This window comes from Muscardinus avellanarius (genome assembly GCF_963383645.1).
Source record: "Muscardinus avellanarius genome assembly, chromosome: 4".
Taxonomy (NCBI): domain Eukaryota; kingdom Metazoa; phylum Chordata; class Mammalia; order Rodentia; family Gliridae; genus Muscardinus; species Muscardinus avellanarius.
In genome coordinates this window covers 70,808,574-70,880,662 of record NC_137789.1, presented here as the reverse complement: position 1 = coordinate 70,880,662, position 72,089 = coordinate 70,808,574, and the positions used below count along the sequence as shown (strand labels likewise).

Below are 72,089 nucleotides of genomic sequence, written 5' to 3'. Positions count from 1 at the left end.
GTACAGCCTACAGACAAGATCACTAGGAACCCCTGACATCCACCTCATCTAATTACAGCCATTGACGACTGACACATATGAATGGGATTTATCAATACTCAAAGAAATATTACTTTGAATCATTCCCTTCATCATCCCCATAGCAACCCTGTCATTCACCTTTAAAAGGGCTCTCTGTTGCTCTGAGTCGTAATAACTTTGGCTTGGATGAGCAGGATGTTTTAGGAAACATACTACTGTTTCTGAGCCATATTTTATTCTCTGGCATCACATTTAGAAACCTAGATTCCAATGACACCTTCCCAGTTCTTTCTAACCTTAACTTCTTTTCTTTTACTACTTTTTTTTGTTTTCTCAGTACACTATGTTGGCTACTCAAAAAAAAAAAAAAAAAAAACCACCCCACACCAGCCACTTGAAAAGATTATCAAGCTTCTCTTTGAAGGAAATGCTAGTTCCAGGAGATTGTAAAAACCTATTAATGAGTTCCCTTGAGTAATAATTTAAGGCCTGGGTTAACCTATAGTTACTAAATAATGTTCCAAATTTTTCTGGACCAGGGAAGTAATAAACTTAAAGATCCCTACAAATAGTCAGAATGTATTATTCCTGGAGGATGGCACTCATGGGTGGCAGGAAACAGTCATACTGAGGAGTGGGGTCTCCTACACACTCCTGTTGCCCATGGCTCATCTGCCTCCATCATGTACATTTCCTACCTGGCCCGTCAGAGACTGGATTTATCATTCTTAACCTAGATTCATAATTTCATAGGCCCATGAACCCTGTAATTATATTTCCAACCTATTATGTCAAAAAGAAAGGAAAAGAAAAGAGAAAAGAAAAAGCCACCTGACTAGGTAGGCTTACTAGACTCCCATGCCAGGGAGAATCTGGTATTAAAGAATTCATAGAGAGTGTCTATGTCATTTTTAAATAAAAATAAAGCCCTAACTTATATCTCTAGGATTTTTTTTCCAAAATTCTAAGTTTTTCTGACTTGGGCTATGCTGGACAGATTTATATTTTAAAGTATAGTGGTCTCAAATTCTAAAATAATACCACATTATATTTTTGTAATTTAGCCATACAAAATATTAATAAATTTGATTTATAGTTTGCACCTTAATTCAGCAGGAGTGCATAATCACTGAGAGTTCAGAGCAGAAATTAGAGACGATAAGGAACTGTGATCAGGCGGTTTTGAGGAAGGCCATGGTCACTGACCAAGAGATCTCTGAAATGAGCTCAAACTTGAATTCCATAACCCAGACAGAGCAGGATCCAGGAAAGGGGAGGGCAAGTACTGCACAGTCATCAAGTGCCAGCTCTGACTTCTCTCTGGGAACTTGCAGCCCCATACTGGCCTTGTCTCTGGTGTTGGTGGAGGGAGAACATAGCCTCGGTCCCAGCCAGAGACTATGCAGAAGCCATAGTTTCCAAGGAAAGGCTCATCCCCTCCTCTCTATGTGAGCCAGAAGGTGGCAGCAACATCAAATGAGGAAACATGAACATTTGCTGATTAAATTTATGAGCTTTTAAGACTCTTTTTTGGCAGGCAACAAATTTACAAACGGCTCTGGCTTGGATATGGATTGAGTATGCCCCCAGGGCTCATGGTCCCTTGTGTGGCAGTGTTGAGAGGTAGTATGGAAACTTTAAAAGGTGTAGTCTAATGATTGGGTAGCTGGGGATGTTTTGTTTTTTTTTTTTTTAAATTTTATTTTATTGGTGCACTGTATTCATACATCATAGTGGGATACAAACTTTTGTAGACATACATGCACACATCGCCCAGTCAGCCCCCACCCGATCCCCACCCCATTCTCTCCCCATCCCTCCCTCCCATGCTTGGCTTAGTGGTTGACATCTAGTATTATAGCAATTTATCTAAAATTAAAAATGATAATCTCACATAACAGTTTCATTTGTCTGATACCAAGCTTTTGATGTCTTAAAGATAACATTTCAATATTTCTTTTTGCTTTCTTTCTTACCAGAGCATATTTTTTTCTTTTTTTTTAGGTGAAACTATCATATATTTATTTTTCAGAAAAAAATCTATCCTGATATGGAATATGGACTCTAGATACCCAAAACAATCTCGAAGCAAAAACAAAGCTAGAAGATGTATATTTTCTGATTTCAAACCATATAAAGCTACAATAATTGAAACAGTGTAGTACTGTTCTAAAGGCAGATATATAGACCATTGGAGTTAAATACAAGCCTAGAGCTAACTTCTTCCCTATATTGTCAAGTTATTTTTGACAAGGTTTCCACGAAGATTTGGTGGTGGAAATAATAATCTTTTAACTAAATATTGTTGAAAAATAATAATTACATGGAAAAGAATAAAATTGGACCCTTACCTAATCCCACATACAAGTATTAACTCAAACTAGATAAAAGACCTAAATATAAATCTTAAGACTATAAACTTTTAGGAGAAAATCTGGGTCATAAAACCTCACAACATTGAAATTGGCAGTGATTTCTTGGATATGATTTCAATGGCACAGGCAACAGAAGAATATACAAACTCCCTAAAAAATAAAAGAAAATATTGTATATCCAAAGACAATGTAAACAGAGTTAAAAGTTACTAATAGAATTGGATAAAATATTTCCAAATGCTATATCTGAAGGTATATTAATATTCCAACTAGAAATCCTAAAAATTAACAACAATAAAGGCAAACAATACAATTTAGAGATAGGTAAAAGACTAACATAAATAATGAATCTCCACAGATAACCAATCTTAGTTGTCTGTTGGATGGAAACTCTTGTTTCTCTGGTTCTGGTGAGTGTTACCTCTTTCTTCTTTGTAGTTAATCTCTTTGAGTATTTTCTCTAGCGCTGGTTTTGAAGACATAAATTCCTTCAGTTTCTGTTTGTCATGGAAGCTTCTTATTTCTCCATCTAATTTGATAGAAAGTTTTGCTGGATAGGAAATTTTTGGCTGCAAGTTGTTTTCTTTCAGAGTTTGGAATATGTTACTCCAAGCCCTTCTGGCTCTCATGACTTGGTTTGGGAAGTCTGGAGTGATTCTAATTGGTTTGCCTCTGAATGTCACTTGGCCCTTTGTTTTTGTTGCCTTTAAGATTCTCTGCTTGGCTTCCACATTGGTCATTTTGACAATTATATGGCGTGGGGATCCTCTTCTCGGATCCTGTCTAAAGGGAGTTCTATAAGTTTCCTGGATCTGTGTATCAACCTCTTGCTCTATATTTGGAAAATTTTCTGCTATTACTTCCTTGAAGAGATTGTTGATCCCTTTGGTATCACTTTCTTTTCCCTCCTCTATTCCAATTATTCTTAGGTTAGCTCTCTTAAGATGGGCCCATATTTCTTCAATGTCAGATTCCTGCTGTTGGATATCTTTTTCTAGATTAGAAACTATGCATTCATTTTTGGATTGCTCATCTTCTAAGAGCGAGATTCTGTTCTCCATGTGGTCTAATCGGTTGTTTGTGCTTTGAATTGAGGCCTTTACTTCATTAATTGCATCCTTTATCTCTTTTTGGCTCTCTCTGAGTTCTTTTCGAAGCACCTCTATTATTTCTACAGTTATTTTCCTGATTTGATCTTCTAGAAATCTCTGATTTTCTGTTTTATCAGGTTCTGATGTTGTGGGGTTGTGCACATTCATTACTTCAGTGTTATTCCTCTTTCCCATGATTTCGGAGGTTTGTGCCTTCTCTGGGTTCTTCCCTTGGGTCACTATGGCTTCACTTAAGGTGCTCTGGATCTCGAGTCTGTATTATCTCAGACCCTACTACTCCTTTACTGGGTTGTATCACAGAGTCTCTGACCCAGGGAATCGATAGAGGCTGCTTTAAACTATGGGGGGTGCCAGGTTGCACGCTCTCCTATGGTGTGATATCTCTGCCACCACCACTCCCTCACTGGGTCAAGTCCCAGGAGGCACAATACTGGGATTTCTCCTCTGTGGCCCGCAGTTTGACTCACTGTTCTTGAGTACGTAGATGTAGCTGTACTGGACTCGGTGAATTCACTGCTGCTGCCGCCGCCGGTGGCAATATGGCGCCTCTGCCACGCCCTCGGCCATGAGGCTGGCGTATTTTTTCTTCTCTGGTTTTGATTTCCACTCTGAATCCCTGCAGCGTGTGCTGAGCTCAGCCACTGGGAGCTTTAAATGCTGTCTGCGCCGAAAGATCCCGCCTGGCTGTTCCACATCGGCTCACCTCGGCTTGCTGTAGCCGTCCGCTGAGTTCGCCGCTGCCGCCGGCAGTATGGCGCTGCTGCCGCGTCCTCGGGCGCGTGTGTCTCCTCTGTGGCCCTGAGCTCTGTTCTCAGTCCGCTTTCTCTCTGGAGCCTGGTGGTTTTTTTGTTTTTCTGGTGATGGTGTTTTCTGGCTATGAAAGGCGCTCTTTTTGTGGTAATGGAGATTGGTTGTTAGCGGGACTCTTAAGCCCCGCTTTTCTCCGTCGCCATCTTCCCGGAAGTCCTTGGGGATGTTTTTGGAGGGGATTAATATAGTTTCCCTCAGACTCCAGTTACTTTCCTCTAGAGTGTGGTTATAAAAGGGCAAGATTGCTGGGCATGGTGGTGCATGCTTGTAATCCCAGTACTTGGGAGGCTGAGACAGGAGGATAGAAGGTTCGACGCCAGCCTCAGATACTTAGTGAAGCTCTTGGCAACTTAATGAAACCCTGATTCAAAATAAAGACTAAAAATAGGGCTGGGAATGTACCTTGGAGGTAGAATGCCCTTGGGGTCCATCCCCAGTACCTAAATAAATAAATAAATAAATAAGTTAGTTAATTAAAATTAAATGGCAAGACTCACTGTTCCTCAGTCTCTGTGGCCTCTTGTCTCACCGTGTAATCTCTCCTTATTACATGTGATGAGGCCACTTGTCATGATAAGGCACAGCAAAGTGGTCCTCACCAGAGCCAAGCAACTGTCAGGGCCAGGCCTTGAACCTCCAAACTGTGAGCTACATAAACCACTTTTTCTTTATATATCACTCAGCCTTGAGTATTTTGTCATAGCAATGGAAATCTGACTAATACACAAATTACATAATTTTTTATTTCCTACTGGTAACTAATAAACATATCAAAAAAGATTTCATAAAGATTGGCATATCATGTAAAACTTTTGCCCCCTATTTTATTTGGAGGTACTTATTTCCCCTGGGAAGGTACTGAGCCTTATTCCCAAAATATGGAGTCAGATTAATGCCCTTCTTTTTTTTCTACATATGATGAGTTGTCCATACATGACCAATGAAGATCACTGGACCCAATTCTGAGGTATGATGAGAAGAGATTAAATGCATGTGCCAAAGTATATTACAAGTCAGAGATATTCTGCTATACTTTTTATAATATATTCCTGCCCATAGTGGCATTCTGTTTTTTCAGTTAAAGCCCACAATACAATCATCTTGTCTCTCTGTGGCACCTGGTGCTCAGCCACATTAGACATTCACCAAGTATTCTTGGCTCATGACTGAAATAAGCTAAAAAAGGGAAAAAATTAAGGCATCCTATTATTTGTCCATTTTTAAGGCTGCAAATAGTACAAGATGCAGTCATGGGAGCTTAGTAGACAAGCTGCAGTGTGCAGTTTACATATATGGCTAAACTGGGAGCTATAAACAGAAAAAATATAATGTAACAAAATGTTCTTAACACTTATTTGCTTAGAAAAAAATGAGATTTAGAAGGTATTGATAGAGTCTCCTGAATTGCCTGTTATTAAATACATTGTCAAGGGAATAAACTCTTTTGTTGAATATTATAAGAAAACAGCTTTACGCAAGATACTGAGTAGCGAAAGAGAATGGAAAGGATTTTGGTAAAATGCCTCTGTTAAAATGGTAGTTGTCATTTCCCTTTTATTTCTATAGCTACTAAAAGACAATGAAGGCAACAAAAACTAATAGTTTCTAAATACTTCAAAATATATCTATGTATGTTCCTTAAATTCCAGGTTTCAGTGTTGACTTTTAGTAATTCTTTTTACAACAGTGATATGAGGTACTTTACTGAATTGCCTCAAAGGATCTCTAGCTGTTTTAGTAAACACCTAAAAAAAAAATTTTTAATTTCTCCACAGGAGCTTTTCCAATAAGTCAATCAGGATAAACTCTAGCCTGATTGAGCATAGGACAACAGCCTCCTGGCACACCTGAGTATAGGCAAATTTTGATGCGATGCCTCAAACCATGGGAAACAAGGAAGGTAGGCAGTATGTATAGCATTCCCTCCCCTCCCCTCCCCTCCCCTCATCTCCCCTCCCCTCCCCTCCCCTCCTCTTCTCTTCTCTTCTCTTCTCTTCTCTTCTCTTCTCTTCTCTTCTCTCTCTCTCCCCTCTCCTTCCCTCTCCTCTTCTCTCTCTCCACTCTCTCTCCTCCCCTCTTTCTCCCCTCTCTCCTCTTCTCTCTCCCTCTTCTCTCTCTCCCTCCTCTCTCTCTCCCTCCACTCTCTCCCCTCTCCTTTCCTCTCCTCTTCTCTCTCTCCCTCCTCTCTTCCCTCTCCTTTCCTCTCTTCTTCTCTCTCTCTCTTCTCTCTTCTCTCTCCCTCCTCCCTCTCCTCTTCTCTTCTCTTCTCTTCTCTTCTCTTCTCTTCTCTTCTCTTCTCTCTCTCTCCCCTTCCACAAGAAGCAGAAACAAGAGCTGCAGTGCAACAGTACAACCATCATTTTTAGGCCAGACAAGAAAGGACTTGGCTACAGGTAATGGGCTCTCCCTCCACCCCAGGTCCAGCTGTTTCAACCTTCTCTCATCCCACGTATGTCTCTATTACACTTACTCTGCACATGCTATCCCTCTCCATGGTCCAAGTGAGCATGGCTCCTCCCTGGAAATGTCTCCAGTCTGGACTTCCTGCTTCCAGTCCCCTTCTACTTAACTGCCACTGGAGTGAACTCCCCACCACTCTGAAGGCTTAACTTACTTCATTCTATCAGGTCCTTAATGCCTATAGCTCTTAGAGAGCCGGACACTGCCTTCCTCACTCCTGTCCCCCAGTGCCCAGCACGGCTTCTGGCACACAGTAGATCCTCAGTGAATGCGATTGAATGAATATAGAACAAAGTGTGACATGCAAACCCCATCACAATCCGGCCCACCTGCTCTTTGTAGCCTCATTCCCTGCTGTCTCTTCAAATGATTCAGCAGCTCTGAATTACTCTGTGTCCCAAACACATCACAGCCTTTTACAACTCTCATTTTTGATGAAGCTACTTACTATTTAAAATATTTCTCATCCATGAGCCAGATGTGGTGGCTCATGCTAGTAATCCCAGTACTTGAAAGGCTGAGACAGGAGGAGCACAGGTTTGAGGCCAGCCTCAGCTACTTAGTGAGGCTCTCTGCAACTTAGTAAGACCCGGTTTCAAAATAAAGAATTAAATAGGGCCAGGGATGTAGCTTGGAGGTAGAATGCCTCTAGGTTCAATCCTTCCAATACTACAAAATTTAAATAGATAAATAAATGAAACAATATATTCTTCATCTGTGATGATGAGAATGTGGCTCTCGGGTAGAGTGCTTGCTTGAACATAGAGCATGTATGGGGCTCTGAGTTCAATCCTCAACACTGTAAAAAAGAAATACAAATAATTTCTATACTATTTCTATTCTGTCACCTCCCAGTTCATCTAGTGAAGTTCAGATTCATACAAATTTTATGAATGAATGAATGATGAACAAAGGAACTAATGATTCTCATGAAGTACCTGCCTCATATCTTTTTTTTTCAGTAGTGAGGATGGAACCAAGGGCCATTGTTTCTCCACACCACACCCCTAGACCTATTTTTTAGTCCTTTTATTTTTGAAACAGGGTCTCACTAAATTGTGAAGTGTCTTCATAATACTAACTGTAACTAGCTATTTGATACTAAACAAGACTAAGTTTCCATATTTGTTTTTTTAAATTGTAGCTGGCAGACAGATTCTGGGGTGAAAGCCTTAGTCCACATTTCTAATAATCTTGTTCTTATTTCTCCTACTTTCTTATTAAAAAGTATATAAATGAGAAAATATACCGTGCATTCAGAAAACAAGAAAAATTCAGAACTTATGAGACACATGTAAGCAGGAGGAGCAGGAAAGGGGTGAGAATAGGCGGTCTGGCATAGATGATGAATGCTTTCATGTGTCATGTTTCATTCAACATCATCTAAGAAAGAGAATAAACAGCTAATAAAGGAATAGGGGTGTGTGTGTGTGTGTGTGTGTGTGTGTGTGCGTGTGTGTGTGTGTGTGTGTGTGTGTGTTCTACTGTCAAAGACAGAGACCATTCTACCGGAGACATTTAGTTCCTCAGGAAGTCAGGTGGAAGTAGTATCTTGCTTGTGATCCAAGGCTGAGGCAAGGCTGAGATTACCTGAGGAACCAGAAAACAGACCACTGAACCTCCTCAGCTCTGAGGACCCTGCCGCTCAAAGACACCTGGTGGAGCCCTACACGAGGACTCCCTCCCCCGCTAGCTGGCAGAAGCAGGAACAAAAACATTGCAGAACATAACTTGAACAGGTGGCTCCTGTTCTGGAAGATTTAATGGTAGAGAAAACCTGAAACTTTTATAAAAATGTCACAGTAGTTCTTGTGCAGATTCATCTTTAAATTTCTTTCCTTTAAGAAAGAAATATATTTTGGCAAATTTTAAAAATATTTTAAGTTCCTTAATTTAAAAACCTAAGAGAATATCTAAAAAACTACTACTTTTGAAAACTAAAGTAGTAACTAGGAGTAGTGGGGCTAAAAGATCAATAAGACTCAGTGGGAAAAAAAACATAAAAACAGCCAGGCGTGGTGGCGCACACTTGTAATCCCCACACTTGGGAGACGGAGACAGGAGGATCGCGCTGGTTCGAAGCCAGCCACGCTGGCTTAAGAGACCCTGTTTCCAAATAAAAATATAAAAATAGGTCTGTGAGTGTAACCCGGAGGTAGAAGAGCTTCCAGGAACCCCAGTACCACCACCCCCCCAAAGAAAAACAGAAAAAAGGAAATTTTGTGTAAAAAATATGTAAGACGGTTTCAAGAAATCTCCTATGCAAATAAAGGTATTCCACGGGAAAAAGATTAAGATGCCACAATAAAAGAAAAATAAAAGAAAGTTTTACTTTTCATCCTCTAAGCTGAAAAAAAAAGACTTGACATTTCATATAGAAGGGTACTTGAAGAGCCAGGCAGAACTAATGAAAAATTTAGGCATATTCTAGTGAACTTTCTGAACTTCAAAGATGAAGAACAATTCAAAAACGTCTAGTGAGAGATCAGGTTTGGGGTTATTTTAAAAGGAAAGATAATCAGAACTGATATGCTATTTCTCATTGATAGTATTAGAATACAGAAGGAGAAGAAAAGGAAATGCTATTTAGAGACTTTTGAAAGAAGAGAATTCTATGCCTGGCCAAAGTATCGTTTACATGGAAGTTAAAAAAAAGAATCTCTCATTAGTAGTTCCCTGCCCGGACTTCCCCACTTTGCCTGTGCCTGAGTGAACAATAAATCCTTAGATATATTGCAATCATGGCTCTGGTGTGGTATGTCTTGACATAAATACATTTAAGAGGAACGATAGGCTGGGCATGGTGGCACACACCTGTAATCCCAGTCCTTGAAAGGCTGAGACAGGAGGTTAAAGGTTTGCGGCCAGTCTCGGCAACTCAGCAAGATCCTCAGAAATTCAGTAAGACCCTAATTTCAAAATAAAACAGGGCTGAGGGTGTAGCTCAGAGGTAGAATGCTCTGGTTCAGTCCCCACCACTACAGTATAGCAGTAGGCAGAGTCAAATCACAAGAGAGGTCAAGAAGAGCATTTTGTAAACAAAATTTCTACCACCTTTGTACTTTTTCTCAGGAAATTACTCAAGACAGTCAAAAAATTAAATCTAAAGAATGAAGTCATTGTATAACAAGACAAAATATACAAGAATAATAGAGATTTGTGAGTCTAGTAAAATATATAGTTATTTCTAATGAATGCTGATATTTTGTACATAATCGAAAAAAAATCAGACAGTACTCAGGAACAAGAATAAAAACCAAAAGACAATGTTAATACTCTCTTGGAAATAAAGAGAGAAGTGAACTAGACTTCCTTTTCAACTAGATGATTTCATTAACTACATTAAACCAGACATTTTCAAACAAAACTTCAAGAGTTTGCTATCAGCAGAATATAACGAAGGAATAGAATGTACTTCAGAAAGAAAGAAAATGAGCCCAAAAGAATTTTTGAGAGACCTGGGTAAAAAATGAGCAAACATACTGATAAATGTTTAACCAACATGAAGCTTATTACCTATAATGATAATGGTGTCTACTTTGGAATTTTAAAAAATACAAAACTAAAATATAAGCCAGGTGTGGTGTGCATACCTGTAATGCCAGTACTTAGGAGGCTGAGACAAGAGGATCACAGGTCTGAGGGCAGCCTCAGCAACTTAGTGAGATCCTGTTTCAAAATAAAAATTAAATATGGCTGGGGGTGTTGTTCAGAGGTAGAAAAATCATTATTTATAAATGATATTGTTTGTACATAATTTTAAAATAAATTATTAGAATTAATAAGAGAGTTTAACAATATATATGAGTATAAAATCAATATTCAAAAATTGTGTTTTTATACAATTAACAGTTAAAAACAGCCTAGGCCAGGGCAGTGGCACACACCTATAATCCTAGTACTTGGGAGGCAGAGGCAGCACACACTAACTTAGCAAGACCCAGTTTCAAAACAAAAAATAAAAAGGGCTGAGAGTGTAGCTCAATGGTAGAATGCTCTTGGGTTCAATCTCCAGTACCATAAAAAAAGGAAAAAGCCAGGCGAGGTAGCGCAGGTTTGTTATCCCAGTACTCAGGAGGCTGAGACAGAAGGATCTCCAGTTCTCAGCAAGCCTCAGTTACATAGTGAGGCCCTCTGCAACTTAGTGAGACCCTGTTTAAAAATAAAGAATTTTAGCCGGGCGTGGTGGCGCACGCTTGTAATCCCCACGCTTGGGAGGCGGAGACAGGAGGATTGCACAGGTTCGGAGCCAGTCTCACTAGCTTAAGAGACCCTGTTTCCAAAAAAATATATATATATATTAGGTCTGGGAGTGTAGCCCGGAGGTAGAAGGGCTACTACCAGGAACCCCAGTACCACCCAAAAAAAAATAATTTTAAAAGATAGGTTTGGGGTATAGCTTGGAGGTAGAATGCCCCTAGGTTCCATCCCCAGTACCGCAAAAAAGAAAGGACGAAAGAAAAAACTAACCATGCAAGTATCCTTTAATCCAGGTGTTCTTTATTGTTTGTGCTTTTATTGGTGCATTATAGTCTCACATCATACTGTAAATCATGTTGACAATGACATTACATGCACACATTGATCCAAGCGTTCTTTACTCAGAATTTACCTAAATATGTACAAAGATACATATACAGATATGTTCATGGCAACAGTGACAATGAAACAATGAACATGACTGTGATGTCCATTTATAGGGATTAAACCAGTTTATTCACATTATGGAATCTTACATGTTACTTTATTTGTGTGTGTGTGGTACTGGGGGTGGGGGGAGAACCCAGGGTCTTTTCTACCTCTGGGCTATACTCCCAGACCTATTTTTATATTTTATTTGGAAACAGGGTCTCACTGAGTTGCTGAGAGCCTCACTAAGTAGCCGAGGCTGGCTTCGAACCTGCGCGATCCTCCTGTCTCTGCCTCCCAAGTGCTGAGATTACAAGCGTGCGCCACCACGCCCAGCTACACATTACTTTAAAACTCAGTAGATTTGTGTGTGTGTGTTCTTTTTTCTTTTTTTATTTATTTTTTAAACAAATTTTTTATTGAACATAAATGGTATATATTTAAACTATACTTGGTGCATGGTGGCGCACGCTTGTAATCCCCGTGCTTGGGAGGCAGAGACAGGAGGATCGCACAGGTTCGAAGCCAGCGTTGCTGGCTTAAGAGACCCTGTTTCCAAATAAAAATATAAAAATAGGTCTGGGAGTGTAGCCCGGAGGTAGTAGGGCTTCCAGGAACCCCAGTCAGTACCACCAAAAAAATAAAAAATAAAATAAATAAATAAAACTCAGTAGATTTATATCTACTGAAAATGAAATTGCTGTTAGCCATTGTCAGAAATGGTAATACTCACCCTATATTTTACTTACTCCTGTAATAACCCTGCAGTTAAGTGAGTACATATGACTGATTCTGGCCAATGGGCTTGGAGACAAAGTGACATTCATCATTCTGGCTGAGACAGCAAAAAGCCAACATCTCAACTTGCACTTCTTCTATGAAAGCAACCTAGGACAATGTGCTTATAAGATGTGAAGCCAGGCATGGTGGTGCAGGCTTGTAATCCCAACATTCAGGCAGCTGAGTCAGGAGGATCCGGGTTCGCAGCCAGCCTCAGCTACTTAGGGAGGCCCTTTGCAACTCAATGTGACCCTGTTTCAAAATAAAGAATAAAAAATAGGTCTGGGGGCTTAGCTCAGAGGTAGAATGACCCTAAGCTCCATCCCCAGTACCATGAAAATAAATAAATAAACAAGATGTGAAACCTCCAATAGCACAGGTCCCTGAATAAGAGCAGGGATGTCCCCCCTCTACCAACACATGAACCATGAATAAAAAATACATCTTATATATATAAACCACTTGTTACTGCAGTACAACTTACTTAGCCAATTCTTTTTTTTTTTTTTTTTGGTGGTACTGGGGTTCCTGGAAGCCCTTCTACCTCTGGGCTACACTCCCAGACCTATTTTTATATTTTTATTTAGAAACAGGGTCTCCTAAGCCAGCGCGCGCGGCTGGCTTCGAACCTGCGCGATCCTCCTTTCTCCGCCTCCCAAGCGCGGGGATTACAAGCGTGCGCCACCACGCCCGGCCAACTTAGCCAATTCTAATGAATATTTATCATTAGTTGGGCGTGGTGGTGCACGCTTATAATCCCATATAATCCCAGCATTCAGGAGGCAGAGACCCAACGATCACAGTTTGCTGACAGACAGCCTCAGCTACTTAGCAAGGCCCTTCACAACGCAGTGAGACCCTGTTTCAAAAATAAAAGGACAAAAAAAAAATAGGGCTGGGGGTGTGTCTCAGAGGTACAATACTTCTGAGTTCCATCCCCTGTACCTAAGAAAAAATAATAATGATATTTATCATTAAACGGGATGACAAAGGCAAATCACAGAACAAATCTTAAAAAGCATTCTTCTATTTTAAATTGTATGTATATTTTCTTTTGGGGGGGTACTGGGGAAGAAACCCAGGGATATTCTACCTCTGAGCAACACTCCTAGCCCTATTTTTTATTCTTTATTTTGAAACAGGATCTCACTGAGTTGCAAATGGCTTCACTAAGTAGCTGAAGCTGTCCGCGAATTGCAATTCTCCTGTCTCAGCCTCCCAAATGCTGGGATTACAAGCGTGGGCCACAACACCCTGCTTCTATATTTTCTTAATGTAAATTTATCAAAGGCTAAATAATTTTATCTCTGAGAAGGGGAATAATTTTGAAAGGGAAAAGATAAGAGGTTTTATGCTTTTCTATTGCTTGAATTTTTCAAAAGCATATATGCATGTATTGCTTGTGTAACTGTTTTCTTAAGAAAAAAAATCAGATTGTTTCCAAAAATAATCTAGGATTGCTTTCAAATTCCCAACATATCACATGTATTGTCCCCACTGACAATTCCTTTTTGATCTGCTTCTTCTCATATTAGAGCATGGGGTGGCTCCAGATGAAGAGGACAGCTCTTTAATACAATCAGCTTGGGAACCCAAACTGATGGCTTTCTTACAGTGCTGTGTGGGAAACAACACATAGCATTGCTACCTGACAGCACATTTATCGTTTGCATCACTCCTCTGACAACACCTGGGACTGGAAAATTAATTCTACTAAGAGAATCCAATTTTTTTGTGTTATAAACAACATTTTATCCAGGTATCAGAAAAGACTCTAGCCGGGCATAGTGGTACAAGCTTGTAATCCCAGCATTCGGGAGGCTGAGACCTGAGGATCGCGGTTTGTGGACAGCTTCAGCTTAGTGAGGCCCTCTGCAACTGAGACCCTGTTTCAAAATAAAGAATAAAAAATAGGGCAGGGGGTGTAGCTCAGAGGTAGAATGCCCTGGGTTCTATCCCCTGACCCACAAAGAAAAAAAAAGAAGGAAAAAAAAAAAGATTCTTCTATATAACCTCCAACCTGCACAATTAAGAAAAATACTAGCTAGACGTGGTGGCGCATGCTTGTAATCCCTGTGTTTGGGAGGCAGAGACAGGAGGATCGCACAGGTTTGAAGCCAGCCACACTGGTTTAAGAGACCCTGTTTCCAAATTTAAAAAGTATAAAATAGGTCTGGAAGTGTAGCCCGGAGGTAGAAGGGCTTCCAGGAACCCCAGTACCACACACAAAAAGAAAAAGAAAAAAAAAAGAAAAATAAAAAGAAAAAATCTTATGGGACCTCTAATAAAAGATGCCTTGCACAGCTACAACACATTGAGGAGAGGAAGATGTAATTCTTTGCAAAAAGCATTCATTTCTGGAGATGCTGGTTCTTCCCACTGATCATTTTAACAATTCCTGCTACGAAACTTTTTCACTAAGTCTTGTGCTCTATTTGCCACTCAAAATGTCTATGACATTATTGGCTACTGCAAAAGAAACTTTGCATAAAGTCATATGAGCTATATTTAGAGATAAGTTTGAACCATAAGTTAAAAATTTCAATTCCATTAAGTTCAGATTTTGATACCTCAAACTAAAGGCAAATGTTAGTGCCCGAAGATACCTCCAAAATAATGAGACAAACCAACATACTATTGAAAGGATGTAAGGCCGGGCGTGGTGGCGCACGCTTGTAATCCCCACGCTTGGGAGGCAGAGACAGGAGGATCGCGCAGGTTCAAAGCCAGCCGCGCTGGTTTAGGAGACCCTGTTTCCAAAAATAAAATAGGTCTGGGAGTGTAGCCCGGAGATAGACGGGCTTCCAGGAACCCCAGTACCACCAAAAAAAAAAAAAAAAAGAAAGGATGTAGCAACCACACTGAATACCGTGTTCAATACTATAATGAACATATCAAATACTTTCTATGTACCAGACATTAAGCATATATTATCATGCTTAATCCTCACAATAAGATGAGGGGCCTATTGTCATTTTTCTTCATTTTACAGATGAGAACACTGAAGTCTAAGCAATTATGTTAATTAATATAATAGTTTTCTAGGGAACCAAAAACTGGATGGCTTAAACTATAGAAATTTATGTTCTCATAGTTTTGGAGTCTAGAAGTATGAATTCACGATGTAAGCATGGTTGTTCCTTTATAAGGATTGTTAAGGAAGGACCTACTCCAGGCCTCGCTCCTTAACTTAAAGATGGAAGTCTTCTCTGAACCTTCACATCATCTTCCCTCTGCATGTGTCTAAAGTTTCTCTTACAAAAATACCAAACAGCATTAGAATGCACATTAGTGACCTCATTTTAATATAAAGACCCTACACAACTAACACACATTCTGAGGTAATGGGGATTAGGACTCTAACACATAAATGGAGGGTGGAAGAACAAGGGCACGAACCAGTCTATGACTTCAGAGACTAAACTCATAATACTCTACTGCTTTAATCCAGCCTGTTTATTAATACTTGTTTTAATTTTCTGAGTTTTGGGGGTCTTTTGAGGATGTTTCCACCTGTGCCTATATGTTGGAGCATTGGTCCTATGCCCTCCTCTAATAACTTCAAAGTCTCCAGTCTAATTTCCAGGTCTTTGATTCCTCTTCAGTTGACTCTTACGCAGGGTGAGAGGCAGGGCTTTTTTTTTTTTTTTTTTTTTTTTTTTTTTTTTTTTTTTTTTGTGGTGGTGGTACTGGGGTTACTGGAAGCCCTTCTACCTCCGGGCTATACTCCCAGACCTATTTTTATACTTTTTTTAAATTTGGAGACAGGGTCTCTTAAGCCAGCGCAGCTGGCTTCGAACCTGCGCGATCCTTCTGTCTCTGCCTCAGAAGCGCGGGGGTTACAAGCGTGCGCCACCATGCCCAGCTGAGAGGCAGGGATTTAATCCCATTGTTCTATAAATAGATAACCAGTTTTCCCAACATATATGTTTGGTGCCTTTGTCAAAAATCAATTGACTCTAAGTGTGTGTATTTGCTTCTGTATCTTTTCATCTGTTCCACTGTAGACCAAAACTTTATCTTTTAAATCTTGAAGGTAAGGACTGTATCCTACCCATGCAATAGGCATTTATTGTATATTAGTCAGTAAGTATTTCTGGCATAATTCTAGAATATTCTAGGCACTACAGCCACTACAGCGAATATGACAAGAATATAGTAATGTAAAAACTCACACAAAAAGTCTGGGACTTTGCAGGAAGTTTCCCAGGTCTTTCCTTCCTATGCTAGACATAGAATCTCTAAGCCCAGAACAAAATAGATATTTTTAAGCAGAGATTCATAGATTATGTAGAAGGATGAATGTCTATATAATAACACAAAAGAGGAGAGACTTATAATATTGTGTATATTGGTCAAAAACTTTAATCAACAATTAAGAAAGGATAAACTTCATTAAATATATATATACATATATGTGTGTATACAAATATATATGACCACAAGGTTTAAAAAAGAGGATCATAGAGATGAATTGTAATAGCCATCTAGAGAAAAAAATGAAAAGAAAAAGCCCTTCATTTTTCAGACGAATAAACTAAAACCTGACACCTAAAATGTGTTTCCATTGAAATCCACAGGCCTTTCAAAAAAGAAAACTCAGGACCTACCAGAAGTCAGCTTTTCAAGCTGAAAATTTATACTATCTTGGATAATGAGGCAAGGAAAATATCGGGCAATGCCAGGATCAATACGCATACATTCCAAATAATAAGTCTTATCTAGACCTTGGGGGAAAGTACACACTAAACAGCCACTGGGTCTTCTGTATCACCACCTGGCTGAGAGGGCCGGAAGAGACTGACTCTTAGTCTGACTCTCAGAGCTGACAAGGATATAGTGACACCTACTTGCCACTGAGGGTTTTTTTCCTTTGGTAAGCAAAAACATCTAGAAAACAAAAAGTGTAGGCTACAGAATTTACCACATAAATAGCTTCAGTTGTTTTATCTATTGTTTTCCCTTTTCATAAATATGTCCTGAAAACACTAAGTTAATAATCTAGAAATAACTAGTAGTGCCAAGAATTAATATTCATTAGGCATAGCCATAACTCCCCTGTATATTGCTCATGTGAGAAATTTAGAAATTTGATTAGCAGACATTTTATATGAAAATGATTGATATATGTTCACTGTTATGATTTGGATCTGGAATGTCCCCCACAGGCTTAGTCCCTAATGTGGCCACATTGAGAGGTGAGGCTCTGACCCCATCAGTGAATCAATCCACTTGATAGGCTAATAATCTGAATGGACTCCTGGGAGTTAGTGGAAAACAGAGGCACAATGGAGCATGGTTGCAGGGAGTAGGTTATTAGCTGGATGCCTTGGGAACTATATCCTCTCTCTGGTGGCCCCTCTCCACCTCTCTCACTTCAGGCCCAGAGTAATGGAGCCATGGACTGAAACCTCTGAGACCAAGAGCCAAAATAAATCTTACCTCCTTTAAGTTGTCCGTGTCGGGTATTTTGTCCACAACAAACAGCTGACTAACACATTTACACATAGGCTGTGGTTACAAAGACAAATTAAAGAGTATGTGTGGCACCAAAGTTGCTTTCCTTAAGGGAAAGTTATTCAGGACTCAGTTACCTAGTATTGAGTAAATCTATCCTATGCGATTTACAAGAACAGTTCAGATTTTATTTAAAAAAAAAAAAAAAGAAAGAAAGAAAAAGAAACATAGCCGGGCATGGTGGCACAGGCTTGTAATCCCCATGCTTGGGAGGCCAAGACAGGAGGATTGCACAGGTTGGAAGCCAGCCTCGCTGGCTTAAGAGAACCTGTTTCCAAATAAAATATAAAATAGGTCTGGGAGTATAGCCCAGAGATAGAAGGGTTCCATCCCCAGCCCCCCCCCAAAAAAAAAAAACATAGCCAGGCCTGGTGGCTCATGCTTATAATTCATTTACTTAGGAGCCTGAGACTGGAGGATCACAGGTTCTTGGCCAGCCTCAGCTACTTAGTGAGGCCCTCTGAAACTTAGAGAGACTGTTTCAAAATAAAGAATAAAAATAGGCCTGGGGATAGCTCAGAGGTAGAATGCCCTGGGTTCAATCCCCAGAACTACAAAAGAAAGAAAGAAAGAAAGAAAGAAAGAAAGAAAGAAAGAAAGAAAGAAAGAAAGAAAGAAAGAAGGAAAGGTATTTCTTATTTATTGCAATTTTACTTACACAAATTAAAATGTAATTTGTTGAATAAATTTAATTTTCAATGGTATTAAATTCTTTGAATCAAAATACTCCTAATATTGAATTTCAGCTTTCCTTTTTACAGAAATCTTTCACCACGTATCAGTCTCCTAAAAGTAAAATCTAAAGGCTAGCAGCAACCTCATTTTCTTGGAACGCAACAGTGATGCTTTACTAATAAAAACCATTTCCTAGTGATGTTTACCTGTCTTAGTGGTAAGATTGTAACAAATGCAAAAAAAAACCCCTGCATTTACCAATTTTTTTTTTTTTTTTTTTTTTGTGACACTGGGGGTGGAACCCAGAGGCTTTCTACCTCCGGGCTATACTCCCAAACCTTTTTTATATTTTATTTGGAAACAGGGTCTCACTAAGTTGCTGAGAGCCTCACTAAGTAGCTGAGGCTGGCTCCGAACCCGTGTGATCCTCCTGTCTCAGCCTCCCAAGCGCGGGGATTACAAGCATGCGCCACCACACCCGGCCATTTACCAATTTTTATAAAACAAAAACCACTCTGTCTTTGTATTACAGAGAGCAAAACAACTTGAATCAGTTCCAGAAGGCTAACATTATATTTACTATGCTAAAATCCAAAGTTCTTCATAGGCAAATGTTCAATGTTTAGTAGTTTTCCTATTTGCTTCTACCCTAACTATATAAAATCTTAACACTCTGTTTTCTTTATTCCTTTTTAAAATAAAATAATGGGTTTTTAGTATAAGTTTCAAACTGAGACACTCGAATACAAATTTTCCATGATTAAGAAATTTTCAAAGTTAAATTTTTCATAGAAGTACTTCTAAAATAAAATTATAAATCATTAAAAATGAACCATGTGAAAATAATGTTTTAAGGGCCCTTTTCTGCTATTTTATCAAATTGCTAGCACACTGAATTCCCTAGATAAAAATACTCAAAAAAGGAAACTGTTCACTGCAGGATTAAATAATAGCTGAATCACCCTTCACAATTTCCGTTGTTAAGAGACAACTGAGAAACACTTATAAAGTAAATCTAAGTTAATGTGTGTCAAAGAATGAAGAAACTTATTTTATTAAAAAAAATTTTACTGGCAAAAGCAGCTATGTATTCAGGGAAGATGAAAGGTATTACTCTGAGGACTTTGCTTGTCCTTGTTTGGGGGTGGGAGGGGGGTTCTCTCTACAGGTTCACTTTCATTAAGAAGAAATTTTACAATAGTTGCTATAAAATATAATTGCTGCTGTTTCTGACCTAAATCTTATTTTTCACTTTTTGAGGGAATGTTCTTAAAATCTTAAGAGACAGATAAGATGACAAATAAGAGGTCAGAAATATCTGAAAAACAAGCAAAAGGAGGGCTGTTATGGCATGTGACTTAAGAGTTACCAGGGGCCAAATGAAGACCAACAATAACTATTACCCTATTAGGTAAAGAGGAGAGTTTAACTTGGCCAGATGCATAGAAGGTAAATATTCAGGAGTGTCCTGTAAAGAATATGGAAGCAGGAAACTGTTAAGATACTCTCAGGATATCAGTCAAGGACCTGGCAGCAAATAGTAGCAATCAAACTGGATAACTTAGGAGAGACAAACAAAGGGAATATTTACAAAGATGATCGGTGGTGTTACAATGGCAAGAACCATAATCACCCTAACCTTGAAGGAACCAAAGAAGTTCCCAGAGGAGCCAAACATGGTTACCTGATGGAGCTGTGTCCTGCTGATCACAAGGCCTTTTGATGACCAATGGCAATCCTAGAGGCTGGTGACACATGTGCACTAGCCTTACCTTCACACCTTCTGAAGTGCTGGCATTGCTTCCTGTGCTGCCTGGAAGCCAAAGGCACTAAACAGAGTGGAAAGAAGATCTGGAAAAACATGTGGAAAGATCCAGTCTAGGAGAATGTTGGTCTGGTCACTGCTGTGGTTTGGATATGAAGTATCTCCCAAAGACTCATGTGTTGAAGACTTGGTCCCAATGTAGCAAAATGTTCAGAGGTGAGGCTTTCTGGAAAATATTAAATCATGAGGGCTCTGATCTCATCAGTGAATTAATCCATTGAGGAATCCATAGCTAGGACATGGTAGAAACTGTAGGAGGTGGAACCTAGTTAGGAAGGAGTGGGTCCTTGGCGGTGTGCTCTTGGGGACCTTATCTTGTCCCCAACCTCCTGCTGTCTGTTTCCTGGCTACTATGAGGTGAGCACTCTTCTCTACCATGTTTCTTTTTTAACCCTTCTCCCCCTCATCCTCATCCTTCTTTCTTCTTTTTCCTTTTCTTTCCCCATACTGGGTGTTGGGTCCAGGGCCCCTGAATACCAGGCAAGTGTATTACCACTCTACCACTGAGCTACAACAGCAGCCCTCCCTCACACCTCTGCCATGATATTCTAACTCACCTCGGGCCCAAAGCAAGTGACCGCGCCCACCACAGACTGAAACCATGAGTCCAAATGAATCATTCCTTCTTTAAAATGTTTATATCAGTAAACTTTGGAATTTGGTCACAGTGACAAAAAAAAAAAAACTAATTCAGTCACAGCAATTGGGATGGAGAGAATGCAATAAGAGACAAACTTAATAGAACTTTTAGACTGATTGGTTTGAGAAATAGGAAAAATCAAGAATAATGTCACCATTTCAAGGCCATGTTAGTAGACTAGGATGATAACATCAACTGCGATAAAGAAATACTAAAGGCCTTCTATCAACTTTCACTGGGGCAAGGAGTGAGTGGATGGATGATAGCAGAAGCAGCAAATCTGAGGAGAGATCGTTATGGTATGTAGTTAGAGACATATTGAATCTCAAGTACATTGAAAAGGCCCAGCAGATAGTAGGGAGTTTTCAGCTTAAACCGCTGAAGAAGAAAAAAGTTCTGAGATGTGCCTCTAAGAACCAAAAATGCACAAAAATGGCAGCTGACACCATGTGAATAGATGAAATGGCACAGACAGCAGGCACAGAGAGAAACGCAGGTCTAATAACCAACTCCAGATCTCGCCAAACTTATAAAACTAAGAGAAGAATGGAATAAAACAAATGAAGGGAAAAGACAACATGTATCACCATTTGCCAAACAATGAAAATATATTCACATATACTTGACATTTCTGGAAGGCTTTCTTTTTAAGGATATTATAAATGCATACTAGAAAACACCACTTCCCCACTTGCCTCAATAAGATATTTTTCTAGATCTAAGTTTGGTGGCACATACCCCATACCTGTAACATAAAACAAAACATAGCTAGAGCCGGGCGTGGTGGCACACACTTGTAATTCCAGCATTTGAGAGGCTGAGACCAAGGATTGTGGTTTGCAGACAGCCTCAGCCACTTAGGCCCTCCGCAACTTAATGAGACACTGTTTCAAAATAAAGAATAAAAGTTAGGGCAGCAGTAATAGCTTGGAGGTAGAATGTCCCTGGGGTCCATCCCAGCCCCGCAAAAAATAAAACAAACAAACAAACAGAAACACATAGCTATACTCTCTCAGCAAACTAGCAAGACCATATATATGTATACATGAATGACTGGGGGTGTAGCTCAGAGGTAAAATGCCCCTGGATTCAATCACTAGTAACACATACACACACACACACACACACACACACACACACACACACACAGAATTTTTAGTGCCCCAAGTCCCAATTTTACTGTTTTGGCTCACCTTGAACATAACACAGCTAACATTAATATCTTTTTAATTTAGAAAAGCCTATGATGCTTATTTTTCAAGTAGCATGTTTAAATGCTATTATGTATTCAGCACTATGGGTAGGTAAAAATTGCTCTCCAGTCTTCAAGAAACTTAAAATCCATTTAGATTATAAAAAACCATTAAACACAAAACAATTATAGTTCATCTAAGAGCTGACCTAGAGTTAGGCATGGTGGTGCACAGCTGTAATCTTAGTATTTGGAAGGCTAAAACAGGAGGATTACAGGCTCAAGACCAACCTTGGCAACTTAACAAGACTCTGTTTCAAAAATAAAATCAATGGTGGTATACACTTGTAATCCCAATACTTGGGAGACTGAGACAAGAAAGATTGCAGGTTCACAGCCAGTCTCGACAACCTAAGAGAGGCCCTCCATAACTTAGTGAGACCCTGTTTCAAAATAAAAGATAAAATAGGGCTGGGGTATAGCTCTCGGTTAGAATGTCCCTGAGTTCAACTTCCCGTACCACTAAAAATGAATACTAATTTTTATTTTATTTTAGTACTGGGGATGAAACACAGGGGCATTCTACCTCCAAGCCACTTCCCCAGCCCTACTTGTCATTATTTATTTTGAAACAGGGTCTCACTAAGGTGCAGAGGGCCTCACTAAGTAGCTGAGGCTAGCTGTGAACCTGTGATCCTCTTGTTTCAGCCTCCTAAGTACTGGGATTACAAGCATGTGCCACCATGCTTTCTAATAAAAAATAAATTTTGTTTTTTTTTTTAAGCTGACCTGTATGATCCAGACCAAACAGCATTTCATCCAGTGGGAAAGGACCAACCCCTGCTCTTTTTTTCCTAATTCAGTAGACCAACATAGATGCTAAATCCTACAGTTGTATTTTCTATTAAAAGTTTAATCATGCTATGTAGTAAATTCCTCTTTACCTTTCTTCCCCAGGATTCCACAAGGTCCTAATTATCTTTGTATATTGGGTCTAGCACATGACAGCCATTCAAATAAATGTTTGCTGAGTGAATGAACCAACCAAAGCAAAGGGAGCCCCCAAAGCAGCTGAATCAATGTCCTTAGCTCCCTCATAGACAAACCCTCAAAGTTTCGAGGTCCAAAGCAATTTCCTGGACCCCATAACTTGTTAAAGACTTGATCCGAGTATCAACAACAGCAAATCTAAAATTCCTTTGGATAAGAAGAAAGGAGAATCTACTGCAATACTGAAACTCAGCTGCATCTATTTCCTACTACTGTATTCATTTCTATTGGTTAATTAGGCAGTATAATCCCCTCTTCAATAATTCTAGTTCCTATCCAAAGGAAGATAAACCTTGCAAACCACACAAGTAGCAGTGCCTCCCAAACTTGAATGTACATACTAATCACCTAGAGATCGTATTAAAATGAAGGTTCTGGTAATATTATATATAATATTCTGATAAATTACATCTGAGAAGAGGCCTGAGATTCTGCATTTCTATCCAGCTCCCAGGTGATGTTATTCTGCCTGTCAGTGGACCACACTTTTTGAGAATCAAGCACTTGGCTGACATTGCAGAGTCAATGTAGTCTTAAAGCCGAGTGAAGATCCTGCTCCCACATCTCCTAGTTTAACTTTACATAAGACAACTCAACTCCTAAGCCTTCCTTTCTCATAAGGAGAAATAGCAAAGTTAGTAACAGTAACAGCTAACACATACTGAGTTCTTACTATTTGCCAAGAGTTAATGTTTTATATTGATTCAATAATAGGGCTCAGGCTAAATAACCTGTCCAAGTAGAAACAGTAAATAGTAAACAGGGGCAGAATGACTGAAGAAACCTCGTTTTAACCACTATATAATAATGCCATAGTCCCCCAATCATTATGGATAATTAAGTAATTATTAGTATTTAGCCAACTCCCATTGAGCATTCATGTTTCAAGCCCTAGTTTAAGCTTACCTAGAAGGTAAACACTATCAGTATCTCTGGCTTACAGGGTTTAAACAGGGTCTCACTGAGTTGCTGAGAGCCTCACTCAGTAGCTGAGGATGGCTTCGAACCTGTACTATCCTCCTGTCTCAGCCTCCCAAGCACTGGGATTACAAGCGTGTGCCACCACGCCCGGCCCTTACAGGGTTTAAAGGCCTAAACAAGTTAAAAAGCAAAGGTCAAACTGTGGCTCAGCCAGGACTGAAACCAGGAGTGACTGCAGAGCCTGGGCCTCTGTGGCTGGCAGCCCTGCGAACTCACAAGTAAATCAAACCGAGCCTTCCATGGATTCCTAGTTAGGGGTAGGGGGGGAGGGGTGTCCCTAGAATGATCCAGGGGTGCAGTGGTGGCCTAGAAGGCAACTGGTGGACGTCCAATAAAAATAAGGGGGCGGCAGAAGCACCTGGGGGAAACTGAGTTTTTTTTTTTTTTTTTTTGGTGGTACTGGGGTTCCTGGAAGCCCTTCTACCTCCGGGCTACACTCCCAGACCTATTTTTTATACTTTTTTTTTTTTTTTTTTTTTTGGAAACAGGGTCTCCTAAGCCAGCGCGCGCGGCTGGCTTCGAACCTGCGCGATCCTCCTGTCTCTGCCTCCCAAGCGCGGGGATGACAAGCGTGCGCCACCACGCCCGGCATTATTTTCTTAAAAAGTGGCGATAAACCAAGCGTGGTGGCACAGGCCCGTAATCCCAGCACTGGGGAAGCTGAGACAGGAGGAATGCAGGTTCAAGACAGGCTCCGCAACAGGTGAGACACATTAACCTAGTGAGGCTGTTTCAAATTTAAAAAAAAAAAGGGGGGGGGGGGCTGGGCGTGGAGCCGGAGGTGGAAAGTCACAAAAGGGGATATGTCTCTCCACTCACACCTTGGACTTCGAAAGCGGGTTAAGACTGGCGAAAAGACTTGTCGCGCCCCAAGAAGGGCTGATTATGTAAACACCCTCACTGGGGAGCCACGCGGAAGCTCCTGCACCCCGCCATCAGGAAGCCCCAGAACGCTCAGCGGCCGACGCCCCGCCCCGCCCCGTTGCACCCTGGGAGTCGCAGTCCCAGCCAGTCTCCGGAACTTGTAGTCTGGGCGCGCAGAGTTCCGCCCACATCCGGGCGCGCGCAAAGGGCCGCCTCCAATCCCATCGGCTCTCCAATAGCGCCCTCTGCTGGCCTTTCCTTCGGCTGCCCGGATCGCGAGCAGCTCCCGGTGCCCCGGAAGCGAACCTTTCTCTTCCGGACTGAACGCCCGGCGTTTGCACGTGGTTTCTTTGCTGGGTTTGGGGGCCGCTCCCGGGAACCAACTTCAACCGCGGCCTCAAAGCGAGGGAACTCAGCCGGAGCCATGGACGGCCCGAGCGTGGAGGAGCTGCTGGCAAAGGCGGAGCAGGACGAGGCGGAGAAGCTGCAGCGCATCACGGTGCACAAGGAGCTGGAGCTGGAGTTTGACCTGGGCAACCTGCTGGCGGTGGACCGGAACCCGCCGACCTCGCTGCGGCAGGCGGGACCGGCGCCGGAGGCCGAGCTGCGGGCGCTGGCCCGGGACAACACGCAGCTGCTCATCAACCAGCTGTGGCAGCTGCCCACGGAGCGCGTGGACGAGGCGCTGGTGGCGCGGCTGCCCGAGCCCACCACGCGCCTGCCGCGCGAGAAGCCGGTGCCCCGGCCGCGGCCGCTCACACGCTGGCAGCAGTTCGCGCGCCTCAAGGGCATCCGCCCCAAGAAGAAGACCAATCTGGTGTGGGACGAGGTGAGCGGCCAGTGGCGGCGGCGCTGGGGCTACCAGCGCGCCCGGGACAACACCAAGGAATGGCTGATCGAGGTGCCCGGGGGCGCCGACCCCATGGAAGACCAGTTCGCCAAGCGCATCCAGGACAAGAAGGAACGCGTGGCCAAGAACGAGCTGAACCGGCTGCGCAATCTGGCCCGCGCACACAAAATGCAGGTGCCCAGCGCGGCCGGCTTACACCCCACCGGACACCAGAGTAAGGAGGAGCTGGGCCGCGCCATGCAGGTGGCCAAGGTCTCCACCGCCTCCGTGGGGCGCTTCCAGGAGCGCCTCCCCAAGGAGAAGGCTCCCCGGGGCTCTGGCAAAAAGAGGAAGTTTCAGCCCCTTTTCGGGGACTTTGCAGCCGAGAAAAAGAACCAGTTGGAGCTACTTCGAGTCATGAACAGCAAGAAGCCACAGCTGGATGTGACGAGGGCCACCAATAAGCAGATGAGGGAGGAGGACCAAGAAGAGGCCGCCAAGAGGAGGAAAATGAACCAGAAGGGCAAGAGAAGGGGGAACCGGCAGGGTCCTGGCGGCAAGAAGAAAGGCGGCCCACCCGGCCAGAAAGGGAAGAGGAAAGGGGGTTTGGGGGGCAAGATGCATTCCGGGCCACCTGGCTTGGGTGGCAAGAGGAAAGGGGGTCAGCACCAAGGAGGAAAGAGGAGGAAGTAGTGCTTTACCCCTTGCAGCTGATCTATAGAGCAAGAACTATGTAACGAAAATTTGAGTTTGAAGTACTGTATGGAGGTGCAGGAGGTGACCACTGCCTTCATCGAGGTCGAAGGGACAGTTAATTGCTCTCCCCTCGAGAGCTGTATGTTGGAACTATACAAATGAGTGTTTTTCCCACAACCCGGACTTTAGCTACTTTGGCTGGAGGTTAAGGATGTATTTGAGAATATACGAATTAGGGAAATGATTTGGTCATTTTACCTTTGGATATGGGTGAGGGAGAGTTGGTCATATTTCAGATATAACAGTAGATTGATTTAGCCATTTCATCTTAATTTTATAACAAGCATATATGCTTATCAAGACTGGGAAAGATTACATTTTCCTGAGTAATGTAACTGTTTCCTAAGTAACTATTATAAAGGTTATTTAATAAAAGTATCTGTTTCTAGTGTTGCCCTTTTTTTTGTACTGGGGATGGAACCCAGGGGCATTCTGCCTCTTGAGGTACACTCTAATTAGGAACAGTCTAAGTTGCTGAGCCTGGCCTTGAATCCTCCTGTCTCAGCCTCCCAAATACTGGGATTATAAGAGTGCCACCACCCTCCCCATCTTAACTTTTTTTTAACTATTGGTAGTTGTTTGGGAAACCAGTGACCTGGATACCGGATACAAATTAGTTTTGTTTACTTAGTAAAAAGCACAAATCATTAAATCATGCTGGTTTCATTGAAGCCACTTTTATTAGAAAAACTCAAACCTCTTTTGGTAATATTAAAAGCACAGCTAATGCCTTTTTGTAAGAATTACTGAATACTTTTAAACATTGAACATGTTGATTGCTATAAATGATCAATTGGGCTACCCAAAAGTAATAATTTTCCAGTCGTGGCGCCCCATTAATTCTAGCCACTCTGGAGGCTGAGGCTTGAGAGTCACACTGCCAAGCCCTCCAGGACTTGTAACCAAAGCAAGCTGTACTACCCATGAAAGCCTCTAATGGCATCTTGAACAACTTAATCGAAAGCAAAGCACTAACAACATTTCTGGGGTTTTGTTGTTGCTTGCTTTATTTAGGGATTTTGTTTGTTTTTAAGACTATCAAATTAAGGGTGTGGTACAGGACTGATCCTATAATTTAAAAACGTGGGCTTTATTCTGAAAATACTTTCAAACGGAAAAGTAGCTTTTTAAAAAAAAAAAAAAATCAGTGAACAAGAATGTCCTGTGTCTCTCCTTTTCCCCAAGTCCCCAGTGTGTGAAACGAGGTTGGTGCAACTGTGGTCCTAGTTCTGACTCCTGGTTGGGAGACACACAGGCCACTGCCCGCTAAAGCTTGGCCAAGTGACCTGCAGAGCAGGAGGCCTTTGCAGCCCAGAGGGCGGGGGCTGGAGCAGGGCGCGCGGGATTGGCGGGCCGCGGGGGCGGAACCGGGCCAGAGGCTGCGGAGGATCTGCGGAGGCATGGCTGCTGCAGCCCGAGCCCGAGTTGCCCACTTGCTAAGGCAACTGCAGCGTGCAGCGTGAGTGCGGGCGGGCGGTCAGGGTGGGGCAGGGATGCACCTTGTAATCTCTTTAGATTTCAAAGACTAGGGAAGCAGGTTGTCAGGCCCAGAAAAGCTGGCCTAGACCCACACTGTGGCAGGCAGTGCAGAGCTTGGCACCGTGGCCAAGTCAACGATCCAGTCAACATATATTTGTTGGGTGTCTATCATTTGCCAGAAACTACTCTAGGTTCTGGGGATGCAGCAATGAAAGGCTCTGGAGAAGTTTAAAGACCAATGGAGCATCTATAGTGAGGGGACAGACCAATAACTGGCCTGTTGTAGATCACAGCAGATGGGTGTAGAAGGGAAGAGACCAGAAATGCTGCACTCTGACATGAACAGGGAGTCTAGGAATTAAGTGTTATGATACTCTCCCCTCCAGAAGTGCCAGGTAAATACCTGTTGAATGTACAAGTCCACGTGGGAAAGTTTGGTCTGACAGGTGGAAGGAAATAGGGGAGAAAGGGGGATTAGAGAGGAGATTTCGGCAGAGGGAACAGCGATACCAGAGACCAGGAGATGCAGTTCCAGGATCAAAAGTAATGAGTGGGACATGGTGGCACATGTCTATAATCCCAGTACTTGGAAGGCTGAGACAGGAGGATTGCAGGTTCCTGCTGGGCTGAGACAGGAGGATTGCAGGTTCCTGCTAGCCTCAACAACTTAGCAAGGCTCTCCACAACTTAATGAGACCCTATTTCAAAATAAAAATAAAGCTGGGGATGCAGCTCAGACAGAATGCCCCTGGGTTCCATCCCCAGTACCACACACACAAAAAAAGTTTGCCCCTAGGCGCTTAGGAGGTAAGGATGGAGAAGACGGGGAAAGACTGTGAATAAGGAAGTAGCTGGCACTGGGCACTTGACCTAGTGCAATGTACCAGCCACACACTTAACAGGTACCATTAATAGCAGTAACTCTATCCCTTACGACAACTCTATGACATACTGTATTATTATCCTCTACTATGAATAAAGAAGTAAAGGCTTGGGGAATAATAATCTGTCCAGGGTCACATAGCCAAGCAAATGGCAAAGCCATAAACTCTGACGTTTTGATTTCACAGTCCTTGTTCTCAGGACCATGCTAAGGAATATAAATTGTGTTCTATAGATAACAGAAGGCAAATAAAGCAATATTTCTCATCCTAAAACATTAAATACCTTGAGATACCCTTGGTAAAAGAAAAAGAATTTTCATAGCCAAGTAAGTGTGGAAAACCACCTTAGACTATGTTGCCCTTTTCAAGAGTGAAAATAATCATTAGTACATAAAAGGGGTCTGAGAAATCCTGCAGAAGTGGGGGTGTTGTTTATCTGTGCTTAAATTCTTTTTTCTAAGCCTGTGTCATGCAGCTCTTTATGCGGCATCACCGTATCTCACACAGCCAGCATCAGCACACAATGTGTGTTTGGAACGGTTGTGTGAGGAGGGAGTGTGACATGCGAAGGGTATATCAGCACATTCTGGTGGCAGTGTGGGATGGAGAGGGATCGCCTAGAGGTGCGGAGTGAGATTTGACAGCAGTTTTAATGGGAAGGAGCAGTACTGTGCCATAAAGGACCTTCCAGGCCTTAGGAAAAAGACTGCCCAGGGGAACTGATGAAATAGGATGGTGGGGTGGAGAGAGATTTCGTGGTTCCTTCGAGAAAAGAACAAGGCTAATTTTCTAGAAGCTAAAACCCAAAAGTAGAGCAAGATGAGAGGCCAAACTGAAAGGTTGAGGGGGCCAGGTCTGAACTTTTTCTGCCATGGAAGTCACTTTAAAACAGAGAGTGAGCCGGGCATAGTGGCACAGGCTTGTAATGCCAGTGCTTGGGAGGCTGAGACAGGATCACACAGGTTTAATCCAGCCTCAGCTACTGAGTGAGGCTCTCAGCAACTTAGTGAGACCCTGTTTCCAAATAAAGTATAAAATAGATCTGGGAGTATAGCCCAGAGGTAGAAAAGCCCCTGGGTTCCACCCTTAGTAACACACACACACACACACACACACACACACACAAAAAAAAAAAAAAAAAAAAAAAAACCCAGAGTGATATCTTTGGAACTATGGCCCTACCGACCACACTGAGAAAGAGAGGCAGCCCGGGTACAGAAGCAGCCAGAGAGTTTGTAGAAATGTAGACAGAGACAGCAGCAAAACTAGAGAGTGGCAAAGACCCAGAAAGAGGTAGGTGGATTCAGGCGGAGAAATATTTGGGGCCTTGATGTAGGCTCCAGGGTGAGGGAGAAGCAAAGGTCAGAATGGCTGAAGGCCGCCCAGGACAACCCAACAGGAAAGGAATAGGTAGAGTGGAGAAAGAACAATGAGATGCCACCTGCAGGAAAACGGAGCGTTAGAGACGTCAAGCCGCATGAGGTCAGCCAGTCTCAGAAAGTCAGGGGTCATGTGTTTTCTCTCACATGTAAAAGCTAGCTCGAAAATGGGAAATCAGAGGGACTTCAAATAAACAAAGAGACCAGAAAAGAGGAAGGGAACTAGGGGAGGGAGAGGCGGAGGGCAAAAGGAGGACTGATAAAGGAAAGCGTTCAAGTTATGCTGTGTCCACCCTGGGAGGCATCACTGCCAATCTCACTAGCACGCCTGGGCGGGGGGGGGGGGGGGGGGGGGTCAGAGGGAAACAGACCGAGTGCTGTGTGCAAAGACTGAGTACTGTGTGCAAATGTGTTTGTGTCACTTTGAACCTCACTGTGATATATAATTACAATGCACCAATAGAAGTATATAAAAATAGGGAAAATCTTTTTAAAAAGAAGAACAACAACAATGAGAGGAAATGGGGGAGAAGGGAGTCCCAGAAGCCAAGAAAAAAGCCTCACCCACCCTGGTGTGGGAGGTCTGAGAAGTGAGGATCCAGCCTGAGAGCTGGGACTGACACCCGCAGCAGCCTGATTTCAGAGCCAAGGAATGTCCTGAAGGCAAGAAAGGGAGCCAGCCAGGCAGGAGCAGAGGGTGAGCCAGCTGCAAACGTCCAGCAGGAAACTCTCTGTGTTTGTGAGAAGGATCCAGTGACAGGAACAGGGAGAAGCGCAGTGCAGATGGAGGCCCCCAGAGGGCAAGAAGGCTGGACAGGAACCTCCAGGGGGAACGAGTAGATGAGGTCATCTCAACCTAAGAAAATAGAGAAGGGACTGCGAGAAGACGCGTGTGCTCCCGGGAGCATTCGTGTTGGAAAGCTTTGAGTGTGAACATTTTTCTGTCCTTCCTTGGCTTCTTGGTTCTGCTTGGAGGGCTTAGCCCCCAGAAAGTCCTGGAAAGTAAAGGCCACCTGCAGGGGAGCCTGCCTCAGGCTGGCCTGCTTTCCGGTCCTCTCCTGGAGCCCCCACAGCCGGCAGCCGGCACCACTAGGTGGCAGCCTGGACTTAGGTATGCGTGCCTCTCAACTACGAAGTTCGTTTTGACATCACAGTGCTCAGGAAGTGAGATCTTGAGGGCCATTCAAATCCACCGTTTTTCTTCCTCCTCCCATGTGCTAGTTCCAAATTTGAATTTGGGCGGGATGGAGAGAGGATGCCATGCGTTCAAGTGTCTCCTGAGACGGCACTATAACACTGTGGTACAGGGCACAAGAAACAAAACTGAACCGGGAGAAAGAAGCCAGAGGACCTGTAATCTTAGTTACTTGGGAAACTGAGACAGGACGATCATGTTCAAGACCAAACTCAACAATTTAGTGAGACACAGTTTCAATAAAATGGACAGCTGGACAGATGTGCACGCCTCTGATCCCAGTACTTGAGAGGCTGAGACAGGAGGATTGCAGTTCACCACTAGCCTTAGCATCTTAGGGAAACTCTCAGCAACCTAGGCAGACCCTGTTTCAAAATAATAATAATGTTAAAAAGGTGTTGGGGATGAAGCTTGGAGATAGAATGCACCAAGTTCCATCCCCAATTTAAAAAAAAAATAACAAAATAAAATAGGGCTAGAGATGTAGCTCGGACGGAGAGAGGAAGAAAGGGAGGGAGAGAGCAAGAGAGAGATAAAAGGAGGGAAGAGGAAGAGAAAGAGGAAAAGCAGTAGCAGCATCCAGAGGAGGACTGTCCAAGAAATAGACCAGGTCAAGAAAGGAAGATAACGTTTCTTTCTTGGAAAGGAAATGAGGACATGGAAAATCTACTGAGGAGCCAAATGAGGTGTGAGAAGAGGTTATGGGCTTCAGGGGGTGGGGAGAGCACACTAGTGTGAGCGACCCAGAACCTCCCGAGAAGAGGACCAGGGCAGGTAACCTGAGGCTGCAATTGGGCAGATAGGGTGGGCTTACCAGGTGATGCCCATAAGAGGCCCACGGGCCTAGGGAGGGCTCCTTGAAGGCACAAGTTCCAGAGCTGTTTGAAGAAATAAGGAAATACCTTGAAGATGCAGGCAAAGCACACAGAAAGTTCCCAGAGTTAAGGATAAGCAAGAAGAGTGCAGGTACAGAGAAACTTAGGTCAATTTGGTCAGAGCTCTGAACTTGGAAGAGCTGGGGCCTCAGAGAAACCAAACACCCCCAACTTAAATCTTCTGTGTCCCCAGGAAGGATACAGGCTGCCTGCAGTGTTGTTTTGTTTTGTTTTGTTTTGTTTGCGGTACTGGGGAATTTAACCCAGGGCTTTCTATTTCTGTGCTATACTCCCAGCCCTACTTAGTGAGCAGTGTTTCTCTAAGTTGTGGAGGGCATTGTTAAATTGCTGAGGCTGGCCATGAACCTGCAATCCTCCAGTTTAAGCCTCCCAAGTACTGAGATTACAACCTTGCACCACCATACCTGGCTGCCCACTGGCATTTAATAGCTGCTGCAGGAATAACCAAATTCATGGGGAAAAAATGTCCTACTGCACTGAATAAAGACTCGGGGTTAAGTTTTTGTCTCTCGTGCTTTCTGTTTGGTTCCCCCCCACCCCCATCCTACAGTGCCTGCCAATAGCTACCAGTTTCATAGTCTTTCGGGACCATAATGCCACATGAGAGATACTTTAAGGCTTCTTGGTTTCTGGCAATGAAGTTTCACTCTACACTTTTCTGTTTCTCTTTTCCCCAGATGCCAGTGCCCAACTCATTCTCATACTTACTCCCAAGGTAATTTGCTTTGTGTTTTTACTCTGGCCACAACTTTGGTTTCTTCAACGGACATTTCTAATACATTTGGGTAATGTGTAAAGCAAGAAAAGCAAGGCTGGGGTGAGAGGGCAGTTGATGAAAATAGTTATCTTTTCACTATGAAATTGATAACATATAGTTCCAACCGTCAAGATGAACTGATTTTGAGCTACTGATCACATGTTTAGCCCAAATATATGTTTACTGCTTTTTAAAAATGCTTATCTATTTTAAGTAGGTGGAATATTTGCAAAAGTTAAAAATTCACTAATAGGCCAGGCATGGTGGTGCACGCTTGTAATCCCCGCGCTTGGGAGGCTGAGCCAGGAGGATCACACAAGTTCGATGCCAGCCTCAGCTACTTAGTGAGGCTCTTTTCCAAATAAAATATAAGATAGGTCTGGGAGTATAGCCCAGAGGTAGAAAAGCCCCTGGGTTCCACCCCCAGTAACACACACACACACACACACACACACACACACACACACTCACTAATAGGATTTTAAGAATATCTAGGTTTGGGCTGGGGAGTTAGCTCAGTCATAGACTTGCTTGCCTAGCATGTGTAAGGCCCTTGATTCAATCCTCAGCACTGCAAAATTTAAAAAGAATATCTAGGTTCATCAAATAGAATTAATGAAGATGAAGTCTTTGAAAGGTTGTCTGACATCTCTAAAAGAAAAGGGCTAAAGAATAAAGTGGTTTCTAGGAGGGAAAAAAACTTACTTGTGTTCATTTCAAAACAGCATTCTATGTCATAATAATTAGACATAATGACAGACGTTCTCAGTTCCCACCAATGTCTTTATCCTCACCAAACTCCATTGTCCACAGAGCAGCAGGAAGCTCACTATAGCTTTAGGGTGTCCTCAGAATGTCACATGAATTACTGATTCAAAAACTGATTTTGCCTCTTGGAAGAAAAGGTCAAATGTAAACACTGAGGCAAGGGCTGGAGGTAGGGGAGGGCCTGGCCCTGCGGAAGGACAGGAGGGGGCCCTTGGAGATGCCTGCTGGGAGTAGGACTAGGATGGAGAGGCTGGCTCACCTTTCAAGGCAGCCACAGGGGACTGGGGACTGAGGGGCATCAGACACAGAGCCTTTGGTGTGCTTGGGCTCTGGGCCCTCAGGAGCACAGTTGATTTACTCCACTCTTTGGTGGGTTTCAACATAGAATCAGTAATTTGCTACTTGGGAAGCTGAGATAGAAAAATCAAAGGTTCAAGTCCAGCTCAGCAACTTAGGGAGACCCTATTTTTAAAAAAAGGCTGGAGTTTGGAAGTAGAACACCCCTGGGCTCAATCTCCAGGACAAAAAGAAAAAAGAAAAAAAAAAAAGAATCAGCAATTTGCTATTGGGGAATAAAATGATCATCAATTTAGAGAAAAATAATCTCACAGTTATCTAGGGATCAATATATGATTTTACCTAAACTTCAGTAACAGGAATAATAATAATAATAATAATAATAATAATAATTAATAATAATAATATTTAAAGCCTTGAGAAATCAAAGAAATTCCAATTTTAATAATAGTTCCTTTGCCTTGAGAGAGTCAATGTTAGATTGTTGTCTAGTTCTAATCTCATTTTCCTTAATAAAAATATTGAAAACAATTCTGTAAACTTTTATTTATCTTATGACTGACCAAAACTACTATAAACAATTAGATAAAAACAAAGATAAAACTCATTGATGGGGCCCTGTATTGTTCCAGTATGACAGAAAAATTGTTTTTGCTTTAATAAAAACATGATATTTTGCAAAAGAAGATCCATTTATAATTTTTGTTAAATTTTACCAAGAAAATTATATTTTTATATTTATGTGCTTATTAGAAATGTAAATATCTTAACATGATAAGTTACCTCTGTGGGAAAAATACCTTAATTCAAATAAATGATAATACTTTCTGTAAAAAATATAAGTAGGACTCTAATTAATTTACTAACAGTTGTTCTCAAGCAATTACCCAACTCTTGACTCCAGAGAATTCTTTTTACATATTATGTTTTCAAAAATAGTTTTCAGAGCCAGGCGTGGTGGTGCACGGTGGTAATCCCAGTACTTGGGAGGCTGAGATTTGAGGATTGTGCAGGTTCAAAGCCAGCCTCAGCTACTTAGTGAGGCTCTCAGCAACTTAGTGAGACCCCATTTCCAAATAAAATATAAAATAGGTCTGGGAGTGTAGCCTGGAGGTAGAAAGCCTCTGGGTTCCATCCCCAGTAACACACACACACACACACACACACACACACACACAGAGAGAGAAAGAAAAATAGTTTTCAATTTCAATGGGAGAAATTTTAAATGACTTTATTTTCATAAAATCAGCATTAAGTTAGCATTATATTCTATCTTAAAATGTAGATATTGAGCCGGAGGCTGAGACAAGAGGATCGCAGATTCGCAGCCAGCCTCAGCAACTTGTGAGGCCCTCTACAACTTAATAAGACCCTGTTTTACAATAAAGGAAAAAGTAGGGCTGAGGAGGTAGCTTGGAGATAGAATGCCCATGGGTTCAATCACCAGCACCACATAAAAAAAGATACTTATTTTAATTTGATGTACAATCATTAAGTCTGAAAAAAATATCCTTTAGCAGCAGCTTCAAGGAAGATGCTAATGTTCACTGCTGGGTTATACTATTAAGAAAAAACAATATTTGTGCTTTACTTTTGAGGTCTATTCTGATGCTAATTTCTACATTTCCAGCTCCTGGACTTTCACCTTCTGGGAAAACAACAGATTATGCCTTTGAGGTAAGTTTTATTGATCCATTTTTTTTCTTTATGAATGACCTGAAAAGTACAACAGTATTTTGCTAATATGTTAGTATTTTGTTCAAAATCTCTCATTAATTAATGTTCCATAATCTCTACTTTATCAGGTTCTAATAAAAAAAAGTATCTTGTCAGGATAATGGAATATAAATCCTCTGAGAGCATGAATAAAGTCTGAAATACTGTCTTCTATACAGCCATTAGAATAAACTCTCAATCTATACAGTTTTTAAATGATATATACTGCATGTTAAATCTTTTGTTTTATTGTCATAACCATCCCAAAATTAATTTGTTGAAGCAAGAGTAAAGGAATGACTAATTTGGTGGGTTTTTATCACACTGTGATTACATAATAACTTGTAATTATTTTAGTCCCCACTGCCTCCTAGTCCAGGAGTCATATTCTAAAACGTCACTGGGGCTCACTGAGAGCACTGGCCCCATCTGAAGGGCATAGCCCCTACAAAGCCCACATGATTTCAGCCATGTGGAAATACAGGCCCAGTGTTGCCAGATTACTCAAGAATATAGAAATCCAGGTGATCGTATTGGATTTCTAAAATCCAATTCTTATTATTAATAGCTCTTAGACTATTCAATAAAAAAGAAATAATCTAAATAAATCTAAACATAACATTAATCCAATAAACATGTCTTTGGGCCAAAAATGGCCCATCACCTATCAGTATGAAGGCTCTTCTCTTACCTGTAAACTTTATGACATTTCTTTTTTTTTTATTTTTGGTACTGGGGATTGAACCCAGGGGTATTCTACTTCCGAGCTACACCTCCAGCCCTATTTTTTATTCTTTATTTTGAAACAGGGTCTCACTAAGTTGTGGAGGGCCTCACTAAGTAGCTGAGGCTGACCGCAAACCCGGATCCTCCTATTTCAGCCTCCCAAGTACTGGGATTACAAGTGTGCTCCACTATGCCCAGCTATAATATGACATTTCTGTTATTCATAGTTGTGTCACCAGAGCATAGTGTCTAGAACATAGCAGACACTCGGTAGTGTTGGTTGACTAGAAGGATAGTTGGATACATACAAGTGCCTGCATGCATGCAAGATAGATGGACAGAGGGAAAAAGGGAGGGAGGAAGGGAGGGAGGAGATGGATGGATGGACGGACAGACGGACGGACGGATGGATGGATGGATGGATGGACAAAAAATACACAGAGGAGGTAGCATTTAATCAGGAAATTTAATCAGGAAATAAGACATTTGAGAATTAATTTAGGCGTAGAGATGGAGAAAGGAAGCATTTTAAGCTGAAGGAACAATTGAGAGTTTATGATTTGGGAGGGAAAGAATAAATATATAATTACAATGTGGCTGGAATCAAGCTTCACTTAAAAGAAGGCCAGACTAAGCCAAGTGTAGTGGTGCATGTCTGTAATCCCAGTATTTCCCAGTACTTGGGAAGCTGAAACAAGAGGATTGCAGGTTCAAGACCAGCCTCAGCAACTTAGCGAGACTCTCAACAATCTAGTAAGACCCTGTTTCAAAACAAAACTTAAAAAAAAAAAGGTGTGAGAGTATACCTTGGAGGTAGAATGCCCCCGGGTTCAATTCCCCAGTACCAAAAATGAAGTCTATACTAAGCAATTCATACTTAATTCTCTAGACAATGAGGCATATTTCAGGTTTTTAGAAATGGAGTGGCCAACTCTCTAATCTACCCCACAACTAAATCTTTTTTCTTGTATCTTTCTTTTTTCTTTTTTCTTCTTTCAGATGGCTATTTCAAATATTAGATATGGAGCAGGAGTTACAAAGGAAGTAGGCATGGCAAGTATTTGTGAGGTCTACAAGAAAATCTTTTATAGTCATAACCATCCTTCTATATAAATGTTACAAATCTTGTGAAAACAAGTGATGGTGGATAATTGAGTCCTTGGGATGGGGGGGGGGTGTTCCTGAGGATTGAGCCCAGGGTCACGCTACCTATGAGCTACACCCCCAGTCCTATTTTTTTTTGGGGGGGGGGGCGGGTCTGGAGATTGAATCCCGAGGCATTTGACCTCTGAGCTACATCCCCTGCCCAATTCTTTATTCTTTATTTTGAAACAGGTTCTCACTGAGTTGTGGAGGCCCTCACTTAGTAGCTGAGGTTGTCCACGAACCGCGATCCTCCAGTCTCAGCCTCCCAAATGCTGGGATTACAAGTGTGCGCCACCACACCTGGCTCCCAGTCCTATTTTATTTTTTATTTTGAAACAGGATATTGCTAAGTTACTGAGACTAACACCAAAGCTACAATCATCCTGTTTCAGCCTCCCAGGTACTGGGGTTACAGATGTGTATCACCATGCCCTACTGAGTCCTTTATTTTTTAAGATTTACAATGCTAACTTTTCTGAAACAGTTCTAGTGCAATCAGACCTAACTTGTATTTTTTATTGTAGGACCTACAGAACATGGGGGCTAAAAATGTTTGCTTAATGACAGACAAGACTCTCTCCCAGCTCCCTCCTGTACAAGCAGTTATGGATTCCCTAGTGAAGAACGGTATCAACTTTCAGGTTTACAATGATGTGAGGGTAGAACCAACAGATACAAGGTACTTTTGCAGCATTCTTGTTATTTATTTACTTTAAGCAGAAGCCAGCACATATCACAGTTATTGAAAACTTGCCTGAGGCCTTATTTAATGGCATGACAATGTGTTCCTGAAAACTATAACATAATGACTTTTATTTTTCCTCCTCCAAGCTTCATGGATGCAATTGAGTTTGCCAAAAAGGGAGCTTTTGATGCGTACGTTGCCGTGGGTGGCGGTTCCACCATAGACACCTGTAAAGCTGCTAATCTGTACGCATCCAGCCCTCACTCCGAGTTCCTGGATTACGTCAACGCTCCCATTGGGAAGGGAAAGCCCGTGTCTGTGCCTCTTAGGCCTCTGATCGCAGGTAGAAACTCTGCTTGTTTGTTTCACTTTGCAGCTGGCAGAAAGGCCTTAGGAAAGATGCCAGCTAGTAATTTCGGGGTCTGTGTTCCTAAAACTTTCTTATTAGTTCATTTCAAATCAATGCTTCTTTTGGAGACCAAAACAGATGGTGATTCATTCAATTTTAAAATTCTGATCTTCGTTATTACACAGAGAGAGACAATTTGGGTCAGTGGGAGGAAGTTTGCAGATTTAGGCATCAGGCTCAATATGTGGAGGAGGGGAAGATCCTCGCTGACATTTGATTAGATCTCTCTGTTGACAGCCTTGTCCTCTAAACCCATCTGTTTTGTCCTATTTTGCCAGTCACTGTGGAGCTGAAGGAGAACATTTGCTGTTATTTTTCAATGACTCAACCCTTTCTCCCACATAATGGCTCCTCGGCTGACCTCAGGCTTTGTCTCTTCTCTGGGACATGTGGCCAGCAAGGCCACCTCATTCTGGATGACATCTGCTCTGTGGCTTCCCAGGGCACAGACGCACAAGTCCATATCAAAAAAAAGTCTGTGTTCCACAGGGGACCCTGGAATTTTCCAGTCTTTTCTTCCCTCCCATTTTTATGGCCCTTAGCATATCACTATTTAATGGTTTGTAGGTAAAATGCACTAAATGGCAACTGAGGAATATCCTGTTTAGGTTTGGTCCTCTGCTCTCTGCATCCTCTGCCCCTTTTGTGAACAGTCCCTGTGATGGGACACGAGGGAGCTGGTGGCAGATGAACCGCATTGACAGGAATGAGAAATCAGCAGGGAGCAGTGTAATTGGGGTCTGGCAAATGGGAAACTCTCTGGTGAAACTGTGTCAGCATCACACAGAGGGATGATTAGTGAAGTTTAGAAACTTGACAGAATGACAAAACCACAGAGCCCTGCGAAGGCAGAGCAGGCCTGAGCTTGTTGCCAAGAGGGAATAAAGCTGTCTTTGGGAGACAGCAAATATGAGGGCTCTGCCCGGAGGTGCCCAGCAGCCTATGTTTACGCACCCAGCTGCATCTGCTCGAGCTCTGGCACCGTTAATAAGGACACAGACATAGCACACACATATGACGAACACACATGTGTGTTAATGCAGACACAGACACGACAAATGCTAAACACTCGTGCTTGTACAGCTATACGCAGCATACATATTAAACATGCACACGTGCTCACTATACCTACATGTCAGTGTAACACAGACTTCATACATGAATGCTAACCCAGAGGTCACACAAGCATATTAAATACACACATGTTAATACAAAAACGGGCACCACGCTTACTTAACACACACATTCATGCAGCAGACACAGACATGATGCATGTTAAACATACATATGAATTAATGCAGACATCAGTATGCATGCTAAATATATATGTGTGCTAGCACAGATACACATCTCATACATGCCTGCTAAGGCAAACAGACATCATATATTTGGGGCTTACATACATTTATACACATACAGATGTCAAGCAGGTAGCAGGATCAGCACAGCTTTCTTCTTTAATTTTTTTTATTTATAAAGCTGAATTGAATACTTCCACTGACCTTTAATTAGATACTTTATTAAAATTAATCTTATTTTGTTCAAGTCCCAACTACCTCAGGAACTGGAAGTGAAACTACCGGGGTTGCCATTTTTGACTATGAGCGCTTGAAAGTAAAAACTGGTAAGAACTTTGCCCAGAATGTTTTTAAAATTTTTTCTCTCAACCCCATACCCTTTTTAAAAAAACCCTATTATTTGAAAATGAAGAAGTTGCGAAGTTAAGGAAAAGATATATGCTTATACATATTTTGGTTCTTTTTCCAAGTACATATAACAATTAACTTACCTTTTGGAATTACCTACACAAGCATATTGAAATACCATAAATCTTAATTGGCCCTTCTTCTGCTCATGTTAATGACTGTATGTCAATGATAAATAGATATTTTCTTTCTCCTACACCTTTTTTTACATTTTAAGTTGATTTTACTGAGATGTGATTTTTTACATAATAAAATGCACACATTTAAGAGTCTGGTTTGATGAATTTTGACAGATATATATAATTTTGGGACATGTCACTGTCCCCATAGATATTAAACATCCCCATAATGCTTCACCTCAGCCAGTCCCTGCAGCCCATTCCCAGATCATCTGACCTGTTTTCTGTCTTAGTCATTTTTATCTTCTCTTCTCTATTTGTCATTGACTCTTGGCAATTGTGATAAGAATGTCCCTCTCTTTAAGTCTGACTCAATGTCTACTTCCAGGCTTTAGTAGCAGAACAATTTGACATTCAACTGCAAACTGTGGTAACTTCTTTTAAATTACATTATTCTTTGACATTGTTGTAGATAGTGACAATATTAGCCAACACTTAATTCAACCTTAGTTCTTTAAAGACTTATACATAATATTATCTCATGTAATCTCTAGACCAGCTCTGTGCGGGATGAAGGCCCTGGGTTAGTTTTATGACAGTCTAATTTTAAAGAATTCAGAGAGGCTAAGCAACTTGCCCAAAGACACAAAGTAAGTGGCGGAGCAAGGACCAGTGATGTGCTAGTAAAAACCCAGTGTAATTCATGATAAACCCGCCCTGATCTGTAGTGTTTGTTAATTTCTATGATGTAAGCATGGCCAATGATGAGTAGGGACAAGATGTATTTGCCTGGTTCCCTGGAATCCAGTAGGAAACAGCTTCAGCCTACCACCAAACAAAACAAAACAAAACAAAACAAAACAAAACAAAAACCCGCAAGTTTCTGACTCCAAATCTCTCCCCACTGCTTCTTGGTGCCACCCTAGATGAGAATGAACATTTTCTCATACTTCTTTTAGACTAATATATTATCCTAAAGTTATTTAATTTTTGAAAAATGGTACCCATGCCTTTCACCTCCTTTAAAATCTTTATGTTTTGCCAGGCGTGGTGGCGCATGCTTGTAACCCCCGCGCTTGGGAGGCTGAGACAGGAGGATCACACAGGTTCAAAGCCAGCCTCAGCTACTTAGTGAGGCTCTCAGCAACTTAGTGAGGCCCTGTTTCCAAATAAAATATAAAATAGGTCTGGGATTATAGCCCGGAGGTAGAAAGCCTCTGGGTTCCACCTCCAGTACCACCAAAAAAATAAAATAAAATCTTTATGTTTTAGGCATTGCTTCACGAGCCATCAAACCCACACTGGGGCTGGTCGATCCTCTGCACACCCTCCACATGCCTAGCCAGGTGGTCGCCAACAGTGGCTTCGATGTGCTCTGGTAGGTGCTGGGGCCACCTAGGGGTACGAAGTCCCCAGACTACTTCATTGCCCAAGTGTCTGTGTGGGCACTCAATAAGCCGTCATTGTTGACCACCCTACAGCTCCCCTTATATAGGCTGCCAATATTTCCTTTCCAGGATGACAGGACTGAAGGTAAAGGTGGTCATTAGGTGCAGTCCAGTGTGAGCTCTAAACCTGCCCTTCAGGCTGGACCGTCTCACCCCAGCCCCAGCCCCAGCTGAGGGTCTCAGAGAGAGGTGCAGCTTGAGGAGGTAGACAGTGTCTCAGGACCACCACCACCAGAGCTCACTCCAGGGGAGGTCCAGGGCTGTGCCACGGAAGAGGGCAGGGGAAGGAGCCGGCGTGTCCAGAACATCGGCTCTTCACACATATCATGGCTTCCTTGCTGCGCTGTACAATGAGAATTTCACTGATAGAAAACTAGGGCCTTGCCCAGAGTCTCCCAGTCCGCTCTCTTGGCTTCAGCTGCACTGTGCCCACAGCTCCCAGTCAGCGAGCCCACAGACCTCTTTCCTGAACTCCAGACCCTGAGTTCCAGGGCCTCGCGGAGGTCCACGGGTGCTTCACATTCAACACATCCCAACCCGCTCCTGTTCATCTGTGCACACATGTACATTTTGTCCCACTTTCATGCCTTTGAAATCAAGACATATCGAGTCAGGCGTGGTGGCGCACGCTTGTAATCCCAGCATTTGGGAGGCTGAGACCTGAGGATCACAGTTCGTGCACAGCCTCAGCTACTTAGTGAGCCCCTCTACAACTTAGTGAGACCCTGTTTCAAAATAAAGAATAAAAAATGGGGTAAAGGGTGTAGCACGGAGGTGGAATGCCCCCCTGGGTTTCATCCCCAGACCCACAAAAAAAAAAAAGAAAAGAAAGAAATCAAGACATATCTTAAAATCTATGGATGGCAGTATGGTTTTTATCCTCAGAAGTACATCTTTTAAATGGTTCATCTTAAACCAGGTGCGGTAGCACATACTTATAATCCCAGTACTTGGGAGGCTGAGACAGGAGGATTGCAGTTTGGAGGCCTGCCTCATCAACTTAGTGAGACCCTGTTCTGTTTCAAAATTTAAAAAAAGGGCTGGGAGTATAAGTCCCAGAAAGCTTCTGGTTTGATCCCTAGTACCAAAAATCATAGTCTCAATAAGCTTCCGGATTTCAATAGGACAATCACACACACAGGAGTATGCATAGATGTGTGCACACGCATACCCTCCTACCTTGCATGTCTTTTCGGGGGCTTCTAGGCCTACTACCTGACAGCCAGACTCCTTAAGCCTCAGCTGGCCCCCGTGCTCGGCTCTTTATCTGCTTAGAGAACTTGCCCTTCAATTTCACAGGAGCATCTGCTCCTCAGGGGAGCCCCGCCGGCCTTCCCTCCCTCTCCTCAATTACAATTGGCCACTCATCCTTTACTGTCCACTGGGTGGCCTGCTTGCTGCTTCTGAGACAACCTCTCTTCCTGACCTAGCTCTCCATGCACTGTGAGCGAGGTGAGGACAGGACCATCTTACTGTCTTCTCTAGCCTTACCTTAGGCCCAGTGACTGTCACATCATAGGTACTGGATTAATTGCTGTTGAGTGATATTCTCGTAAGCAGGAGATAACAGAGTTAAGATCCACGTCTAGCTCTATCCATGACCCTGCTCTGCTTCTCCCGCTGTGTTCTACTGTTTGCCAAAAAGACTGTAGGAAATTGCCTCCAATTAATCAATATTGTCAGAAATTTGATGTTATTTCCTAATTACCTGGAAATAAGGGAAATAAGATTACTCTTCCTAACCATAAAGTAGATAATAAATATACAATGGCCCAAAGCAGTCATCTATAAGGGAATGACTCACAGGCCCAAAGGCTTCACTGTCAATCAAAGGAGGAATCAATGTAGAGGGAAGGAAAATGATGGTACTTCCTTGTGTTGGTCAGCTTTCTGACGCTAAGACAAAATGCTTGAGACAATCAACTTAAAAGGAGGAAAGGCTTATTTTGGCTCATGGTTTCAGTTCCTGACCACTTAGCCCTGTTACTTTTGGCCTATAGCAGCAGATCATGGTGGGAGTATATGGCAGAGTATGCAGCATGTTCATCTCATGGCTGCCAGGAAGCAGAGAGAGAGAAAGGAAGGAGGCGGGGTCCCAATATCGCCTTCAAGGGCGTGGTCCCAGTAACCTAACTTCCTTCCACTACACCCCACCTTTTAAAGACTCTACCAGCTGCCAACAGGGTCATGTGCTAGGGACCACATTTTCAACACAGAGACCTTTAGAGTACACTCAAGATACAAACTGTAGCATTACTTTTCCAATGACTGTCTGAATAAGAGAACGCTTACCCCAAGGAATCTGCCCCTAAGGCTTCGTGGACTGTTCTTAAGATGAACACAGCCATGCTTTAAACCTTGGAAGTAATTCCCCTGTGAGGACTCCATGGTCCTCTGATCACAAGTCAGCTATCTCGAGGCTTGCCTGTAGGGAATGAAGGTGCTAGGAGACTCAGGTATCTGCCAACCTTAGCAGTTGCATTCCTCTCTGTAAATCAGTAATCTGTCTCCCAGGTTTTACACATCATTTCTGTTAGCTCAGCTCAGTGAGTGAGGAACAGATCTTCTCCTGGATTGAGAATCTAGAGGCAAAGGAGGCCAAGGTCAGATGGGGGCCACGGTGAACTCCTCAACCCCACGTACAGCTTCATTCTTGCCTTGCTCATACATTCCCTGTGTAGAACCACAAAGCCACAGCGTCTACCTACCCACAGATTAAAAACATTCCAAAGCTTTGTTCAAAAGGTGGTTTCTGATTCTCACAGTAGAAGAGAATAAATCCTCTGTCCTGAGACTGAAAAGTATAATTTATGTAAAAGTAGTTCCTGGCAGATGATGTCCCACTGCATCACTGATCTAGATGGTTTTGTCTAATCTCATCTTCTGCAGTTGGGGAGCCAGGCTCCCTGGCAGACCAGCAGAAAGGCAGCTCTGACACCTAGTTCTTGAAAGAGCCAACCTTGAGTTTGGGATACATAAGAAAAAAATAATCAGATTTCTTTTTTTTTTTTTTTTTTTTTGCGGGTCTGGGGATGGAACCCAGGGGCATTTGACCTCCGAGCTACACCCTCTGCCCTATTTTTTATTCTTTATGTTTGAAACAGGGTCTCACTGAGTTGCAGAGGGCCTCACTAAGTAGCTGTCCGCGAACTGAGATCCTCTGTTCTCAGCCTCCTGAATGCTGGGATTACAAGCGTGCACCACCACACCTGGCTAGAGTCAGATTTCTTAAAATAAGAGTTACTAATAAGTTTTACAATGTCCCAGACACTGTTCTAAGTACTTGGCATGCGTCAACTCACTCACTTCCCACAGCTACACCAGGAAGCAGTGCTGTCATTTACCCTTGTGACTGAGTCACAGGAAGGATGGTGCCTCTCCCCAGGCCCACAGCAGGAAGATCCAGTGGCAAGGTGTACAGCGGCACAACTGACCCACGGTCTGGGTTCTGCCACTACACCATACTCTTAACAGGAGTCTGTGTAACTGTACTATCCCCTCCTTTGGTGACATGGTATTTGATCCATGTGGAGGGTATAAAATGATGTGTTGCCGACTAATCTCAGTTGGGTCGTTATTGTCAGCTCCCGGTCAAATCCTCAGAAAGATGGGGCAAAAGGCAGGTGGAGTTCTGCAGAAGGCTATCTGCAGCAATTCTTTCCCCTCTATGAATTCCCTAAGTTTTTAGGTACGGCGCTTGGGAAAGAATTTGAGGTGGACAAAGGCTTCTTGAGCCAATGACAATTTATTACAGGAACCCAGAGAAATTTATACCCTTCACCAGTGAGATTAATAATAGGAGAAAAAAGGGAAGGGGGGCAATCACAGCAAAACAATAGTAAATTACATATAAACAAAGTAAATGACTAGTCCAGCATTTAGGAGATAAGCTCTGGATCTTTCTTCCGATATTGCAGCAGGGCAGGTCCAAAGGTAAATTCCAAAGGCAATACAGGCACGCCCAAGGCCCAGGGCTTGGAGAATACGCCTTCTCATGGAATCTTCTTTTGCTTTCTTTTTTGAAGTTTCCATCTATATCCATATGACAAGCATGGGGAGCTGTGGCGGTCCAGGGAGATGCGATGGGAGCCTCTCAGATCTCATCCGCTTTGCCTTCTGAAGTCTGAAAGCTTACAAAAACTCACAACACAGCTTGGCAAATAAGACACCACAAATAACACTGTGAAGTTCTTGGATTTAGTTGTCAAATGTATTTCCTTGACTGCTGAACACTCTTTTTTAGACAAAAAGCCTATTAAAGGCCTATTGGTCTCTAAGAATCCATTTCCTTATCACAAACCCTCTGCAACCTGCTTCTAACTTTCTAATTCCTTTCTTTCCCAGTCGGGACGTTCTTATGATAAGCTCTTCTTCATGAAAAAGTGCTTTCTTACTCTTACGGTATTTCCTTTCCTTCATACGTATATATTTAGAATATCTGTCCTTTATTTTGTCATTTTCATTTCTAGCCATGCGGCATTCTCCCTGTTTTGGGGAACGCTCACACTGGGCGTGAAGGTCAACAATCTTTCTCCTTGGCTCTATTGTATTTTGGCAATTAAGCTGTCCTTCAGTCAAATTGCTTTGAAGTCACACCCAAAGTTTCTAGGCAGGGTCTCAAGGGTAAACAAAGTTTCCTTAAACTGAGCTATCGGTTACCGGAGTTAATAGCTTAACCTAGTGATAGGAGTGAGGATCGGAGACCCTTTGTGATTGCTGCAGCTGGAATGCTTATCACAGCATCTGAGTTCTGGCCAGTTTTTTCCTTACTATTGAGCAAAGCCAAGGACGTTTATTTCCACGGACTCAATTTCTGATCTCACATCATCAGAGCAATTCGTGTAGAGAGTTAAAAGAATACCAAGAGAATAATAGTTATGAAGGATATCTAAAGTGGGGGATATTTTCTGCCAGAGACGATACCTCTTTCTCGGGGCTTTTTGCCGATAACTATGTGGAGTGGGGGTCCTCAACACATAGATGCCGAGGCAGCAGGATGTCTTGGCAATGATGGATATCTTCTACAGAGAAGTCATCTTTTACATTCAGAGCTTTTTCCCCCATGGATCAAATGTTTAATAATTCAGCATCACAATGACTTATTTACCCTGGGAAAGAATAATATGTAATCTTTTAAAATTTATTCTTAATTGATACCTTAAGAGACAAAAGTTGTACATGTTAGTGTGGCACCGCGTTTTGGTTTGCTGTGTGTACACATCTGTGTGATCAAGTGAGACATATCAAGCACTTATCACTTCTCTGTGGAGAAAACGTTCAAAGCCCTTCCTTGTAGCTTTTTGAGATACACAGTCCACAGTCACTGTCCTTGATTGTTGCACAGTCTCCCTCCTCTGTGCAACATATTCTAGGGCTTCTTAACTCCTACTTAAATGTAATTAAGTACCCATTGGTCAATATTGATCGCTGTAGTGCTGCTAATGTGAATTTGACTATCTTAATCTCTGTACTAAGCGATGACTATCACAGACAAGAGGCTGGCTGGTGGAATATATTGTGATCATCAGTGCTAAACAGCATATCTGCAGTAGAGTACATGATAGTTTGTGCTTGGTCAGGGGGAAGAGGAAGACAGTGCTTTCATCCTGTGTATTTATTTATTTATTTATTTAGTGGTACTGTGTGTGGAACCTAGAGGCTTTCTACCTCTTGGCTATACTCCCAGATCTATTTTATATATTATTTGGAAACAGGGTCTCACTAAGTTGCTGAGAGCCTCACTAAGTAGCTGAGGCTGGCTTGGAACCTGTGCGATCCTCCTGTCTCAGCCTCCCAAGTGCAGGGATTACAAGTGTGCGCCACCACGCCTGGCTCATCCTGTGTATTTTAAATATTTCTTATTAGCCATGCCCTGGAGTCCTACACTGCCCTTCCCTACCACCTGCGGAGCCCCTGTCCTTCCAATCCCATCATGCGACCAGCATACCAGGGCAGCAACCCAATCAGCGACATTTGGGCTGTTCACGCACTGCGGATTGTTGCTAAGTACCTCAAGAGGTATGTCACCCCGAGGGCATAGAAACAGAACAGGAAAACTACATCCTGCCCTCACGTGAAACATGACATCCTGAGCAGGTCTGGTCACCACGTCGGCCCATGGACGTGGAGGAACCCAGGCACCATGTGCTCTGAAGGCATCGGAGGAGGAGCTGAGAGCTGGGCTCTTGAGTCTGAAAAGGCAAAGCTGCCCAGGGACAGAGGGAAGCCCCTAATTTATGAAGGATGTAGATACCATAAATGGGCTTGTTCTTCAAAGCCTCACAGCCCAAGCCAGGATGAGGCCAGATGTCTTTTGAGACTCAGCTCCCTGTGCAAAATAGGTAGATGTTGGTTGTGCCCACCCAGGTCCTCCCAAAGGTACATAGAAGCCACCCATCGAGTCAACTCTCCTGACCTAAATTTAAGAAAGAAATGTGTAGAGATTGCTGATCCAGGAGATATAAGAAGCTAAAAATGTAAAAGGATTTCTAAAAGGTTCTGAAATTTTTAAGAATTAATATACAAACCAGATGCAGTGCTAGACACCTATAGTCCTAGGTACCGGGGAGAGAGAGGAGGGCACCCAGGAGCTCAAAGCCAGATGGACAATGCAGTGAGATTTTATCTCTAAAAATAATTAATTAAAAGATTAAAGACTTAAAATACATGTATTTATAGCTATGGGTCATGAGAGAAGAAATAGCAAAAGGCTCCTGGGATGGCCAACATACAGTGTCCCTCAGTGTCCTTGGGACACTAATTTCAGGACTCTAACACCAAAGTCCACAAACACTCAAGTCTCCTTTATGAAAAGGGGCATGGCATTTGCACACGTCTCTGTATTGCTTGCAATACTTCATACAGTGCAACTGCTGTGTAACCAGTTGTTACACTGTATTTAGGGAGTATGGACAGAAGAAGCGCATGCATGTGTTCTCTTCAGGTGTGGTTTTTTTTTCTGGATGTTTTCCATGCCTGGTGAGTTGAAGGGGTTGGTGCAGAACTCACAGTATGGATGGCCAACTGCACTCAAAGATGAAACACGACACCAGAGGCATAGAGCAGCTCCACTGGAGAGGGGCTTTGGAGTCACATTTTGTAGTAGAACAGAGATGGGGAAGCAACATGGGAGACCCTGGGAAACACAGCAGCATTGGACTAGATAAAAGCAGACAAAGATAATGGTGAGCCAGTTTGTTTGACAGGGACAAAAGGGTTGGCAGAAGCCAGGTGTGGTGGCACACATTTGTAGTCCTAGTACTTGGGAGACTGACAGTAGGATCACTGGTTCACGGCCAGCTTCAGCTACTTAGTGAGGCTTCCACAACTTAGGGAGACCCTGTTTAAAAATATAAAGGATAGCCAGGCGTGGTGGTGCATGCTTGTAATCTCTGCACTTGGGAGGTGGAGACAGGAGGATCGCACAGGTTTGAAGCCAGCCGTGCTGGCTTAAGAGACCCTGTTTCCAAATAAAATATAAAATAGGTCTGGGAGTGTAGCCCAGAGGTAGAAGGGTTTCATCCCCAGTACCACAAAAGAAAGAAAGAAAGAAAGAAAGAAAGAAAGAAAGAAAGAAAGAAAGAAAGAAAGAAAGAAAGAAAGAAAGAAAATTAGGGCTGGGGGTATAGCTCAGAGGTAGAATCCCCCTGGGTTCAATCCCTGGTACTGGGGGAAAAAATGAAAGATGAAAGAAAGAAAGAAAGAAAGAAAGAAAGAAAGAAAGAAAGAAAGAAAGAAAGAGAGAAAGAAAGAAGAAAGAAAGAGAAAAACAAAGAAAAAAAGGTTGGCAGAGCCACAGGGAGAGGCAAGAGACAAGATGGCCAGAAGATGGCTGAAAGCCCCATGGCCTGTGACAGCACCTTGTTAATGGAGAATAAGGAACTAATATTGGGGTTTGGAAGAAAAATGCAAACGTCCAACCATGCTATATGAAGGGAGCAAAGAAGGCTGTGGCACTTTTCTGTCAGAACAAGAGCCTTTACCTGAGGTAAAATCAAGGAACACCAAGAGGAAGTGGTTTGCTTGCTGGTCCTCAAGCTTCCTCCCTGGGACAGGGCTTCCAGGCCATGTGTGCAGAAAAGCTGAGCCCAATCTCAGAAGGGCCTTTGAGACTTTGCTTCAGAATGGCCTTTGGGAGTTTGCTTTTCTGAAGTGGTTTTGGGGACACATGAGCTTTAAGCAAAGGATCGTCCTATGGTGACATCCCACTTCCACTAAAACAGGATGAAATAGATGTGCAGTTTCCACGGGCACCAAAAGAGGTCCCCAGCAAGTCAAGTTTGGGTGTCACCTGAAGAAAACTGGCTGAACAGGCAGGGTGGATGGCAGGTAGCCTGGGGTGACAGGGGCTCCTGATACATTAAGAGAACATGTTTACTCTAAGTCCATTCACAGATGCCATCAGTCAAGGTCACTGACAAATGAAGAAGAAGAATGAGTCTTAGGGCACTTCCCCAGGGCAGCCCTCACAGCGCAAAGATCAGGGCTCTGCTGCCCTGGGCACTTTTATATGACACGGGTAGCTGACAGCATATTTATTATGCTTTGGTAAAACCATTAATGAGAAAGTACGTTTCCCTTTGGTTTTCATTTAGAAGACAAGGCATCGTTTGAATGACTTGCCTAATTTTTCTTCGTATCCAGTAGCATTCCACCCCCCTAATCTTTCCCTAAGGCATCTCTTTATCCAGTAGGAAATGCCAATGTTGATGTTACTGTTCAGTATTTATATAATTCACAGAGCTGTCAGAAGCCCTGATGACTTGGAAGCAAGGTCTAATATGCACTTGGCCAGTGCTTTTGCGGGTATTGGCTTTGGAAATGCTGGCGTGCATCTATGGTAAGTGAGTAGGAAACGTTATTGTTCAAGCTATTGCTTTTAAAAATTAGAAAACAAATATTTAATTTAAGGCAAGCAGTAATATTTAAATATAATATAGAAGGCAGGAATTTAATATAAGATCCCTAAATACTTCCTTAGTTTGAATGCAGTTTATTGGGTCATGAATTTTTTATAATGGCTTTTAAAGATTTGGTTTATAAACAATGCAATTTGTCCACTTAGCGTGTGAAGTTTGATATTTTTTAGTGTATAAAAAAAGTTCCGCAACTATCTAAAATTAATGGTTGCAGAACCATATAAAACATTTTGTTAATTTATTTATTTTGTGCGTGTATGTGGTACAGGGGATGGAACCCGGGACATTCTACCTCAGAGCTACATCCCCAGCCTTCTTTTATTTTGAAGCAGGGTCTTACTAAGTTGCAGAGGGCCTCACTAAGTTGCTCAGGCTGGCCGCAAACCTGGGATCCACCTGCCTCAGCCTCCCAAGTACTGTGATTACAAGTACACAGCACCATGTCTGGCTAGAACTTTTTTTTTTTATCCCAAAGAAATCTCATTCCCCTTAGGTTTTGTCCACCAATTTTCTACCTCCCTCAGTACTAACTACTGATCGAATCAGAACCTGTCTCTACAGGTTCCCCATTCTGAGCATTTTATATACATGAAATTATATCATATATGGCCATTTGTGTTTGGCTTGTTTTACTTAGCATAACGTTTCCAAGGTTTATCCATGTATCTGCACTTCATTCCTTTTTATTGCCACACAACTTCTGGTAGTACTAGATATTGGACCCAGGGGCTCTTTACCTCTAGCTATACCCCAGCCCTATTTTATTTCTTATTTTGAAACAATGTCTCCCTAAATTACTAAGGCTGACCTCCAGCCTGTCATCCTTCTGTCTTAGCCTCCCAAGTAATGGGATTACAAGCACGTACTACCACACCTAGTGCTAAATTACATTCTATGGTATGAATATGCCACATTTTATTTACCCATTTATCAGCTGATGGACATTTGTGTTGTTATCATTTGGGGCTATTGTAAATGGTTGTTAGGATCACTCCTGCACATGTTTTTGCATACATGTATGTTTTATCTATTTTATACATAAAAGTAGAACTTCTGGATCATATGGTAGTTCTGTGTTTCAAACTCTTTCCCACAGTGACTGCACCATTTTTCATTCACACCAGCAGTGGATAAGGGTTGAGATTCATCTTCAGCACATGTTGTAGATTTTTTTTAAAGCCTGAAATACAGGATTTTTCTCCCCTAATCAACCTCTTCTCTCTCTCTCTCTCTCTCTCTCTCTCTCTCTCTCTCTCTCTCTCTCTCTCTCTCACACACACACACACACACACACACACACACACATACACAGAGACATACACATAGACACACACACACACAAACACACACACAAAAGAAAGGAATGAAAATCTTTGTCAGTAGCCCAGAATTTATCTGTTTGGTAGGAACTTTGCTATATTGCTTTAAAACTGAAAACCGGTGAACATTAAGAACAAAAAGTAGGCCTTTGTAGGTAGTGAGTGCAAAGAAATAGCAATCCTCAAACTGCACCATTAATGGGAGCATACATTGGTTACATCTTTCCAAAAGCAAGTAAACAAAATGAACCCATAGCCTGAAAAATATGTATTCCCTTTGGCCCATTAATTCACTTCTAGGAATCTAGCCTAAAGAAGTATCCATGATATGATGAACAAATTTCCTTAAAAGAATGTTCGCCTAAGTGTTATTAATAATTGAAATTTTTGGATGCCACCTAAATTTCCAACAGTTAATGGTTGTACTTCATAAAATAAGGCCACTCGCCGGGCATGGTGGCACACTCTTGTAATCCCCGCACTTGGGAGGTGGAGACAGGAGGATTGTGCAGGTCTGGAGCCAGTTGTGCTGGCTTAAGAGACCCTGTTTCCAAAAAAAAAAAAAAAATAGGTCTGGGAGTATAGCCCGGAGGAAGGGTTTCCAAGAGCCCAGTACCACCAAAAAGAAAAAAAAAAAAAGAAAAGTAACAAAAACAATGTATAAAACTATAGGCATATTGTGATCATTAACTACATGCACATATGAAATGACTAGAAGTAAATAGGTTGTGAGTAATTTTTACTTACTACAAAGAGCATAGATAACTGTTAAGATTCATCAACCTAAATTTTTTTTGTTAGAAAATTACCTTTGAAAGCTCCATGAACTCTATCACACTGAAATGCACACTAAGAAATGAAAGCACACTAAGAAATAATTTTCTGAACCCAAGAGAAGTAAAGCATATTCCAAATACCCAACATCCCAGACCTTTAGCTTCTGATTTGTTTCATGAAGGATGGGCTGGGAACTCCTTTTTTTGAAAAATATTCTCATAATTCACCAAAATATTTTCCATGAAATGTAAATCTTTTTCAGAAGCAGTTATCCAATAACCCATACTGAAAAAACTATAAACCATTTTACTTTGTGAAACATTTAATTTTTACTATATTAATTGTAAATATATTGTTACAGTATTTGTCTTCTGAATCATCTAGTAAACTATAGTATTTTATTATTTGTTCACTGAGAATTCAATATGACATAAATATTTTTTTCATTGAAAACAAAAACATGATGCCTCTTTTTGATAAAAACTAAATATAAATAAATACTGTAGAATTTAGGAAAGAGAACTCAGGTAAACATTAATTGGTTAACATGGCTTCTTAGGCTAGAATATTCCATTATAATTCAATGACATTCATATATAACATGTGAAAGAATCTAACATTTATTAGAAGGACATATCACTGGTTTCCCAGCTTGCATGTCATTGAATGGCGTACAATTCTATCACTTGAATTTGGCCATTGCAGAGGTTTTACTAGTGAATATACTAACCTGGGAGTACATCATAGTATATCCTTACATCCAAGAAAACAGAACATGTAACTCTATGAGGTAACAATATGGTCCAGAGACTATGAAGGGCTCTCCCATAAGTGTGTATGTTGTTGACTTGAATTCTGATATCTGCATTATCAATATAATTTTTTTTTCCTTTTCTAGCCATGGAATGTCTTATCCAATTTCAGGTTTAGTGAAGACATATAAAGCAAAGGATTACAATATGGATCACCCACTGGTGGTAAAAAAAATCATAAAAATTTATTTAATTATATTCTTCACAATTTTCATAAGTATATTTGTCATATTTTTGGTTTTGTTTGTTTGCTGGTTTTTGCTGTGCTGGGGATTGCACCCAGGGCCTTATGCATGCTACAGGGTGAGCTACACCCCCAGCTTATATTTGTTAATTCTTAACTTCTTGGAATAAAATAGTGCCCAGAATGTGCAGCAGGAAGAACAGCTTTGCTGTCCATCTCTCCCCAGCCCCATGGCCTTTCTGTGGTGCTCACATCCCCAGCGGTGTTCACTTTCACGGCCCAGATGTTTCCAGAGCGACACCTGGAGACAGCGGAAATATTGGGTATGAACTATTATTCAGAAACTTGTGACCCACACACTTGGAGTGTTTCCTAGGATTGCTTCTGAGGATCAGTGTAAAGAATAATACCAAAAAATAAAATTCAGTTTTGGGTAGATTAATATTAACATGTCCATCACTTGCCCAAAGCATTACCTAGCACTAAAATATTATAATTTTTTCTGTATAAGAGTCTGTCAAGAATGAAACAGAACCAAATGTTGATTATTTTAAGTTTGTAGTAACATTATTTCCTCTGCTTTCATCGACAAGGAAAGTATAACTCTGTATATACTATTAATGTTATAATTGGTTTTTACTATGATGAATTGATAAAAAAAATGAATCTAAATCAGGAAGCAACAATAAGCTCCCAATCACAGGGAAACTAAACATGAGAGACCTTACAAAATAACTCCCAGTGAGCAATCTGTTTGCCATACTTTAGAATAAATTATGTCTAATAAGATACCCACAGTGCTTTTCTTTTTTCTTTTTTCTTTTTTTTTTTTCGTACTGGGGATGGAACCCAGGGGCATTCTACCTCCAAGCTACACCCCCAGTGCTATTTTTTTAGTCTTTTATTTTTTTTGAAACAGGATCTCACTGAGTTGCGAAGGGCCTTGCTAAGTAGCTGAGGCTGTCCGTGAACCGTAATCTTCCGGTCTCTGCCTCCCGAATGCTGGGAGTACAAGCATGTGCCACCACGACTGGCCCCCACAGTGCTTTTTTAACCTTACCATAAATAAAATGATGTTCCTGAGCCAGGCATGGTGGCCCATGCTTGTAATCCCAGTACTTGGAAGACTGAGACAGGAGGATTGCAGATTCGCAGCCAGCCTCAGCTACTTAGTGAGGCCCTCCACAACTTAGTGAGACCCTGTTTCAAAATAAAGCATAAAAAATAGGGTTGGGAGTATAGCTCGGAGTAGAATGCCCTTGGATTCAATCCCCAGTACCAAAAATAAAGTTCCTGATAGCTAGCTGTAGTAGAAAGTAAAATATTGGTGGTTTTCTGAAATTAGAACTCTTTTAAGCAGACTTGAGTATTTGATTAATTTGCAAAACATCGCATTCCCCTACTTGAGTCTAAGGTAGGAAGGGAAAAGCTAAAAAGAAAACTTCATTATGCTCTTCTAGCTGCAGCCGTTGGAGAGACTATTTCCAAGGAGGTAGGCATGACCGCAGACATCCTCGGCGCACACGGCTTCCTCTCAGCTTCCCTTTCACACTGGCCATTTGTGTTCCCACCGAGCTGCAGGGGCTGTGTCGAGAATCTTAATGTCAGAATCCAGGGCAGGCCTGGTTTCCCAGCAAGTGCTGTGAGAACATGCTGCCAACTTTCCTGAAAATCCTGTGTCCCTTTTTCTTTGGATAGGAGATATTGGGAGGCAGCTGTCTTTGTAAACATGCAAACATTGTAAATGGGTCTGGGGTGGGGGTTGTAGAGGCTAGATTGATGATAAATGGGGAAAATCTTAGCAAACTTAAAGTTCACAGCCAGGCAGCCATCTGCATTACCTACTAAGAAAGCCTTCCCCTGTTAGGTAAAATATAGGCTAGAAAGACCCATATTTGTCCTTTTCGCATAGGAAAATTTAATATTATCCCATACTTGGGATATTAAATATTTATTAAATATTCTCATTCTCTATGTAATCTTAGATTTTCTTTGCTTTAGTTTCTCTCTCTTTCTCTTTCTTTCTTTCTTTCTTTCTTTCTTTCTTTCTTTCTTTCTTTCTTTCTTTCTTCTGTTTCTCGTTTCTAAAAAAGCTTCATAGGAAACCCCAGAGGTTTTGATGGTGTGTTTTATGGCAGCCATCCTAGAACATGAAAACATCATAAACCCAGCATCATGTGTCGCCTCTCCACTTTACCCAGATGTTAGCTGCCTCTGGGTAGTACAGACTGGTCACGTCAAGCAAGGCTTCGCTTTCATCCAGCTGCTCTCCAGCTCACCCTGTATCTGTAACCTTTTCCAGATTACTAAACTGTCCTTCCCATCACAGAACAGAAAGCTTACACCCGAGTTAGTAGCATGCTTGGTTTTGTGGTGAGCTATGCATCCTCGGGAGACTTCAGGCAGTGCTGCATTTGCTCCCTTCCTGGCAGGGAGTGGAACACTCAGAGAGAGGAGGAACAGGGCGGTGCTCAGGCCAGGAAACTCAGCACCCTCCCTGTGGGAATTTTCACCCTGCCTAAAAACAGAACCCCATGGCTCTTCAAGATCAACATCTCTATGATTATATATGTGATGATTTATTAATTCTATCAAAACTCTGTCCTGACAAATCATGTCTTGCCTTCTTGCCTCTTCACTGACCTCATTAGTATCTACACATGAAACACTGTTCTCTGAGAGTCTTGGTGTCCCGGCTTCTGCCCAGCTGATATTATAATATTTAATGGGTGCAACCTCCCTGCCCTTGGGCAACAGAATCCAACATTTAAAAGTTTTATAGCTACAGAGAGGAAATGTTTCCTACGCTGGTCACCTGTAATCCTGTTTGTTTGTTTGTTTGTTTGTTTTGGTGGTACTGGGGTTCCTGGAAGCCCTTCTCCCTCCGGGCTACACTCCCAGACCTTTTTTTTTTTTTTTTTTTTTTTTTACTATTATTATTTGGAAAACAGGGTCTCTTAAACCAGCAAGGCTGACTACAAACCTGTGCGATCCTCCTGCTCCGCCTCCCAAGCGCGGGGATTACAAGCGTGCGCCACCACGCCTGTTGTTTTTCTTTTTGGCAGTTAAAATGGGATTCTGGTGCTTCTGTGTCCTTGACTCTCGAGGCATTTGCGAAAGGCTCATCTTTTTCTATAAAGTTCCTATGAGCAAAAACGTTGAACATGCACACCTCTAGATGTCAGCAAATTCCAAGCCTTGAAAAGCACACAAGCTGTTTCTCCTGCCATCGCTTCTTCCTCCTCTGGCCAACCAGCCTTGTCCTGACCTTCTTTCTGCATCATTTCTTGCCTCTTTTCTTCTTCTTCCCCACAACACAGGGTGATCAGGTAGGAACTGGTTGTTCCTTAGAAATGGGAGCACCAAGTTAACCCCAGCTGACTTCTCTTACAGAGGTCCTTGGTTCCTTGGTCTGGCCCCGCCATTGTGTCTTCTTTGAGATTGATCATTGACCTTTAAGCCACATTGAGGGAGGTACAGTTGCTGCTCTTGTCCTCAGTGTTTGGAGATGGCAGTGGGTACATAATCGGCTGGTCTATGGCTGAATGATACCCAGAGCCTGCTGCTTCTCTCTCTCTCTCTACAGTCTGCACTTCCTGTCTTCTAGGAGCTGACACACGCACTGCCAGGATCCAAGATGCTGGGCTGGTGTTGGCAGACACACTCCGGAAATTCCTGTTTGATCTCAATGTCGATGATGGCCTAGCTGCCATTGGTTATACCAAGGCCGATATCCCTGCACTGGTGAAAGGAACACTGCCCCAGGTAAGAGGCACAGTGCAACCCATGCCTGCTAAGAGGCACAAAGCCTCCAGGAAGTATGTTCTATTTGGGGCATGTTAGGGGAGACCAAAATCCATGGCTCTTCTAACCATTCTCAGGTCTCCTTGACAGTACACAGCAGTTTTCACCTTCCCCAGCAAGAAAAGACCCAGGCTCCTTTTCCTTTACGATCGTCCATAAAACTGTCGCTTAAGTGAAGATTTTATGGTAAAAGTAAAAGGATCCTTTATGAAAACTCAAGACAAAAACAACCAAGTTGATCTTGAGCTATGTGAAACTTTCCCTGTTTCCCATTTCTGTGCTTTTCAAGGTTCCTATAAAATTATGCAAAGTTATTCCAAAAGGACTGCTAATATTATTTTTCATTATAAAGAGTTATAAATTCCTACCATTTGGGTACAGATAGGCATGCTCTTTAAGATGAAACTATCACAAAATGGCTTCCCAATGAATTTGGAAGGTTGTATTTTATTATATTTTTATTGGTTTATTGTAATGTACCATCATAATGAGGCTCAGCATGATAGAAACATACATGCACAGAAAACATGTTGTAGACATATCTGTGTTCCTTTGGGCCTTGATTTATTTAAATGTTGGTTAAAAAAATAAACTGAGTTGCCATCCTTTATTTGGAAGAATCATACTAGATTTAGAACTCCCTCTCCCAGGAATCCCATTAGAGAGTTCATCCTTTGTTTAACTTCTCTTGAGCTAGTACAGCAGATCCTAACTGGCCAAGATTCTGTTTACTGCAATTCACCATCTTAGTACAGAGCACCAAACCATGAGCACTAGATTGGTGAATAAATCCTGGTTACCATACCCAGAGTTTTCCCTTATCCCTCCTGGCCAGTATGGCAAAAGCAGGGATCTTTATAATACCATGGACACTTCTGCCCAAAGTAAAAGCATTCATGGGTCTCTTTCTGACAATGAAGCAGAGCTAAGAGCTGGAATATCCACAGCATCCTTCTTATCATGAGTAGCACTGCTTTCTACTCATCACTCCAGGTAAGCAAGGGCCTTGAGATAGCTGCTTCTTCCCTACTTCATCAGTGTTTAGAATGCTGACAATCTCACCACTCACTTAAGATAATGTTTGTATAGATTCAGTTCACAGACTCATATGTCCACAGGGCCCAAGTAGGTAATAGAAATGAACAAAGTAGTTCATGCAATAGGGAGTATCTGGGACTTTGGTGAACTGGAAAGCACATGACCCATCTCATTGAAGGAGCTATTCAGTTACAGTTCATTATCAACAAGTAGACATTCAGGCCCTCCTGTTATTAGAACTTCCAGCTTTCAAGAGCAATCAGCAGTCTGGATGTTTCTGTTGAATTTGTCCTGGTTTCCAGTGTACAAATGAAATATGGCTCATGGGCCACCAGTTTCCATAATTTAGATTCAGTCCCTGTGGATTTAATTACATCTAACCAGATAAATGAATGAGAAACAGTATTCCATAGCCCCTGAGCAACACACAAACCCTTAGTTATAACCTATAAATTCAAGAGACTAAGAGTAAAAAACAAAAACAAAAAAACAAGATCTTCTAAGGCCATCACAGTTATTTTATCCAAACCTACTAGATTATAAGTTCCATGAGGAAAGGAATCTACTTTGCTTATCCATCTCTTATCGCACCTAGCACAGGTTAGTAAGCATATTAAATACACACATAACCTGCAGCCTTCTCCTTCTGCATCCTCTGACTAGGTGAATTTAATGGTTGGATGGTGATAACTTCTTGAAATGCTTCCTTAGACTAACTAGGACTCAGCCAAACACAGGGAAGCCGTGAAAGTCTTCCCAGGGACACTGTACATAGCTGGGAGTCATCATGATTTTTATATAGCTTCTGACTTTATAGTATGGTCCCAGTATTACTATCCATTCTGCAAGGGGTCCTCTGAAAAGTTCTGTTTAGCCCAGCACAGTGTTCAGAAATATGTGTTTGTCTACTTTCATGAATAGTATCTATAATTTTCAGATAAAACTGTATTATTTAGTTTTCCAAAACTATTCCACACAGCAATAGATCCAGACTCACATTCGAGACCATCCACTAACACAGCAAGTTAGTTAGGTATCATTCTGAATGCCTCTCTGTACATGTCATAGTGGGAAATCACAGTAGCAATCCCTTAATTAGACAAAATAAATGTCTTAGTTTCACAAAAGATGGAAAGTAAGTAGAATTTTTAGAATGTAAATCATGTCTTACAATAGTAAGCCAGGTTTTCCTCAAGCTGTATTCATAAAACAGTAACAAGAAATATATGGCCTTTTCCCTTTGATCATGTTTCCATGATTAGGAGAAACATAGTTAATTTAAATTAACTAGCACTGATTCCATTTTGAAGTCAAAGTGATTAGGCTATACATATCTTCACAGATTCATAGGATTTGGGGACAGGATCTTAGAAATGAGCTTGTCCATTCTGAAGATGGAGAACTACTATGGGTTTTTGTTGTTGTTTTGAGCTTTGGCAGCAGTGGACATTTAGGAATGCAAATTCAGAAATTTGCACATACAGCAAACTAATCTTCACTTATTAGTGTCTACAGGATTTAAGGTAGTGAGAAGGACTAATGCTCCTGCAAAGAACATTACCAAAAAGGTTATTTCATGCAGTCAATATTTGATAAAGGTTCTTTTATGTTCAGTAACCGGGATCAGTTTTCTCTGGAAGGAACAACCAGACCAGTATTCTTGACCAAACACCACATCCCCTAACTGGTGGCAACAAATAGCAGCTCTGTGTACAGAAGTGTCCAACTGCCACAGCCAGGCTACCCATGGAGCAGGCAAGAATAAATTAATCTTCCAAGCTGGATTTCTGAAACCTCTGGAAAAAAACATTTACATTTCAAATCAAAACATTTCATTACTGAGATCTGCCTACCCAAATGAGCACTTCTACTCCCTGGTAGACAGGCCAGCTGAAATGTTGTTATTTTATGAATGTTCTAAAAGTAGAAGTCTGAGTTTATTTCTGTGCCCATATTAATCAGTTATCCTTTCGTCTTACATATCTATAAATAGTAGCACATTGCTAACACGTTTTTCTTCTGAGTTTAGCCTTTATATGGCACACCGATAGGTCTAGTGACATGTCACAAACTTTATCTTTGCCGACATTTAACAAGTCATTGGAGTTAGAACTGTGAAAGCGAAATTCATCTCAGGCCTGGCTTTTGGTACATCTGAGAATCCTGAACTGTTTCACCAAAGAGAAACAGGATCGTGTTAGGGGTCTTTGAGTTTGTTAGATAAGACTCTTTCTCATGATAATAGAATAATGTAGAGATCATCATCATCATCATCATCATCATCATCATCATCATCATCATCCCTGGCCATAGGAAATACTGAGCTTTAGTTCTTGACCCTACTGTAAACATAGATAATGGATGGATAGATAGTAGAACCATAAACAAATCCATTCTACTTTCTGTCTCTGAATTTGCCTATTCTAGGTACCTCATATAAATGGAATCATACACTATCTGTCCTTTGTGAATGGTTTATTTCACCTATCATAATGTCTTCAGTGTTCACCCATGTTATAGTATGTGTCAGAAGTCCATTCTTGTTTATGGCTAAATAATATTTTTTGCATTTCTATGTTGATAGACACAGGTTGTGCCCACCTTTTGACTATTGTGAATAATGCTACTATGAACATTGGTGTACAAGTCTCTGTTTGAATCCCTGCTTTCTTTAGGGTATATACCTAGGATTAAAATTGTTAAACCATATGGTTTTATTTTTTTCTGAAGATATAACGAAGTTTATTACAAGATAGAAATACAGAGGATAGGTACAGCTCCATACCAGATTGGCATGGAGGGGTGACTCGAATGAATACACCCAACCATATGGTTTTATATGTTTAATTTTTTGAGGAACTGCCAAACTGTTATTCATAGTAGCAGCACCATTTTACATTTCTATTAATAATACATCAGGTTAGCCCGGCGTGGTGGTGCACAGTTGTAATCCCCGCATTTGAAAGGCAGACACAGGAGGATCGCACAGGTTCAAAGCCAGCTGCGCTGGCTTAAGAGACCCTGTTTCCAAATTTAAAAACGTATAAAATAGGTCTGGGAGTGTAGGCCCGGAGGTAGAAGGACTTCCAGGAACCTTAGTACCACCAAAATAATAATTAATAATTATAATAATAATAATACATCAGGTTCCAAATTCTTCACATCTTCACCAACACCTCTTATTTTCCATTAATTTTGTAATAGCCATCCTCATGGGTGTGAAGCGTCATCTAGTTGAGGTTTTGGTTCGCATCTCCCTAGTGAGTAATAATGTTGAGCATCTTATCATGTGCTTGTTGGTTATTTACATATTTTTTCTTTGGCTAAATACCTATTCAAGTTCTTTTCTCATTTTTCTAATTGAAATGTTTGGGGTTTTGTTGTTGAATTATAGGAATAATTTTTATATTCTGTACCTTAATTCCTTATCAGATACATGGCTTACAAATATTTTTCTATATTTTGTGAGTTGTCTTTTTATTCCCATGCTAGTGTCTTTTTTGTATGTGGGGACTGAACCCAGGGGCATTCTCCCTCTGAGCCATATCCCCAGCCCCTTTCTACTTTTTGTTTTGAAACAATCTTTCTTGCTAGGTTGCTGAGAGTCTTGCTACAGTGCTGAAGCTGACCTTGAACCTGTGAGCCTCCTGTCTCAGCCTCCCAAGTATTGCTAGTATCTTTTGATGCACAAAAGTTTTAAATCTTTTTTTTTTTTTTTGGTGGTACTGGGGTTCCTGGAAACCCTTCTACCTCTGGGATACACTCCCAGACCCATTTATATTATTTTTATTTGGAAACAGGGTCTCTTAAGTTCGAGGCTGACTTCAAACCTGCATGATCCTCTGTCTCTTCCTCCCATGCGCGGGGATTACAAGCGTGCGGCACCAAACCTGGCCAAAAGTTTTCAATTTTGATCTAGTCCAGGTTATGTTTTTATTTTTTCTCATTTGCCTGTGCCGTTCGTGTCATATTCAAGAAATCATTGCCAAGTTCAATGTCATGAAGCTATCCCCTATGTACTCTTCTCAGCTTTTATGCTCTTATATTTAGACTATTGCTCCATTTTGAGTTGATTTGTTAGTGTGTCATTTCTTTTTTTTCATTCTTCCTTTTTTGTCAGAAAATTTATTTATTTATTTATTTATTTGCACATATATATGATATATAAAACATTTTTCCAAGCTTTTAAACATAGCTGAAACTAATGCATGTAAGAAACTAAACTAAATGTTATATTCGTCTTAAAGTTAATTGTAATCCTAATTCTAAACGTATGTGAAACTCTTACAATACACTGAAATTGAACATAATTGCACATATATATGACATGTAAAACACTTTTCCGAGCTTTTAAACATAACGGAAACTAATGCATATAAGAAACTAAACTAAATGTTATATTTGCCCTAACACTAACTGTAATCCTAGTTCTAAACGTATGGGAAAACCTTACAATACACTGAAATTGAACATAATGCACATATATAGGATATAAAAACCCTTTTCTGAACTTTTAAACATAGTTGAAACTAACACATATAAGAAATTAAACTAAATGTTATATTCATCCTAACATTTACTGTAATCCTAATTCTGAACAAATGTGGCACTCTTACAATACACTGAAATTGAACATGATTTCACATATATATGATATGAAAAACCCTTTTCTGTGCTTTTAGACATAGCTGAATCTAACGCATGTAAGAAACTAAATATTATATTCGTCCTAACGCTAACTGTACTCCTAAGTCTAAACATATGTGAAACTCTTACAATACACTGAAATTGAACATAATTGCACATATATGTGATATATAAAACACTTTTCTGAGCTTTTAAACGTAGCTGAAACTAACACATTTAAGAAACTAAACTAAATGTTTTATTCGTCCTAACGCTAACTGTAATCCTAAATCTAAGCATATGTGAAACTCTTACAATACACTGAAATTGAACATAATTGCACATATATATGATATGTAAAACACTTTTCCGAGTTTTTAAACATAGCGGAAACTAATGCATATAAGAAACTAAACTAAATGTTATATTCGTCCTAATGCTAACTGTAATCCTAATTCTAAACATATGTGAAACTCTTACAATACACTGAAATTGAACATGATTACACATATATATGATATAAAAACACTTTTCCGAGCTTTTAAACATAGCTGAAACTAACACATATAAGAAACTAAACTAAATGCTATATTCGTCCTAATGCTAACTGTAATCTTAATTATAAACGTATGTGAAGCTCTTACAATACACTGCAATTAAACATAATTGCACATATATATGACATGTAAAACACTTTTCCGAGCTTTTAAAGATAGCTAAAACTAACGCATATAAGAAATTAAACTAAATGTTATACTAGTCCTAACGCTAACTGTAATCCTAATTCTACTTATAGACTTCCTCTCTTCTCTGGTTCTGAAGTCTGCTTCTTTTTTCTTCTTTATGGTTTATTTCTTTAAGAATTTTCTCTAGTGTTGGCTTTGAATTCATGAATTTTTTAAAATTCTGTTTATCCTGAAATACTTTTATTTCCCCATTGATTTTGAATAGTAGTTTTGCTGGATAGAGTAGTTTTAGTTGGAAGTTATTTTCTTCCAGGGTCTGAATCACGTTGTACCAGTCTCCTAGCATTCCTGACCTGGGTTGTATAGTCTGGGGTGATTCTTATTGTTTTGCCTCTATATGTCACCCATCCTTTTGTTCTCACTGCTTTTAAGATCCCTTCCTTGGCCTCTATGTTGGTCATTTTGGCTATTATGTGGCGTGGGGAGGTCCTTCTTTGGTCCTGTCTTAACGGTGTTATGTATGCCTCCTGGACATGAAGATCCAAGTCTCTTTCCATGTTTGGAAAATTCTCTGAAATTATTTCTTTGAAAAGATTACAGATGCCCTTAGTCTGTACCTCTATCCCTTCTTCAATGCCTATTATCCGTAAGTTAGGATGCTTCATATTATCCCATATTTGCTGGATGTGTAGGTTTTGTTGCTGTAAAGATTTCTGTATATCGCTGACCGTGTTTTCGGTTTTGGATGTACTGTCTTCTAACATTGAAATTCTGTTTTCCATTTCATCTAATCTTCCAGAATTTCTTTCTATTGCTGTCTTCATTTCACTTATTGACTCTTTCATTTCATTCCAGACCTCTTTCTGATTCTTTCTTAGTGTTTCCAACTCATCTTTCATCTCCTCTAGACTTGTTTTAAATACTTTCATTATATTGTAAATCAAGATTCGGAACTCTCCTTCTTGCATTTCTTGTAGGTCAGTATTCGTGACTTCTGTCGTTTCTCCACTCTTCCTGGTTCTCATATTTTCAACGTTCTCAGGCCTGTTCTAATTTCTTCCCATTGATTGTGGGTATTGTGTATAGACCAGTCTTAGTAGTGGGGATTTAGAAGAGTTAACAGGTAAGCAGTACTTTTTTGGTGTGGTGAGGGTTGGGTGATGGTGGAGTAGCAGGGGTCAGAAGTCAGGAACCATGAACACCAAAATTTTGTTTCTCTGCTTCACAAACAGACGGCCTGGACTCCGTGAACTTGCTGCTGCCACCGAAGGCAATATGGCACCGCTGGCTGTGAGGCTGGCATATTTCTTTTCTGGTTTTGAGCTCCAATCTGAGTCCCTGAAGGGTGTGCTGAGCCTGGCCCCTGGGAGCTTTAGACACTCCTTGCGCCGAAAAAAACTGGCGAATTACACCCAGCTGTTCCGCAGTTGCTCACCTCAGCTCGCTGTCCGCCGCTCCTCTCTGTAGCCTGGTGGGCTGTTGAGTGCATTGGTCTGGAGCCGTCCAGTGAGCTCACTGCTGCCGCCGTCAGTATGGCGCTGCTGCCGCGTCCAGGCCGTGAGGCCGTCGTATCTCCTATCCAGTTCTGAGCTCTGTTCTGAGTCCCCCTCCTCTCTGGAGCCCAGGGCTGCGAGAGAAGATGGCGCTGGCAGCGTGTGCAGGCTGGTTTCCTCTCTGGCGTCTGGCTGTTCTTCTAACCTTCCTTCTCTCTGCCTCTTGTACTTAGAGCTTTTATTTCTCTGCTGGTGGTGTTTCCTGACTACGAAAAGCACTGATTTTGTAGTAATAAAGATCGATCATTAGCGGGATTCATAAACACCACTTTACTCGGTTGCCATCTTCCCGGAAGTCCACCATTCTTCCTTTTTTCCAGAAAAAAAAAATATGTATTGAAATCATGCCTTGTCTGGAATAGAGTAAGGAAGAAAATAAAGTCTCTTCTTCCTTCCTAGAGCTTATGTTCTATTGGAGGGAGACAGGCAATAAACATCTATAAATAAGATGGACATTTAATAATTTCAGATATTGACTAATGGTGTGAAGGAAAACATGGGTAATGATATAGAGTAACCTTGTAGGAACAACATAGAGTACTCAGCATGATGGTGAGGTCTTGTAAGGAATCCTCTGTCGCACATGCTACTGTGAAGGTTGCTATCCAGGCAGAGGAGAAAAGGCATAGCATTTAAAAGGAATGGTGGGAATCGTAAGATGAACAAATGGGAGAGGAGAGAGCTGGGGTGAGGAGTTGGGCCAGGCCAGGGCAACATCAGAGAGCATGATTTTGCTCTGATCACATGGGAGAAGCTATCCAAGAGAATTAAGCCCTGGAATGGCATGGCCAGATTTATGCTGGGAAAAACAATCCCTCTGAGTGTTTGGAGAGAATGCCCTCTAGGGGTGTTAGTGGAGCAAAAGTGGAACCGCCAGGAAGGAGGCCTCAGAGGCTGGATGTCCTGCAACTGGAGGTGAGAGTGCTCAGTTCTGGAGATAAGTGAGATAGACTTGCTGATGGGTTGAACTTGCAGAGCCAAGGAAAGGAAACTCAGGAATAGGTACTAAGTTTCTACTGAAGCTACTGTCATTTCTGAGTTGAGGAAAATGGGAGAAGCAGGCTGAGTTCGAGTTCCATCCTATGTGTGTGACCTTTGAAATGCCAGTATCCTCCTCCCCATCCTCATTAACTCAACAGCTAAACAGCTAACTCCAGCACCACTCAGTATGTCCAGCATTCTGGTCGACCCAGCATAGCAGTGCACAAGCTCTGTTCCATCCTGGTGAGCTTTCCTATTAGCAAGCATGTTCCCAAACATGTGCGTAGCAACCAGAAAACAGACTGAAAGACCTATGGACATGGAGCCCCCACCCCAAACAGTACATTTCTTAATTTACTTACGCCACAGGGTAGTCATCATATTTTCTAGTCCCCTGCAATAACATGCAATAACCATAAGATGTTTGGGCTGTCTTTGCTGACTTGATTCATAATAGTTAAGGGAAAAAAAGCCAATCACTGAACTAGTTTTTGGAAAGTAGAGATAAAACCTTAGTTAATAGAAAAGAAAAAAGAAATCACTTGTCACATGTAGCTTGGAAGCTCCTGTCCTCCTAAATTCCGTTTGAATATACCATAAGTCCAGGTTGCAAAATATATGGTCTTGGAAGTCAGGAGCAAGCAGTTATGTTTTCTTTGGCAGCATTCTCTGAGTCTGGGACAGGACTAAACTGTACTCAGAGAACTGGCAGAGGTTGTTGACTGACCCAGTTTAGTCGATATAGAAGGTATTTTCCCTGTGGCTGGTTTGGTTCTACAGATTGGGCCAGAATGTTCAGAAGTAGAATGCCACTGGGTTCAATCCCCTGCACCCTACCCCCCAAAAGTTATGAGGCGATGTAAATTAATTTGGTCATAAGAAATAATGGCTTTAAAAGTCATATCTTTAAAAATTATTTCTCATATGCTCTGTACTAGTTAATTACCAACCTAGAGGCTTATCAAGTAATGTCTCTTTCCCATGAAGCTTTTAAAATCTACACTCCCACCTCCCCACCCCCTTTTCAGTACTAGGGATTTAACCCAGGGACATTCTATCTCTGAGCTATACCCCCAGCCCCATTTTATTTTTTATTTTGAAACAGAGTTGCACTAAGTTTCAGAAGGCTTCACTAAGTTACTGAGGCAGGCTATGAACCTGCGATCCTCCTGTCTCAGCCTCCCAAGTGTGTGTCACCACGCCCAGCTACCTCATAACTTTTGCAGATGTTCTTTTGAAAAACCTGGGTAACTCCTCTTCTTTGTTTCAGGAAAGGGTGACCAAGCTTGCACCCCGTCCCCAGTCAGAAGAGGATCTGTCTGCTCTGTTCGAAGCTTCAATGAAACTGTATTAAATTGCTTTTTTAACTGAAAGAGTTACCATTGGCCATTGTACTTCTAAAAATTGAAGTTAATCAGGCTAGAGCACCACTATCTTCTCATCTCCACACATAGCTTACCTGCAGCCAGTTTGGATGTGATATGAATTTTTCCTGCAGGAGATTCCCCAGTGTTCAGAGTCAAGCTATTTCCATGAAACAAACTGAACAAATGTGCACCACATTACACCCTCAAGCCAGACTTCTGGGTCAGTGTTCCAGTGCCAAACCCCACAAAATACTCTGCCTCTGCTCTATGTGTCCAGTGGGCAAAAACTCATTATCAAATGTGTAAATGTACGTATCCTATGCTCAGTGACTTTCATATCTAGAAATTTATTTCCTGGAAATACTAGCACAAGAATGTAAAGAAATATAACAAGGATATTTTAAGCAGTACTTTATCAAGTAATAAAAATAGTAAAACAACCTAAATATTCACTAATAATATATAGATAAATAAATCAGCATATATTAAACAGTGGGATGCTATGGTGTTATTAATAAGAATGAAGTAAACTGTTGTAGATGTCTATTATATAATGGATGTTGGCAAAAATAGATTGCAGAAAAATTACATATTAGCATGGTCTGACTTTTGTTTCTAACTACACATAAACATATGTCTACATAGAAAAGATGTACATCAAAATATTGAAAGTTATTGAAAAAATGGAGTTTGGGGTATGGAGAATTAGGAGAAAATGTTCACCTTATATTTTATACTTTCACTTTATGTTTTATAAACATCTATATTGCTTGAATTTGTTAAAACAAGAAATTTTCTAATTTTAAAAAAAGATAAAGAAGGAATATGGGGTAAAGCTCAGTAGTAGAGCACTTGCATAGTGTGTAGAAGGCTCTGGGTTTAATCCTCACTGGGAGATTAAAAAAGAGAAAAGAAAGAAAAATGTCCTTTTAATGTTTTAGATCAAATTCGTCTTGTTTTATAAAAATACAAGTAACTATCCCAACGTGGTGGTGCATGCTTGTAATCCTAGCACTTGGAAGGTTGAGACAGGAGGATCACAGTTTGTAGACAGCCTCAGCTACTACTTAGTGAGGCCCTTTGCAACTCAGTGAGACCCTGTTTCAAAATAAAGAATAAAAAATAGGGATGGGGGTAAGCTAGGAGGTAGAATGCCCTTGGGTTCCATCCCCAGTACCACAAAAAAAAAAAAATACAAGTAACCAATATTTAGAAGATAAAATCCAATATACACATGGACATATGTACTTACAATGTTACACATAAACTTTTTCCCTCACACATCACCACCTTGGGGAAAAAAAAGGTCCAGGTAAATTAGAAACTCTTGTAATCTTGTAATACAATCATCCCTCTATATACTCAGGGATTGGTTTCAGGACTCCATGAAAATTCCAAACTTCACAGATGCTCATGTCCCTTATATAAAATGACACAGTATTTAATTATAACATACCCACATTCTCCCATATCCTTTAAATGGTCTCTAGAGTATTTATAATACATAATATGCAATATAAATGCTTGTTATGCTTTTATCGTTTAGGGAATAATGACAAGAAGTCTATACGTGTTCAGTTCAGACACAATTACAGTATGCCTAACTTCACAGTACATAAACAAGATCCGAGGAAAGAAATACTCCAACAACTAGTGCTGGAGAGAGACAGGATTTGTGGCATAGCAGGAGGCAACAGCAGGGCGTGCTGAGAATCCACTTCATCTACACGGTTCAGTGACGGCATGCAGTCACCTTGCCATGAGACAAATTCAAATGTTGCTTTTTGAAACTTTATGAAGTCTTTTTTTGCCAATATTTTCAACCTGCAGTTGGTTGATGACAGATGTGGAACCCACAAATACAGATGGATGACTGCATATTCTACAATGTGGTATGACATCATTAGGAAAACATTAGACAAAAGGCCAAAGGCCTCTTTATTCACCAAGGGCTCTTCCAGCTTGAAAATGCTATGACTAGGTCTTAGGCATTACTTAAACTGTAATGTGAGATTTTGAATTGGGAAAAATTAATGTAAAATAATTTAAAATATAAAAATAAATTCTTTAGCTGGAAACAGTGGTGCACACTTGTAATCCCAGTACTTGGGAGGCTAAGACAGGAGGATCACCGGTTCAAGGCCAACCATACCATAATTTAGCAAGACGCTGCTTCAAAATTTTAAAAATGGAATAGGGATCAACAACTTAGTGAGACCCTGTTTCCAAATAAAATATAAAATGGGTTTGGGAATATAGCCCAGAGGCAGAATGCCCCTGGGTTCCACCCCCAGTACCACCAGAAAAAAAAAAAAAAGTGGAATAGGGATAGGGTATAGCTCAGAGATAAAAACACCAAAAACCCCTGGGTTAATTCCCAATACTATGAGAGAGAGAGAGAGAGAGAGAGAGAGAGAGAGAGAGAGAGAATTCTCTGTCCCTAAATGTCTGATGTCTTTTCTAACAGTAGTCAGATGTCTAATGTGACTCACCAGAGGAAGTGTTTGGTATTCATATTGATGATCACTCTGTAGAGGAAGAATTTAAAGGTCAAACATGAAGAAACAGATTTAGGAAGTCTTAGTGATTTTGATCTTGATACTCATCATTTTGGTCATTATATTTGAAAATACAGAAAAGATGTATTTCGTGACATACCAACTTACAGCTATTTTTAATGTAAGACAGGATATCAGGCTCATTTCTACAAACACTAATTTTGAAGAGACAACAATTAAGTGCATTTTTCTCATTTCAAATCCTATTCTAGCCGGGCATGGTGGTGCAGGCTTGTAATCCCCGCGCTTGGGCATGGTGGTGCAGGCTTGTAATCCCCGCGCTTGGGAGGCGGAGACAGGAGGATTGCGCAGGTTCAAAGCCAGCCGCGCTGGCTTAAGAGACCCTGTTTCCAAAAATAAAATAGGTCTGAGAGTGTAGCCCGGAGGTAGAAGGGCTTCCAGGAACCCCAGTACTACACACACACACAAAAAAAATCCTATTCTATTGATTTTCTTCAAAAAAAAAAAAATTCTTAAACTCACAGCTCCACTCACATGGATTCGTTTACTTGTCAAGGTAAGGAAAATTAAAAGAAAGATGAATTCAAGAGCTTGTATAATACTTCATAGAGCTATCGTACATGACAGCATTCTCACTTAAAATACATACACACCTCTATTTTGATATGAAACACTAATTTGTTTCAAGTGGGCCATATTTCTATGATTTATTGTCAAGCACCACAATAAGTACCTGACTGGTTTAGCACTACTGTCCCTTCTCCATGCACAAGAAGGGTTGTGCTGGACTTGGCATTGATTGTGTAGCTGTGAACACAGCTGCAGGGTATTTTCAAGTGGTCAATGAAGTAAATTTGCTCTTGTAAAATACAGACAAGTATAACATCAAAATAAAGCACACATTCTTGCAAAAAAAAAATTGCTTTTCTGGCCTTTTAACCCTGAAAAAGATTAATGGCTGTTTGGATTAGAAACTGTACCTTAATGAGGCACTGTTGCCTCTGGGGAGGAGAGGACTATTCACCTCTAGGTCAACACTGCACAGGCAGCAGGTCTCTGATGACCAGCAACCCCAAACCAGACAGCTGCCAAGCCTCTGCCATAAGTGCCTGGTCCTCTGGGAGCTGTTGGGGACCAGCCATCACCATCACAATGGCCTGGGGGAGGTGGTCTCCTGAGCCAAGCCACAATGAATGGACAGAAATCGGTTCTTGAAGCCCTTGGTTGAATTACTGACAGCTGGGGATGGGAGGGTCTAGTTTCTCCTACTTTTATTTCATTGTTTTTTCAACCACCCCAATCACTCTTAGAATAAATGCAATCCCCCCCCCAGACTGCAGTAATTGTTGATTTTTGTCCTGTACAAAATTTATTATTCT

The 72,089-nt window shown here is 41.4% G+C and overlaps 2 protein-coding genes across 2 annotated transcripts; both read left to right on the top strand.

The window, feature by feature from the left end:
• Window positions 1-25,355: 25,355 nt before the first annotated feature.
• RRS1 (ribosome biogenesis regulator 1 homolog) lies at window positions 25,356-26,453 on the top strand (the record flags this gene model as incomplete). The annotated part of the gene is made up of 1 exon (XM_080695149.1): window positions 25,356-26,453. The coding sequence occupies one exon, from the start codon at window positions 25,356-25,358 to the stop codon at window positions 26,451-26,453; it is 1,098 nt and encodes a 365-aa protein (XP_080551275.1).
• A 1,463-nt stretch (window positions 26,454-27,916) lies between these two features.
• ADHFE1 (alcohol dehydrogenase iron containing 1) lies at window positions 27,917-68,178 on the top strand (the record flags this gene model as incomplete). Its single annotated transcript, XM_080694930.1, has 14 exons — window positions 27,917-27,975; window positions 33,027-33,064; window positions 35,802-35,848; window positions 37,613-37,666; window positions 38,284-38,438; window positions 38,591-38,787; window positions 40,400-40,477; window positions 41,951-42,056; window positions 47,992-48,144; window positions 50,867-50,965; window positions 54,039-54,117; window positions 54,363-54,459; window positions 57,744-57,901; window positions 68,095-68,178. 14 exons carry the CDS (start codon window positions 27,917-27,919, stop codon window positions 68,176-68,178), a joined length of 1,404 nt encoding a protein of 467 aa, XP_080551056.1.
• Window positions 68,179-72,089: the final 3,911 nt, after the last annotated feature.